Source organism: Saccostrea cucullata, unplaced genomic scaffold (genome assembly GCF_032062105.1).
Source record: "Saccostrea cucullata isolate Sc308-1 unplaced genomic scaffold, CSIRO_AGI_Scuc_v1 ctg6183, whole genome shotgun sequence".
NCBI classification, from domain to species: Eukaryota; Metazoa; Mollusca; class Bivalvia; order Ostreida; family Ostreidae; genus Saccostrea; species Saccostrea cuccullata.
In genome coordinates, this window is record NW_026920591.1 from 19,830 (window position 1) to 91,918 (window position 72,089).

The 72,089-nt window shown below is 33.6% G+C and overlaps 5 protein-coding genes across 10 annotated transcripts in view; 4 read left to right on the top strand and 1 right to left on the bottom strand.

Annotated features, from left to right (window-relative positions):
- Positions 1 to 7,335: 7,335 nt before the first annotated feature.
- On the top strand, positions 7,336 to 32,792 carry LOC134252705 (fasciclin-1-like). Of its 2 annotated transcripts, none has more exons than XM_062735214.1 (13): positions 7,336 to 7,487; positions 17,248 to 17,419; positions 19,093 to 19,202; positions 21,038 to 21,225; positions 21,626 to 21,791; positions 23,543 to 23,663; positions 24,167 to 24,305; positions 25,038 to 25,197; positions 25,553 to 25,691; positions 29,837 to 29,984; positions 30,716 to 31,448; positions 31,875 to 31,992; positions 32,407 to 32,792. In XM_062735214.1, exons 1-13 carry the CDS (start codon positions 7,365 to 7,367, stop codon positions 32,613 to 32,615), a joined length of 2,526 nt encoding a protein of 841 aa, XP_062591198.1. In that variant the 5' UTR covers positions 7,336 to 7,364; the 3' UTR covers positions 32,616 to 32,792. The 2 variants fall into 2 exon arrangements, with proteins under 2 accessions (XP_062591198.1, XP_062591206.1); XM_062735222.1 differs by lacking the exon at positions 19,093 to 19,202 and adding an exon at positions 19,272 to 19,381.
- A 4,297-nt stretch (positions 32,793 to 37,089) lies between these two features.
- Positions 37,090 to 43,819, bottom strand: LOC134252722 (meiosis-specific nuclear structural protein 1-like). Its single transcript, XM_062735233.1, has 10 exons — positions 43,710 to 43,819; positions 43,085 to 43,303; positions 42,626 to 42,753; positions 41,908 to 42,010; positions 40,595 to 40,824; positions 39,995 to 40,211; positions 39,474 to 39,581; positions 38,827 to 38,949; positions 38,038 to 38,298; positions 37,090 to 37,907 (listed from the first exon to the last, which is right to left on the bottom strand). The coding sequence occupies exons 1-10, from the start codon at positions 43,710 to 43,712 to the stop codon at positions 37,794 to 37,796; spliced, it is 1,506 nt and encodes a 501-aa protein (XP_062591217.1). The 5' UTR covers positions 43,713 to 43,819; the 3' UTR covers positions 37,090 to 37,793.
- Positions 43,820 to 44,058: 239 nt separating this feature from the next.
- LOC134252733 (chromatin target of PRMT1 protein-like) lies at positions 44,059 to 52,557 on the top strand. Of its 5 annotated transcripts, none has more exons than XM_062735240.1 (9): positions 44,059 to 44,337; positions 44,589 to 44,673; positions 45,434 to 45,590; positions 46,914 to 47,094; positions 47,510 to 47,582; positions 48,956 to 48,994; positions 49,124 to 49,156; positions 49,386 to 49,424; positions 51,571 to 52,557. In XM_062735240.1, the coding sequence occupies exons 2-9, from the start codon at positions 44,615 to 44,617 to the stop codon at positions 51,773 to 51,775; spliced, it is 786 nt and encodes a 261-aa protein (XP_062591224.1). In that variant the 5' UTR covers positions 44,059 to 44,337; positions 44,589 to 44,614; the 3' UTR covers positions 51,776 to 52,557. The 5 variants fall into 5 exon arrangements, with proteins under 5 accessions (XP_062591224.1, XP_062591229.1, XP_062591237.1 ...); XM_062735245.1 differs by having other exon boundaries at positions 44,059 to 44,317; XM_062735253.1 differs by lacking the exon at positions 49,124 to 49,156 and having other exon boundaries at positions 44,060 to 44,337.
- A 12,165-nt stretch (positions 52,558 to 64,722) lies between these two features.
- Positions 64,723 to 66,014, top strand: LOC134252668 (E3 ubiquitin-protein ligase TRIM45-like). Its single transcript, XM_062735158.1, has one exon. The coding sequence runs from the start codon at positions 64,878 to 64,880 to the stop codon at positions 65,754 to 65,756; it is 879 nt and encodes a 292-aa protein (XP_062591142.1). The 5' UTR covers positions 64,723 to 64,877; the 3' UTR covers positions 65,757 to 66,014.
- A 4,724-nt stretch (positions 66,015 to 70,738) lies between these two features.
- Positions 70,739 to 72,089, top strand: part of LOC134252675 (uncharacterized) — a 1,477-nt gene continuing 126 nt past the window's right edge. Inside the window, exons 1-2 of the mRNA XM_062735169.1 lie at positions 70,739 to 70,805; positions 70,987 to 72,089. The exon at positions 70,987 to 72,089 is cut by the window's right edge and continues 126 nt beyond it. Coding sequence (XP_062591153.1) covers positions 70,777 to 70,805; positions 70,987 to 72,034 — 1,077 coding nt within the window. The 5' untranslated portion in view covers positions 70,739 to 70,776 and the 3' untranslated portion in view covers positions 72,035 to 72,089. The remainder of the gene's footprint in view (positions 70,806 to 70,986) is intronic.

A 72,089-nucleotide genomic window follows, 5' to 3' on the forward strand; every position in this document is an offset into this window, starting at 1 on the left:
AAAAAATCACACGGCGGAAAAATAATAAAAAAGAAGAAACAGAAGGAAATCAATAGGTCTTTCCACAGAAAGGTGGAAAGACCTAAAAAGAATAATAAACAGAAGAATATCAATAGGTCTTTCCACAGAAAGGTGGAAAGACCTAATTAATAGACTAGTAAACTAATTGTTCAGAGAACAATGAGACGTCTTTCCACCTTTTTAAGTGTTTGAATATCATTTGGGCTGAAAAAAGTAGAAAAAAAGCAAGAAAATAAATAAAACAGCAAAATTCTCATTTCTCTACTAGGATTTTAGATCGGGCTCGCAGTTGGTATACCCTATATATATACCCTAGACAGACTTCCTGGATTATACGAGTCGACTCGGGGATAACCACGATTTCATTGATCACGCAAAGAGAGCACATAAAAAACATTGTAACACGCTCCTAGGTGTATATATGAGCTTGAATGAGATTGTTTCCAAGTTAAGATGTAAGGGGTAGGGTCTGAGTAAAATTATGATATACCTATTAATATGAATAACATGCATTTGATCTGCGCATCAAGCGTAAGTGAAAACGTTGTGAAATGTCCCATGTGTACCTGCATCATATGTGCGTTATACATGTATTAAAGAGATGTTTGAAAACATCCGATTTGAGTTGTTTTATGTTTGAAATGGATGGCGATAAATTATTTAAGAGCATGTGAGAAACATGAGCGAGAGATGCAAGGCAGTTTTGTAATTATGGAAAAGGAAAACAGAGAATCGGGTTCGGATTTTAACATTTCTGACCGAAATAGGCATGAAATTCGTTGTAAGTAGCATGAAAAAAATGCCAAACTTGTAATTCTAGATGGGAAACACAGGGAGGAAACGTGTATTTCTTTCTACTATGCTGAAAGTCGCTATTTCTTGGAATTGTGTTATTCTAGAAAAAAAAAAAAATCAAATTTCAAATGAAATCAAGGTTCATTCCATTAATATTAAATCTAAATAAAATTGAAATAAATTCCACATACTAAAGAAAGCTAGAATACTTGGTATTAAAATGTCGTAATAGAGCAGGAGAATCGAATGATATTAACAAAAATTGCAGAAATAGCCAATACGGTTTTAAATTAATTTTTATGCTCAGCAATAACGAAATTTCAGACAGAAAAAAAATGCAGATTTTGCCGAGTTTCACTAGAATTTCATTATATTTTAAAGACTCACCTTAAAACTCTCAGCACACTTTCTTTCAGGTCTCTTCTTGCTTTTACTCCGAATCTTATATCGATATATCGTATCATTTGACTTGTAGACATTTTCTCTATGCTGCTGTTGATTTTTTTTTTTTTTAAAAAGGAGGGGGGGGGGTTATAAGCATTTGTTAGAGAAAGAGTTGCAAATACCTCAACGAACTTAAGCTTGATATTGACCTTTGGGTCAATAGGGGGTCAAAGGTCAAAGTTATTTATCAAGGTCAAAGGTCAAGGTCATCAAAAGAGAGAGAGAGAGAGAGAGAGAGAGAGAGGGAGATAAACTTGAGATTAACTCTTGAAGCTGAATCTAGATAAAGGTAATGAATAAATCTTTATTACTTTTTGAGTAAGGGGTGAAAGGTCAAGGTCAAATATCAAGGTCAAAGGTCAAGGTCATTAAAAAAAAAAGGCATACATACAATTTTAACATTTTTCCAATGACCTTGTCCTTTGACCTTGACCTAATCTTCAAGGTCAAAGGTCAAAAGATCTCATGCAGTTGGGCCCATGTCTTTACAACTTGTCGTTAAGAAGTTTTTAGTTCTTCGTAAACATCATAATCTGGCAGGGGCAATAACTACTTAAAATGGTTTACGAATTCTTTCGCACTAATGGAATGAGAAGTGTACTTAATTAGTCGCAGACATTGTTGAAGGTTTTGTACCTTTCCGGTTTACGGTTTCGGAGGAGTAGCGATAACAAGGGTTTACACTGAAAGGGGCACTAACTTTTAGAGGGTTCGATTTTAGGGGACAAGCATGGAATCTCTGAAATGGTTTTAAGAGTACATACTAAAGATGCAAAGAAGTTTAGAATTTGGTTAAGAACAAAAGAGCTATAAAAAAGGCTTAATTTTACATATTTTGAATGACCTTGACCTTTGACCTTGACCTAGATTTTAAGGTCAAAGGTCAATGAATCTTTTGCAGTTGGTCCCATGTCTCTACGCTTTGTCGTTTTAGAAAAGTTCTTGATATTCTTAAACATTGCAAACATTCAGGGGCAATAATTCATTATAGGAGTTTACGAATCCTTTCGCAATGTTTGATTGGAGAGTCTACTAAATCAGTCGTAAACATTAATAAAGTTTTGGAATCTCTGCGGTTTACGGTTTCAGAGAAGTAGCGATAACAAACATTTCTTGCAAAAGGGGCAATAACTTCGAAAGGGGTCAAGGTTCATTTACGCAGGGTCAACTGCAATAATATTTTACGGAGTACATTCTTATGGACTATAAATCTTTTCGATAAATCTTGAAACAAAAAAACATGCGGCGGAAAAATAATAAAAAAAAACTAGGAGACTTATTGTTCACAGAACAATAAGAGGTCTTTCCACCTTCTTTGAACTTTGTTTTATTTCTGACTCCTAAAAATTACATTCCTTGAAAAAGAAACCAAAACTCTCTTAAAGCATAGAAAAAATGAAAATAAAAAAATGAATGACCTTGACCTTTGACCTTGAAAAAATATTCAAGGTCAAAGGTCAAGGGTCACAATGCAATTGACCCCATGCTTCTACCACTTATAGTTTTCAAGTTATAAGGTTTAATAGTAAGAACAAAGACGTTAAAGGGCAATAACTCATATAAGGGGTCATCAGATCCTTTTGCAATTATTCAGTGAAGTTAGGCCTAAAGACCCTTAAGATATTAGTGAAGGTTTGATGTCTCTACGGTGTACGGTTTCGGAGGAGTAGCGATAACAAGGTTTTTCGCACAAGGGGCAATAACTTTTAAAGAAGTTAATCTAAGGGGACAAGAATTAAATCTTTGAAACAGTTTGAAGAGTACATATTAATGATGCATAGACATTAAGTATATGTTTAAAGACAAAAGAGATATAAAAAGAGCTAAATTTCTAAGTTTTGGAATGACCTTGACCTTTGACCTTTCAATAAATTTTAAGACCAAAGGTCAATGAATCTTATGCAGTTGGTCCCAGGTCTCTACATGTCCTCGTTTTGAAAATTTTTAATTATTTGCAAAATTCTAAAACTTCCAGGGGCAATAACTTATTGAAGGGGTCAATGAATACTTTCGCAATGAATCAATGAAGTGTCTACTAAATTAGTTGAAGACATTAGTGAAGGTTTCATTTCTCTACGGTTTACGGTTTCGAAGGAGTAGCGATAACAAGCTTTTTTGCGAAAGGGGTAATAACTCCGAAAGGGGTCATAGTTCATATACGCAGGGTCAACTGCGAAAATCTTTTACGGAGTACATTCTTATGAACTTAAAATCTTTTCGATAAATCTTGAAACTCAAAATCACACGGCGGAAAAATAATAAAAAACTAGGAGACTTATTGTTCACAGAACAATAAGAGGTCTTTCCACCTTCTTTGAATTTCAATTTTGTTTAATATCTGACTCCTTAAAATTTAATTCCATGAATAAGAAAACAAAATTGTCTTTAAAGGATAAATTAAGAAAAATAAAAAAAAAATGAAATGACCTTGACCTTTGACCTTGAAAAAATATTCAAGGTCAAATGTCGAGGGTCACAGTGCAATTGACCCCATGCTCCTACGACTTATAGTTTTTAAGTTATGAGGTTTAAAAGTAAGTACAAAGAAGTTAAAGGGCAATAACTCATATAAGGGGTCATCAGATGCTTTTGCAGTTTTACATTGAAGTTAGGCCTAAAGACCCTGAGGACATTAGTGAAGGTTTGGTGTCTCTACGGTGTACAGTTTTGGAGGAGTAGCGATAACAAGGTTTTTTCGCACAAGGGGCAATAACTTTTAAAGGGGTTTATGTTAGGGGACAAGAAGGAAATCTTTGAAACAGTTTTAAAAGTACATACTAATGATGCATAGACATTAAGTATATGTTAAAAGACAAAAGAGATATAAAAAGAGCTTAATTTCTCATTTCTGGAATGACCTTGACCTTTGACCTCTACATGAATTTTAAGGTCAAAGGTCAATGAATCTTATGCAGTTGGTCCCATGTCTCTACGACTTGTCGTTTTAAAAAAAATTAATTATTTGTTAGATTCAAAAAGTTTCAGGGGCAATAACTCATTGAAGGGGTCACCGAATGCTTTCGCAATGAATAGATTGAGAAGTCCCCTTAATCAGTCGAAGACATTGGTGAAGGTTTCATACCTCTATGGTTTACGGTTTCGAAGGAGTAGCGATAACAAGCATTTCTTTCGAAAGGGGCAATAACTTCGAAAGCGGTCAAGGTTCATTTATGCAGGGTGAACTGCAATAATATTTTACGGAGTACATTTTTATGGACTATAAATCTTTTCGATAAATCTTGAAACAAAAAATCACACGGCGGAAAAATAATAAAAAAGAAGAAACAGAAGGAAATCAATAGGTCTTCCCACAGAAAGGTGGAAAGACCTAATAAAAAGGAAAAAAAGAAACAGAAGGAAATCAATAGGTCTTTCCACAGAAAGGTGGAAAGACCTAATAATCAATTTATAGAAAATTCTTTTACCACTTTAGTGTTTGTGTGTTTAATTAACGTGATCAATGTACTTTGTACTAACGCCAATACGCACTCATCAGTCTGTTTTGTTTTTGTATATGAAATTGTTTATCTTATTTTATGCCGATGATACTGTAATTCTTGCCAAAACTGCTGAAGATCTTCAGAGAGCACTAAATGAATTTTACAAATATTGTGAAGAATGGAAATTATGTGTGAATATCAAGAAAACAAAGATACTTATTTTTTCAAAGGGTAGACAGCCAAAGAATATTTTTACATATAATGGCAGTGTCATAGAAGTAGTCAAAGATTTTAATTATTTAGGGATTGTATTTTCTCGTACAGGCTCATTATGTAAAGCACGAAAACACCTATGTGAACAAGCACAAAAGGCAATGTATGGTGTGATACGTAAAATTAGGCAGTTTAATCTCCCCTTCGAATGTCAATTGGATTTGTTTGATAAAGTAGTTTTACCAGTATTGTTATATGGCTGTGAAATATGGGGGTATGAAAATAGAGAATAATACATACACTTTTCCATATCACATCCTGTATCAGCCCGAGACACCAATATCAGCCAGAGGGCCGAAGGCCCGAGGGCTGATATTGGTCGAGGGCTGATACAGGATGTGATGTGGAAAAGGGTATGTTTTATTATATTTATTACATACTTAGTAATAAAATACAGAACACATTCAGTTGAGAAGAAAATAAGTAAATAATCATGCATGGACTTCTTACATACATGTACATAGTCTAACGTCTCATACGATTTGGGTTTGTTTCTACTTCTATTTCAATGCACTTGATCCGTAATTTGAAAATATTCTATAGTATTACTGTACATGTATTTGTAAATTAAGATTAACCTTATTTTCAAAAAGTTAAAATTAAGAGAATATGAACCCACCAAAAATTGTGTATGATCACAAGTACTGTTATTGTGGTTTAATTTACTAAGGGTGTGATATTGACGTCACAATAGCCGTATCAGCCCTGCAGGGCTGATATGGATTTGCAGGGCTGATACGGATATCAGCCCCGCAAATCCATATCAGCCCTGCAGGGTTGATACGGCTATTGTGACGTCAGCCATATCGCACATGCAAAAAACCTGTATTTATTACTAAGTGTGTAATAAATATTGATATTATTGAACGAGTACATTTACGTTATTTAAAACATATATTGAATTTGAAAAGTAGCACTCCGAGTTATATGATTTATGGAGAAACTGGTAGATTTCCATTACACATAAATATTTACTCAAGAATGATAAAATATTGGGCAAACCTTGTGAATGGAAAAGAAAACAAATTGTGTAGAATAGTATATATGTATTTACGTAAACAACATGATAAAAAGGAAATGAAAAATTCATGGATATCATTTGTTCAAAAGATTTTTGATAGATGTGGTTTATCAAATATATGGTATGAGCACGAACATCATTTTTATAATGTACAATGGATAACTGCTACAGTCAAACAAAGATTAAAAGATCAATATATTCAAAAGTGGAATAGTGAAGTTCAAGAATCTTCAAAAAGTTTAAATTATAGAATTTTTAAAACCAATTTTGAGTGCGAAAAATATTTAACTCTGTTATCTTTTAAATTCAGAAAAACTTTTGTTAAGTTTAGAACCACAAATCACCACCTCCCAATTGAAACAGGTAGATGGAATGGTACTCAAAGAAATGAAAGAGTTTGTAGCTTATGCAGTAATAACCAGATAGGAGATGAGTATCATTATATTTTAGAATGTAGTGCTTTAAACCAATTAAGAAAAGTTTATTTGAACCAAAAATTTTGTTTTAATCCAAATACCATTAAGTTTTGTGAAATCATGTGCCAAAATGATGTTGATTCTTTGAAACAATTATGTACATTTATTTCTAAAATTAATAGTATTGTCTGTTCTCCTTAATTATCACCTTCTGCCTGACCCACTGTATTATATGTATATATGTTTTATATGTTTTGTACCTCATGTACCATTTACATGGTTTTGAGAGAATAAATTGAATTGAATTGAATTGAATTGTTTTTTTGGTATGCATCTCTCCTTTGGTCGTAGGGTGGTCGATCATATTCAAAATAACCTCTGTTGTCTTGATAGTGGCCACTAGATCTTCCTCCGAAGCTTTTTTTTTTTTGGTAGTTCTTGTTCTTATATCTAGCACCTTGTTCCTGGCTCCTGCGTGATATGCTACAGATGTTATCAATCATTTTCTTCATATTTGAAGCTAAAACAGCTGTATATAAACTAAACCAAGTAAAAGGGATCTTGGAACCCCCCCCCCCCCCTACAGAACGGACACCTTTGGGGAATTAGTTTAGGTTTTTTTTTTTTTTTTTTTTTTGCTTGTCAAGAAATTTCTGGGTTTAATTTTATTTGACAACCTTTGGCATTCATAAAAGTAAAAGAAATATGCCTGTTTAAGTGTTTTGAAAGTTTATTTTGACGCAAATGTCGCAATTCCCTTTTGAACATGTTGAAAGGAAAGCATAATATTCCAACTCAGTTTCAAAGGAATGTTGCAAGCCATTTTAAAATACAAGTCATAACCATGTTAACACCTGTGGTTACTGCTCTCATAATTTGTGGTTTTTACACCTGCCCGGAAGCGCTCACGAGTAGCGTCCCTTAGTTCAGGTAAACAATTTCAAATGTGAAGTCATGGAGGCGAAATTGACGAATTTGGGACTGTTGATTTCACTTTATCTAGTTAATTATGTGCAAGGACAAGTTATATCAGGAAATATTCTACAAATTCTCCAGCGAACAACAGGATTTTCTAAGGTAAAGTTGCGCGTTTTTATTCCCGGGAAAAGGTTCAGTATTATTAGGTCAAGGTGTGTAATATTTCAAACTAGGAAATGGCGTATGGTTAAAGTTTGTAAATAAAACATTGCGTAAATGAAGAATTACTTTTTTATATACACGGGCATTGTTAAATATTGAAAAAGATCGAATAACTTGGACATGTTGGAGGAAGAATGTGGATAAATTCTAGAAACATGATTGAGCCATTTATGGTGCAGTAATCTTATGTGGGTAGTGCCATATGACTCAGTAATTAAACACAACTTTGAAGTTTTATGACAGATTGTAAACAAATTTTATTTTCTTAAATAAATTAAATGCTATGTGTGCTAAAAATAACCCATGCTGTGTGAAAGTATTGACAACACAGAATTAAGATACTAGTACTTGAAAACATGAAATGATAACAAAAAACATATCTGTATACACAGTAAAATTTGTGACTTCTGCTTATACATATGTTACACTTAATTCTTTACTTGTAAGTGGTGACCAACCCATCACACATTTTTAAGGAGTCATTTCCTGAGGACAATTTAAGAACCTCACAGGGGCCGGGGTAACATACTGTTTTGATTTTACGTAATCACTAGTATAGATACATGTATATACAAAAAAGGATTACATAAAATCAAATACAGTATGTTACAGACCCCTGTGAAGAACCTAAATATGAAATAATTAACAGAATAATTATCTGATTATAGCCCCCTGTTTATAGGGTTGAAATGGAAATCTGCGTTGGCGATTTCCCCTCCTAATTTAAAACATAACCCCCAAGTTACTCTGGTTAATTCCCTCTTGTGTGCACATGTTGATAACTTTTACATCCCTTCTAGATCTGAAATTACTCTCATTTTTTTTACTCATATTGCTCAAGATGTTTATTGTCACCATTATAATTTTGTCGATGGGAAGCTGAAAATTTAGACTTAATACATATGCAGCTCTCAGGCACCTACTTTGACAATGCCAGACTTCAGTTTAAAAACGGTCTCATCTGAAGGACCAGTTTTCAGTTGTTACGCATGCAGTAGGATTTGAATCCATGTGGCAAGGATTCACTCCTTACTTAGTATATATACGATTGCTATACTGGGACTCGAGATCGAGCAAACCTCTTAACATAGTCCATCATGATCTTTGGTACAATTAATGTTATGTGATAGACATGAAACAAAAACAAGATATAATGCTCAAAATAATAGATGAAAAGCTCAACCTGCAGATAAACACTTAAAATTACTAATAATTAATCGCAAAGTTAAGGGTTATATGACATGAGGGGCCTCCACAAAGCTGCATGACCATCGATCTATCGACCCTTGTAAAAAGCATTTTTAACATCTATAAATATCTACAAACATAACAGAATTCATGCGTTAACTCATGCACTCACAAATGAATTAACACATGTGATTGTGTTACATACTGTATCCTCTCCAAGTCGGTAGAGGGGATTTAGTTAACATGGTTAAAACACTAATCTTCTAGAAGTCGATCTCGCTGCATGCGTGATCATCATGCACTTCTTAGGGAGAGAGAGGGTAGCAAGTCAGGACAATACTAAAAATAATGTAAAGATGAAAGTTTAAGTTTATTACAAATTGCTTAATCATGATGAAAAAGGTGATCAATTAACTAATTCACAGCTAAGTGATTAACTGTCTAGTATCAAACCATGTGGCAAATTATTGCATCAGTAATCATCCAAGATTCTTAGCAGTATACAGTCATGTTAAAAGTAAACAAAAAAGAAAAGTTTAATGCAGTTATATATATATTAATAGATGAGTCATTTTAATCGCTGCTGCAGTCACAGCTTTTAAGCACAATAAAAATACTTCTGCACAGGTAAATATTACCCAAAGTGTATTATAATAGAAACTGATATGACATATGAATATAAATAGCAGAAATTTGTCATATATCGAGTCACTATCTGTATTTATTTTAGTTTTTATATAGCTTATCAGGTTATCTGCGAATTTGAACTATTTCTAAAATTGATTTGTATAATCACTTGCTCACATCAAACATGATCAACTGTCAACTTCGAAAGTGATTAAAGTTAGGAACAATATACCTTTATTCATTGTTTTTATCATGTTTATGTAATAACTATATATTAAGCATTAATTATATGTTCCAAAAATGTTATAAAGCTTAACATCTATAAATTAAACAAACTATTGATTTAGAAATTTCCTGTAATATTGATTTGTCATTATTTTTGAAAAAAGGCTACTCAATGCCAATTGATTTCAACCCCCCCCCCCCACCTCCTAAAAAAACCTGATCGACCCCTTCCAGAACCAGATTATGCAAGGACATCATCATTTTATCATGACACTGTATTGTTTTATCTTTAAATTAATAGTAACAAGATAGCATGTTAACAATGGTTAAGTGTATAATATATAATATTAACATGATTAAGTATATGTATGACTTTTGTGAATGGGGGGGAGGGGGAGGGATCAGAATTTGAGACAACCCAAATATGAAAATAAAAGAAGTGCGATATGATTTTACATACATGTAACTCTTTATATGTCCTTAAAAATTGCAGACAGATTACATAAACATGCCAAGATTCACTGAATTAAGCTTATATCATATGTTATATATAGGTATCACTTGTATTGTATCTTTAAAAGGATTTATTTTTGCCTTCTCCTTACTAAGGGTTAAAAAAATTAGGTCGGAAGGTAGCTAAGGTGAGATATTTTTTTTAAAGAAAATTCTGACAAACTTGTTTACTAGATGAGTAAATTTTGGGAAAAAAAGAATTTAAAACAAATTTGGCTCTTGCATGCAGGTAAAAAAAAATAAGTTTGGCCATTTTTTATAGCCAAGAGAGGGCAAACAAACATTTTTTTTTAAAAGATGGCCCCATATCGTAATTATATGTATAAAAGTCTAGCTGGTTCAGGATGTTAACATATATCCATTAGCTATCCTGTTTAAAAATACACAATTGTTTTTCTCTCTCTCGTAAATATGGTAAAAAGACGTCATCCATCACATATTAAATTGATTTCCAGGAAACCTTGTCATTTCTTTGAACTTTTTGACAAGCATTATTGCTGAGTGACCGAGATTAACATGTGTTTTAATGAAAAGGATACCCCGGGGGGCAGTGCACATTCATACCGGTGACATGATAAATATGTCCGGATTTTAACACTCAATTTGTAATGGTGTGAGGCCTCTATGTAGAGTGTATCATGTATAAATTGTGACTCTCTGACATTTAATGCAGGCTTACAGCTTCGAGTGACAAATTTTTATAATGGACTGGTCACTGGTCAAGTTTACCAATTTAGATTATCCTCAATGTGAAATGCAAGACCTGAATAGCTATTTGAAATAAATGGGAAAGGGAGGGGGGAGCTTATGTCACAGTATTAGAAGATTGTAGATTTTCATGAAAATAATGAATTGAGATTTATAAAGAACAAAACTAAAAGTTTGACACTTTGTTGATAATAAAATATATTATGCATGCTATGCGTCAAAGATTTACCCATTTACAAATACATTGTATATATATATTTTATAAAGACATAAAAAATGTAAATTTAAATAATGATTTTAAAACGTTTAGGTACGTTGACTATAATATTTAAACAAAATTGACATTTTTTTTTTGTAAAAACCTGGTAAACATGTAAATTAATATAAGTACAGCCTAGTATACATATGACTGAAATAAGTATGCATGATCATGACAATCCATGTAAATGTAAATTTAAGATTGAATAAATAAGGTATCATATTTAAAATTAATTCAATTTTGACATTAAAAAAAAAACTTAAATATAATTTCTTAGTATACATCATGTACATAATGAGTTTAAGGTCTGAATCTGTTTAAGGGGGCCGACTATAGTTTTATTGTGTGAAAACTGCAATTATAGCAAAACTCTTCAATTTTATACCATATATAGCTTACATTAACTTCAGTGTACATGCAAAGTTTGGGGGACATCTACCGTCCAGGTATTTTTGAGGGACTGTCTCAAAATACAAGCACATTTACTATAGGATTATATATGAAAATGCCAATTTGTAGCACTTTAAAGCAAACTATTCAAATACTACAATAGAAATTTTGTTCAAACTATAATATTTGACGAGTAATACTATATTATACAATATATGTAAAAAACACAAAATTCTACCGTCTTGTTACCAGAGGGGCATCTCAAAATGCAAAAAATTAGCAAATTTTACTATTTTTATAGAGTATTACTAAATATGACGTACGCAATGGATTCACATGAAAACGTAATAAAAATATTGGAGATATTCTCAAATTTCTATGTTTTAAATTTCAAGAGCGTATGTTTATTACTTTTTCTTTAATAATATTTTTATTACCCCTTTCTTTAAGAGCTACAGATTATCATAACGTAAAAAACACACTACAACAACGTCAACCTACCTATCAATTGCAAAATCGGTTAAAGAATCAGTTATTTTAGGAATGACTCTAATTCTTGGCCAAATTATTCGATTATAACCTGGTTTGGGTCAGTTTACGCTTTATAATCCGCGAAGCGGATTATAAAAAAGCGTAAACTGATCCAAACCAGGTTATAATCGAATAATTTGGCTAAGAATTAGAGTCATTCCTTATAATTTAATTTTTAAATAATTAAACAATTGTGGATGTAAAATTGTGCTGCTTTTTATGAGTTCAAATTTGCCGCTCAATAATACATCCCTAGTAACGGAAGTGATTTGAAACAAGGGGACGTAACAAGTGATACACAGATCTAGCAGCCATGATGTTTGTTTACACGAGGTAAAAGCGAGCTACTGTTTGAAGTTAAAAGGACATTTATGAAATGTAGAATTTTCCATGTAAGTCCATGGACTGGAAATGTTGGATTGCATAGATACAGATGAATCAGCTGGTTGTCAAGGGGGTGTGTCCCCATACCAAACCAGGTTATTACGTTTTATTCTTGTGTTCCTTTTTGGAAATCAACCAATGAGAGACTAGAACAAAATCAAAATTAAATTATATCAAATTGTAATTGCATTTTTTATATAATTTCTTATTTTTGTTTAATTTTAATAATTAAGTGAAAAAGGTTGCAATAAAACAGTAAATACGCTTCATTTTACTATGATGCGCGAAATATTGTGCAATGGAAACTATAGTCGGCCAGCTTAATTTGTATATCTTCATAATGTATGAAAAATATTCAAAATTTTAATAACATTCTGATTTCTAAACCAGTTTCTATTTAAACGTTTAAAAAATCCAAACACTTAGACATTTGAAATTGGAAAATTATTTTTCTTCCCAAAGGATTATATAAGAAAAACTACCCCTGGTATCTTGTAGAAATGCCTGGTAAGGTACCTCAGTCAATTTTTTGTGAGTTAACATGTTTAAGTAGCAATACTTCAATGACAAACTCCTAGAAAAAAAAATTATCTATTACAGTATTAAGGAACGTCTCGTCTGTCCTTAAGCATGATCATGACAAACTTTATTAGCAAATGAAATCCAAATAATCAGAATAATAGGGCTATATAAACCAACTGTGGGAAATGATCCGAGTTTTGAATTAGACAGCCATATAAACAGATAAAGGAGAATAAAACTCTCCTAAATGTTTCTCAGTGTAACACTTGATTATCTTCAATTTTATTTCTTTATGACTTATGTATTGACAGCTTGAGAAACACAGCTCATGAGTAGACATATTATTATTTTTACATGTATTATTCATAAGACATGGAAATTTGGATTTGTTTTCTGTTTTGTAAAACTGTTACAGCAGTAAAAATTCAACCTTTTACTCTCAAGTTATTTTAATTTCTTTAAGGTAGTACAATGTACCAACAAAATCTTCTCAAGTCAAAATTTTAATCATTCATACTGTATTAATTCTTAAGGTTCAACAACCATTTGATAAGAGAGATTACTCCCTCTAGTTTAATTGACTTTTATTGCAGACCTATAAAAAAAATTCTCTACTAGTAAATGTTCCATTTCTCTGAACTTTCTCCAGGAATTTGTAAAGTATAATATGTATAAACAAATGTAGAAAGCTGAATTAATTTATTATTTACTCTGCAAGTTTCTGCAAGAGATATAATTATCTCCCTAGGTCACCGTGTATATCCCAACATGCGGGGTGTATACTATGTTGTGCGCGGGGTGTATGCTTCCGAAGCGAGAGAAAGGGGGTCAATGTAGGTTCTTTGTCCATTTTCTCAACTTACGGATATTTTTCGCCAGAAAGCATAAGCCTACGGAAGAGAGCATTATCAAAGAAGCCTACGGAAGAGAGCATTATCAAAGGAGTACATGGATACCTATGAATCCACTGGACACCTTCTAGTTTTCTCAAACACCTCAACACAATTCCGAGGATCGGAGCAAGATTGACGCTACACTGTGTTTATGATCAAATATAAGGAGAAAGATTTGCTTTATCATCACTTTTATATTATTGTTAAATACATGTTAACTATATAAACTTTTGTACAAATTGTCTGCAGATAAAACAGTTCGTATATAAAGATATTGACGAAAAATCAATGTTGTGTCCGGGGTGTATGCAACATGTTGTGCGCGGGGTGTATACCCCATATTTTTCTTAAGATTGTTATTGCGAAGTAACCATAAAAATATTATTTACACAGGTTTATAAGCGACAGGTAGTGTTGATAAAAGACCTTAATACTAATGCCCAACCAAAACGTCAAGTCCATAAACTTACTGAGGTATAAAACAAATGAACTAAATTTTAAAAAAATCAAAAGGATAAAAAAAAATAAAAACAATCGTATTCATACATAATAGGCGCTAGATGTGCAAGGAGCGATTGTTATCTGAATTAATGCTACATTGTAGATGGCGCAATGGTCTAAATCTACGTAATCATAAAATATAAAATCTTTCCAAAGGGGGCCCTTCAGATCGTTTTAATCTAAATATTTCGCCTGTTAGAAATAATAGAAACACTACATGAATGGTGTATTATGAATAAATCTCTTTTTTTGTTTCTGCATCTTTTATGTTATTAATACATGTATTCTTAAGCATTTATAACAATGATTTAGAATCTTTTTTGAAGGGGGGGGGGGGGATACCTAAAAAAAAACCTGGAGATAGGTTGACTACCTTATAAAAAAAAAAGGGTGGGGGGGGGGCTTATCGAAACTCAAAACTCCAATTTCAGATAAGGTTAAAGGTCCCATTTTTTTCAGTAACAATTCTCCTTTTTTTACTTTAACATACTACATAATCATTTTTTGACTATGCTGCAATAAAAAAAGGGGGGGGGGTAACTTTACTTTCGATGAACATTTTCTATAGTGAAAAGTTGTGTCTGGAACAAAAAGGGGAATACTACGTGTTTGTATGATATGTTAAATTAATTTTCCTTTCAATTTTTGCAATATGTGGACTCATTTTTCCATATCTGAAAAGATTTCATATTTTACAAGTACAATAAAAATTTATAGACAGCTATAAAAATGCACATTTGTAATAAGGGACGACAATTTTCTTAGGGCATGCACAATTAAAAAAAGCTGTTTTTGGTACAATCACAATTTTACGTTGATGTGTAATTAATATCAATTAATGCTAACCCTCCTGAAATTTATTAGTAAAGTTACCCCCCCCCCCCCCCCCTGCCCAAAATGACCTAAGACACAAACACGCCCTCCCCGGGCCCATTCCTAGAAAATATGTACTCAGTACAGTACAATACAATGCCTCAATATAAAGCAAAAAAATTACTGCCAAATGTGAGCTCCAGGGGGCAAAGTACACAGCATATAAATACTACATGAAGGAAAACATTTTTTGCAGAGTTGATGACGTTACAAAAAGCTAAATATTTCAATAAAAGGGATGTGGAGATAACGCACAGTATTCAATCTTAAAGTCCATAAAACAATACAAAACAAGAGCAGAGCAAACACGGACCTCCGAAACATCAGAGGTGGGATCAGGTGCCATGAAGGAGTGAGCATCCCCTGCTGACCGGTCACACCTGCCGTGTGCTCATTGTCATGATCGTGAAATAACGGAAAAATCCGTCGTCAATTCAGTGTATAAATAATGAACTAACAATTGGTATGAAAAATGTCAGTCAGCATTTGACTCAATGATAAATTTTATTTGCTGACAAGGTCATTGTATCCACCATAGAACTTACGAAATGATGACTTTAAACGAGACTGTTGATATTCTAGTTTCATCAACTTGCTTGTCAATAATTTACCTCGTTTTAAAAATTGTTCATAGTAGAGCATGCTCTTGGGTATCGAATCAACTGAAATATATACACTCCGTATGCAGTATCAATTCAAAAATGTTGAAAAAGGTTAAACAGGAATATCAGGAAATGTTAAATGTTCAAAACGATGCATGTGTGAAGTATTTATAAAGGAATGATCTGAATAAGGTGTCTTTAAATCGAAGGGATGAATTGTTGGTTATCACATTAAACAGTTTAACAAAGCACCCTGCACATTTACTTCCATAGGCATGCAAAGCCAAAAGTACGATGAAAGTGTATCTTTTTTTTTCAGTAAATCGAATTCATTAACCTGAAGTTGTGCTTTTACAATACTGGTGAATAATTTGAAAAATAGATATATAACTTTCACAAAAGTCAATTGTTAAGAATTTTTTTAATGATATTTCAGACAATGATACTATAAAATAAAGAGAGGGGTATACACCCCGCGCACAACATGTTGCATACACCCCGGACACAACATTGATTTTTCGTCAATATCTTTATATACGAACTGTCTTATTTGGAGACAATTTGTACAAAAGTTTATATAGTAAACATGTATTTAACAATAATATAAAAGTGATGATAAAGCAAAGCTTTCTTCTGATATTTGATCATAAACACAGTGTAGCGTCAATCTTGCTCCGATCCTCGGAATTGTGTTGAGGTGTTTGAGAAAACTAGAAGGTGTCCAGTGGATTCATAGGTATCCATGTACTCCTTTGATAATGCTTTCTTCCGTAGGCTTATGCTTTCTGGCGAAAAATATCCGTAAGTTGAGAAAATGGACAAAGAACCTACATTGACCCCCTTTCTCTCGCTTCGGAAGCATACACCCCGCGCACAACATAGTATACACCCCGCATGTTGGGATATACACGGTGTAGGTGCACTCTTCCGTTGAGGAGTAGTCAATTGAGTTTCATTTCCGCATAAACAGACAGTTGGGACATATATTAATTTATATTTAGATACATTGCATCGTAGATTTACTGGTTTATTGTAACTACATGATTGTCAGGATACACTCTTCAACTCCAGAATAACCGAATTAATATAAAAGCATCATTTTTTAAAAACAAGAAAATCAGAACAAAAAAGAAAATATCAGTGAATATAAGACTTTTGAGAGGATGGAAGAGATATGGACCCCCAAAAATATGATACACATGAAGTATAAAAATATGATACACATGCATACTTCTCTGATCATTGCACATCGGAAGTATATTATTATTTTTTAGACAGAAGTCTAATTTTCTTGATTTTACCATAGAGTTCAGAATGAAACCTGTAATTTCTGAAGACGAATTTTGAGATTGATTAGCGAAACCAATGCCTTTGCTAATAAATGCCAAAATTGAATCATTGCAAAAAAAAATTCTTAATGCATGTACACTAGTTTTAAAGCAAAATTGTATAAATTTAAAAATGAATATTTCAACTTTCAGTTTGCGCAGCTGGTTACCAGAGCACAACTTACGAGGTTCTACGAGTCTCCAACTACGATGACGGTGTTTGCGTTTAATGACACGGCTTATAATCAGCTACCATACAGAGAACGCAACATAATAGACAGTTATACGGAAACGGAGCTCAAAGATTACCTCAAGTTCTGTACAAGTAAGTATTTCTTTTTTTAAAAAGAATTAACATGTATTACGTAAACATATTAATCTTACAGTGAATTATAATATTGGTTAATTTGCATGCACAATATATTTTAAAAACTCTTTACTCAATGAATGAATTGGAGGAATCTTCTTTTTAAATTCAATAACCATGATGAAATCATTTTTGATCTTCATAACTTTTCCTGTGTGATCAACAATTAGTAGTACCCAGGTATATTGAAGACTACCATTTATGAATAGATTTAAGGTTCATTTGACCCTCTTGTAAGAAAGATAACTCTTACTTAGGAAATTATATTGTCACAGTGGTCACAGTGGTCAACATGGTCAATAAAATTATTTCTGTCCAATTTCATCCCTCAATGTGTTCAGAATCTTCTGTGTTTTAATTATGAAATTATGAAATTAATTTCTTTTTTTCTTTTTTTTAAACATTTTGGCTTGTTTGCTAATTTAATGTAAGCATTTAGATTAAATTTTATTTATTAATGATGACTAATAAACTCTCAGATCGTATGTTATAATCTTTTAACCAATGCATGCATGATTTTTAAATATACAATGTATATATTGCCTTTGCTTAAATGTTTATATTGCATTGTAAGTTTATAGATTTAAAACCAGTGAATCAAGAAAAAGTCCAACTTCTCTTTCATTTTGCTATTGACTACTTGTATATACTTTTTAATACACATACCTACATCAAGTTTTATGTTCAGACACATTCATTTAGCACAAGTGCATGAAGTATACCCATAATTAAATGAAGGAAGAATTACCGTATAATTGCATATTGTAGCGAGATGCAAATTTAGGGATTTGTCCTTAAAAACTGGTAATTTATTTTTAGCGAGATGTTAATTTAGAGATTTTAAAAGGCACACTAAAGAAGCTATTTCAAATAAAAAGCAATTAATTTATTGCAGTGATATTCAATTTTAGCGATTTCAGCACCCTCACTAATAATGCCAAAATGAAATCCTCGCTAAAAATTCTACTTAATATACAGTATTTTACCGGCCCTCAGTATCTGGAACTTATGTATATAGAAATAATATAATAATTTGTCTCTCAGTCCTTCCAGTTGATATAAGGAGGTTTGACTTTATTTGATATAAACATCACAAGGGTTAGAACTAAAGGGGAGGGGTGAACCTCATTTTTCGCAGAATCTGCTGACTGAAAACGCATGCACGCTTATGACAGATCAGCAAACAAGTTTATTAAAACTATGAAAATAATATTACTAAATAGGGAAACTGAAAACTGCCCCAGATCTCTGTAAGCTGTTAGGTACGTAAGTAGGGGGGGGGGGATTTTTAAAAATGAGTTGGGTCTTGTGAAAACTGGGATATCGATCATTTAAAGGCGGCATTCATGTCCAATTCGGAAATGAGAAGGCAATTTTTAAAAGCAGAAACAGTTTTTAGCTGCAAAAGATGCTTGTGCGAGGACATTTTTTACGATACTTTTAGAAATCAAAGATGATCCTAAATCACATATCCCCCTTCTCCTCATCACATGACACTAGAAGTATAACAAACTCACAAAATGATTTATCTGCATGCATGTTTTATGCACTTATAAATTATGCTAGTCAGAACCACTGAGCACGAGTTGGACAATGTTTGGTATTCTTGCCTCCATCTTTGTGGTTTTCAGTCCCAGGAAATCGCGTACCCACCACAGCTATCCAGGACAACCAACAATTACGGAGCAGCGACTCTAACGGGGACCGCCTCTTTTTCAATCGCGTCCAGAGAATGGACACAGTAAGTCACGTTTTATTTACTTGTATTCGGAACGCATAGTGGGCAGAGTATTGTATTTTAATTTTACAGTCTATGGCTCAAGACTAACAACGGGTTCCATGAGGGACAATATACAATTCCGCAGCATGGACTCCAATGGTGACAAATTATTTATAAATAGAAAACAGCGGTTGTACACCGTAAGTGTTTGGTGGGTGTTGTAGCATACTGGACTTGACTTTGACTTTTCTGCTTATTATCTAAAACACTGTCAGGTATAACCAACAGGCATAAACCTTGACATTCCCTGTTACCTTGACCTTACTTATACTGATAACCTGTATCTTGAACAAAGAAGCAAATAAGGTATAAAGTTCTTTTCATATTTCATGTAGCATTTTATTTCTTGTTAATATTCTATAAATCAGTTTGCTAATTCCAGAAAATATATCCTATTTATGGAAATGAATAAGAGAAAAGTTATGTCCCCTTAGGAAACCATCTTTGAAAATTAGTAGATCTCAATCTCAAAGTGGTTTTTGAAACTGCTAGGATTTTTTTTTTTTTTTTGAAGGAATATTTTGAAATTATGGCAGTTGACAAAATGTTTTGTAACAAAACAGAAAGAAGCATCAAAGTTTCTTTTCATCTGGGCCTTTGGCTCACCCCCAAAAATTGTGACAATATGACCATGGTGACTGACTCTGAATTATGTTTCCTTTTTTAGCAAAGTATCAAATATGAATGGAACCAAAAATTAAATTTGTGACCTTTAAGTTATCTTGACAGTGTTTGGAAATTGCATGTTGTGGAATCACATAACTTTTACACTCTGAAAGCAAACAGAACAAAAATTAACACCATGGCCTGTAGCCTGAACCTGCAACTAACTTATTTTTAAGGCACTAATCTTTCAAAATGCTCTAAACTTATATTACGTGTATCAGTACATTAGCTACAGAAAAACTGTATACAGGGAAATTTTTGTCAATGTTTTATTTTTGCCCATCTGACCTCTTTTGACCCTTGTCACAGGTTAAAAAATTTAGAATGAGGCACCCTAGGGAGAATTCAAAGAATGGTAAGACCATAAGTTATTTGTTCAGACCTTCTACAGAACTGTGACTTGGTGTGTTTTAAAAGGGAGCTGATTTTTTTTAGCATGACATTGTGTAAAAGAATGAAAAAATAAAACAAGAAAAATAAACCTGTATACTATCTATATTGAATATTTATAGTCAACATAAGGATGTATACATTTTGATGAATTATTTACTGATTCTTCCACGTCTTGTTTGGCATGTGTTGCAAGATATCATGGTAGAGCATCTTTGAAAGTGAGCTTCCCTACTGGTTTGACTGGCTTTTTTTTGGTTATGAATTTGATGAGTTTTGTACATTTGTATTGACTGTTTTGAAGTGGAAGATTTTGTGTTTGAAATGAGTTTTTATTCTAATTTATTAATGATGATTGACATTGAACTTTTGAAGTTAATACATTATTATATTAAGTGCACACTTGAAATGATATGTTGAAAAGAGATAAAGAATACTGTGAAAATAAGTTCTTGGGGTGGATATATTCAGTCTTGTATTTATTTTATTTTTTAGCATATTGTTTCTTGCACATTTTTCATGTTTCTGCATGTGGAATTTGAATTTGAATTTTTTTTTTGAATTATATCATATGGGAAAATTATGATAAAAGAGGTTAACTCTCATAAGGATTCTTGAGTTTTAATTTTAATGATCAAATTAAATCATGAATGTAAATTTGAAAACTTTATAAATTAATCATGATAATAGAGAATAAGAAATACTTTGACTGATTTGTACATGTAATTGTTTTCTTTCAGACTTCGGCCGGCACATTTGGACCAATCAAGTATTACGTCAATGGTGTGGAGATTTCAGAGGGAACAAATCGCGACATCTCAGCCACCAATGGGCTCGTTCATGGTCTAAATGGAGTCATGCGTAAACCAAGTCAGAAAACAGCGTTTGGGTGGATCCAAGATCCAGAAGATGCTTCACAGAGATTTACGTATGTAACTTGCGTAATTATTAACTCTTGCTTCAGAGCAGGGTTTACTGTAAATTACCTTTAAGTTCACATGTTTTACATGAGTTAACTTTATTTTTGCTTAAAGTACATGAAAAAGTTAACACAGGAAAAGAACCAAACCACAAGATATCATGTGTACACCTTAACAAATTTTTCACATTCTCTCAAACCTATTAAAATATAGGTACTAATATTATATACAGAAAAGTTTGCCCCCTTGAATGATATTTTTGAAAGTAACTTCAAGCAGAGTGATACGTTTTTGACATAACTCAATTGTAACATAGACAACTTATGTTATACGAAATGGATGAAATCTTTTACCTAATCAAATGACCTGTTACAACTAAAATTAAATTATTATAAATTAAAATTACAGGCGATTCATGGATTTGATGAGCTATATGTATGTACAAGACAGCATTAACGATATTTCATCACCAGACAAGATAACCACCTTGTTTGTACCCAATGACAACGCAATGCAAAAGATTCCTATCACACAGCTAGACAGACTCAAGAACGATCCCACAGAATTACAAAGGGTAAATATACTTGCATAAAATCCCATAGAATTAGAATGGGTAAGTATAAACCAAGCAAATCCCACAGAATATCAACTCATCAAATCCCACAGAATTACAAACGGTAAAAATATTAAACCTATCAAATCCCACAGAATATAAACCTATCAAATCCCACAGAATATAAACCTATCAAATCCCACAGAATATAAACCTATCAAATCCCACAGAATATAAACCTATCAAATCCCACAGAATATAAACCTATCAAATCCCACAGGATATAAACCTATCAAATCCCACAGACTGTAAACCTATCAAATCCCACAGACTATAAACCTATCAAATCCCACAGGATATAAACCTATCAAATCCCACAGACTATAAACCTATGAAATCCCACAGAATATAAACCTATCAAATCCCACAGAATATAAACCTATCAAATCCCACAGGATATAAACCTATCAAATCCCACAGGATATAAACCAATAAAATCCCACAGAATATAAACCTGTTAAATCCCACAGGATATAAACCTATCAAATCCCACAGACTGTAAACCTATCAAATCCCACAGACTATAAACCTATCAAATCCCACAGGATATAAACCTATCAAATCCCACAGACTATAAACCTATGAAATCCCACAGAATATAAACCTATCAAATCCCACAGGATATAAACCTATCAAATCCCACAGAATATAAACCTGTTAAATCCCACAGGATATAAACCTATCAAATCCCAAAGGATATAAACCAATAAAATCCCGCAGAATATAAACCTATCAAATCCGACAGAATTTCAACAGGTAAATTATATCATATCCCAAAGAATTACAGTGAGTAAATATAAACCTATCAAATCTACCAAGAAGTCCCACAGAAGTGACAAAAGGTTAATATAAACCAATCAGATTCCATAGATTTACAATCCCATCAGATCCTTCAGAATTAACAAGGAAATATCAAATCCCACAGAAATACAACTGTAACAGGTACTACATAATTATTATAGATCCTGCAGAATTACAATGAGTAAAATCACACATTAGATTCTATAGAAATTTTGATTCCCCTTCACTACCATTATTCGAAAAACTTGGATGGCTGACTATTTACGAGTTGATTGATTTTCATAAATATATATTACTGTACAAAACACTTCATGGTATGGCACCTACTTATTTAAGAGACTCTTTTGAATTTATTTCTTCTAGTAGTTATGCTCTACGATCTGAAACAAACTATGACCTTCATCTACCGAAATATCGAACAAATCAATTTAAAAATTCTTTTCATTATTCCGGTGTTCATTTATGGAACAAACTACCTTTGTACATACGTTTTTCACAGAATTTACACACATTTCGTAAAAATGTAGAAAAATTCATAATAACATGCCGCAACTAAAATCTCCTGAAATCTATATGTACTTGTATTTTTACGTCATGTTGTATTATTTATTATTGTACAATGATTTCATTATTGTATGATTGTGAACATGCTTAGAGGGCCCCGAGGAAGACTAGTGCATTGCACTAATCGGGTCACCCTCTTAAAATAAAGTATTATTATTATTATCATTATTATTATTCTAAAGTCCAATGCCATTCATCTCCCCCACTTTGTTTACTGCAGATTTATTGATGCTTCCCATATTCTTCTAATTTTTAACTTTTCCTGCATGAAAAAAGGGATTCCAAGAAGATCACAAATGATTTAGTTTAAAGCTCATTTTTTTTTTTTTTTTTTTTTTTAAATTTAGATCCTACAAGCTCATTATGTTCCTAATCGGGCCATTTTCACCAACTGTATCTCCCACAATGAAGGCGTTACCAATGCCAGAGGTCAACCACTGACCTTCAGGAAGCCATCAGGTTACAATGGTAGGTCAAAGTTTACAAGGGTTCAAGGTCATTGTCATCATAATTGCAAACCACAGTCTGAATGTGCAATCCTGTTTCATTCTAGCTGTGGATGAAAAAGAAGTGAATATTTTGTAGCTCATTAAAATATTTACCAAATGTAAGTAGAGCATTAGTTGGAAAATAAACTTTTCACCAATCCTTTCAATTCTCAGTATTATAGCAGTTTACAGAACATTTCAGTTTTACTGTTGATGTCAACTGAAATTTAAACAATAATTTTCATAATCTGAATATGGTGTGAATACTGATTGAATAGTCTCAGGCATAAATAAATGATTTATTTTGTTAATTCTGTGCTCAATAAATGTGTCGAAAATGTCACTCTTTGTCAAGAATTTTTTTAGCAATTCCGCACACACAAATGTAAAAAATATTAACATTCCAATGTATTGATTTGTGAAGTTACATATTTAGAGCTTTAAACTAAAAATTGAATTCAATGATTTACATTCTGATTTCAGTGTATGTTAACAGTGATGGTGTCAGTGCAGCCATTGTTGAGGGAAATATCACGGTGTCTAACGGAGTAGTTCATGTGGTGGATCAGCTGTTAGGATTTGTGTACAACAACATCCGGGAACAGATTCAACGAGAGGGGACGTAGGTCAAGTTTATTCCTCTTGGGTTCTTGTGTTTAGCTAATATGGTTAATTACTATTAACCACTTTTTATTTGTGTGCCAGAACTTTTCGCGAAGTTAGAGAGAGCCTCGTCATTGCAAATATTTCTTGCCGTGAACCAGCTCTTTAAGTCTTGTAATGTGTCTGTTAACAACACAATGAACCTAAATTGGCTTCATTGCAAAAATTAATCGTTGCAAACTAGTTTACCCCCAGTAAATTGCTAAATAAAGTTGTTGCAAATAAAATTTGTTTTACAGGAATGTGTGACAAAAGATTTTTCCTCTCTGTAAACTCTACATTCATTCCATTCTCTGAAATGATTTTTTCTATCTCTTTCAAAGTCTATGTAAATTTACTTTTTAATTTTGTATATAAGTGTATATATTTAGCATGAAGTTTAGCTTTTAAATATTATTTAGCATGTTTAGAAATGGCTAAAACCAGATCCAAACAAAAATAACCTTTTGCTTTAAACAAAAACACTGTTATCTTGGGAATAACTTGATCGTTCCATAACTAAAAAAAATAATTTGGAATGATAATGAAATAAATTGAAATTTGCTTTATTAATTATCAGTTCATGATATTAAAATCATGTTCACTATCATCATCATGATATGAACATTCAGAATTTCCTGCAGTTGTCATTTTATATTTAAATCTATTGAAATTTGTTTTATTTTTTTTTTCGTTTGATATTCATTTTAAGGAAATTTGAACAGCTGATAAATCTGGGTACAGAGAACGTACGGAGCGCGTTGGTTCAGCCATCTGGGGTGTCGGTCTTCATGCCTCTGGACACGGCCTTCGCTAAGATCGCTAACATCCGCTGGGCCAACCTCAATAGTAATCAGACACTGGTGGACATGGTAACTAGAAATATACCACTCTACGCCAAAAAGTTTCTTTGCACTTCTGTAGTAGCAAATCCAGTTTTTTAACTCTGCTAGTCAGAGACTGGAAAAGAATGTGTTTTCTTTCAACAATATTGTTAAATTGTCAAATAACAGCATTAATTGCTCTGTTCCAAATTCATATTAGACACTGTGGCTTTTAAATGGCACACAGAGCTATGACAAGAAGAATATGCCATAATTGAACTAAATGTACTGTTCAGTTGTATGTTCCATAGATCTTGAGATTTCAGAGTATCTTAAGTACACGCAGCAAGGCCTATAGTGCTATGATCTTGAATACAGGTAAGATAATTTCTTTGTTTTTCAGGTGCTTCGACTCCATATTCTGATCCCTAACAACCCTATTATCATCTCCTCCTTGCCAGCGATGAGTGGATACGAAAGTCGCCAGTACAGACAGACCATGTACTGCAATGAGAGGGTCACCATTTATAATGAAAGAAATGGTAAGTTGTCTCATGTAGTATTAGTTTGACTGTATCAGAGAGTGTGGACAATAAGGACAATAAGAAAATTTGGACAATAAGAAAAAAGAAAAATAAGAAAAAATTATATTTAAAGCGCAGCACAGTTAAGATTACAAAAAGGAGGCGGAGCCTAATTTGTACGGGAAAACTTGACTATGACATCATACACAATATACGTCATACAACATTTCTTTAAAATACCACAAAATGAGTTTATCTGCTAATTTAACCAGTAAGAAATCAAACTACATAAAAACTTACTACACCGTGTTGCTTTGTCTTTAGTTAAATCCCACATAACAATTTATAAACAAGTCACTGATCGCAATACACTTGTCAGTATGACGTCATTTCTTACAACATGACGTAGTTTGTATGCAGTGAGAGACAGGTCAAGTAATATTTTCTCAACAAAATATGTACTGTATACAGGGTTATTTTCGCCCTTTTCCACGTGCGAACAATTGTGCCCCATTATAAATTCGCCCAGTTTTAGTTCTGTTTAAGAAATTATGCTGTGAAATTTGAATTCGCCCCGTTTTAAATTCGCCCAATCAAGATTAGGGCGAAAGGGGCGAAAATAAAACGGGGGCGAAAATATCCCTGTATACAGTATTCTATACTTAAATAAAATATTATTTACATATATTCAATGGGCCAATAACTTGAATTTAATGTCTCCTTTACTATTTTATCAATATATTTTCTGTACATTACGTATTTAATTGACACTGCCGTATATTTGTATGCAAGTACATCGGAGGGTAATGTGGGGGGTCTTAATAAATCGATCTAGTGCAAGGGCATACACTCTATGGATCAAAGTAAACTTTTACATTTTAACTATATAACTATTAAGATATCTGAAAAGTGCTGCGATCCTGATGAAATTGTAAAAACAATTTAATTATATCAATATTTCATGCCGCTGACAAGCAAAAAATATAGCATTCTGTTATACAAGTATAATTTTAACAATGAAATTGCAGAATTTAGACAGGATCGCAGCACTTTTTAGAAACTACAATGCATGTTGAAAATATTTATATACTAAACTTGGAAATTTAACTTGGTTATGCCCTTGCACTAGTGATATTTATATGTAACATCAATACTTCAAGTCAATGTGCTAAAATTGCGTGACTGCCACATCACATGATTAGTCTAAATATTAGGGATGGAAATTTGTAACCGGTTAATCGATTAATCGGTCGGAACGATGCTAATCGGTTAGAAGACCCGTAATCGGTTAGTCGGAAAAAATAAAATATATGTAAATTTGAGCGCAGTTTCCTTAAAATCCCTTCTGTTTTTTTTTTAGAAAGGAAAGCGCTGCATAGATTTTTATTTAGTGTTTTTACACATCTTTTAATTAAGAATCTTGGTGGCAATTATACTTCTCCGTATTGAGATTGCAGGGTAATTGGTCAATTCGTAAAGTGTTAATTACTGTTTTTATAACATCATGCCGTTACCCAGGCAGATAGTCCTGTGTTTATTTTAAGTTATATTAAAAACATCGCCGTTAAGCACTTTTAATTATTGTATGTCTATATTTTGCCGTTTAATATCTATTAAATTATATTATTATAAAGAACGTTGTAAATTGTAAACAAAATGAGAGTTCAGACATAGAATAATTCTGATTATGGTGACAACGCAGAATTAACTTCTTTAACATCTGCATTGGAAAATTATCTCTGTCTGATTTCTCAAGCAAAATTCATGGCTTTCTTACTTTTTTTCTTGTCCTTTGAAATTAAAATGAAATATACTCAACGTACATAAATTTCCCCGATCAAAATAATAAACAGAGTGAAACTTCTAACGTCTTATAAGCCTTTTTAGGTCACCTGAGTCACTCAGGTGACCTATTGCTATCTGTTTTTGTCCGTCGTCGTCCGTCGTACGTCGTTCGTCGTACGTCGTTCGTCGTCAATCGGTCGTAAACTTTTGAACATTTTCAGCTTCTTCTCTGCAACCACTGAACCAATTTCAACCAAATTTGTCACAAAGCATCTATGGGTGAAGGGGAACAAAAATTGTGAATTTCATGATCCCTGCCCCCCTGGGGCCTGGTGGGTGGGGCCAAAACCATTAAAATTAATGCAATCTTCAAAACTCTTCTTCTTTACTCCTGGACATCAAGCAGTCAAACTGTTTGCATGATTGTAATCAGCATTGAGTCCTTTACCAAAATTGTGAAATTCATGGCCCTGGGGTCAGGGGTTCTTGTACTAGGGCGGGGCTAAATAAGTATATAGTGAAAATGCATTATTTCTTTGAAAATCTTCTTCTCTGCTCCTGGGTATTAAATAAACTAACTAAGTACATAGTTATGATGAGCAAGAGTGCCTCTACCAAAATTGTGAATTTTATGGCCCAAGGGTCAGGGGTTCTGGTGTCAGGGCGGGGCTCTATTGATTATATAGAGGAAATACATGAATTCTTTGAAAATCTTCTTCTTTACTCCTGGGTATTTTAAAAATAAACTAACTAAGTACATAGTTATGATGAGCAAGAGTGCCACTACCAAAATTGTGAATTTTATGGCCCCAGAGTTAGGGGTTCTGGTGTTAGGGAGGGGCTCTATTGATTATGTAGTGAAAATACATGAATTCTTTGAAAATCATCTTCTCTGCTCCTAGATTTTATATAATTTAACTAAGTACATAGTTATGATGAGCAAGAGTGCCTCTACCAAAATTGTGAATTTTATGGCCCCAGGGTCAGGGGTTCTGGTTTTAGGGCATGGCTCTATTGATTATATAGTGAAAATACATGAATTCTTTGAAAATCTTCTTCTATGCTCCTAGGTTTTATATAAACTAACTAAGTACATAGTTATGATGAGCAAGAGTGCCACTACCAAAATTGTGAATTTTATGGCCCCAGGGTTTCTGGTGTCAGGGTGGGGCTCTATTGATTATATAGAGGAAATACATGAATTCTTTGAAAATCTTCTTCTTTACTCCTGGGTATTGAATAAACTAACTAAGTACATGTACATAGTTATGATCAGCAAAAGTGCCTCTGCCAAAATTGTGAATTTTATGGCCCCAGGGTCAGGGATTCTGGCGTTAGGGCGGGGCTGTATTGATTATACATGTATAGTGAAAAATCATTAAATCTTTGAATATTTTCTTCTTTTCTCCTAGGTTTTAAGCAGATGAATTACCTATATAGTTATGAGCAATCCCTAATCTTCAAGAATTGTAAATTTCAAGGCCCCAGGGTCAGTTGTACCATAGTGGGTGGGGGGGGGGAGGCTGTACTTATGTACTGAAAATGAATAAATTGTTTGAAATGTGCTCCTTGGTATTAATCAAATATTTTTGAAAAGCAAGTATTCCTTTCCAAAAATAGTGCAATGTGTGGATCTAGGCCTAAGAGTCAAGGGTTCATGTGTGGTAGCGGCACTACTGATTATTGCTGAATATTACTGATTAGTTGAAATGCATTTTTTGTTCCCCTACCCTGCCTATGGGTATAAAGTAACCAAACTAAGGAACTGCTAATTGTATAGTTATGATGACCAGATTGTAAATGCTATAGCATCTGGCTTTAAACATGGATCAAATTCAGTCACTGGGAAGTTGTTGAATAATGCTCAGGTGACCTATAAGGCCCAGGGGCCTCTTGTTTGTGAATATGAAAAGAAAATGTCAAAATGTAATTTCTTGATACGACTAACCCGTTAATCGGTCGGAACCTTTTGCGATTAACCGATTAGCAATTCTGCAATCAATTGCCATCCCTACTAAATATAGAATATAATCGTCCTCGATATGTAGTTATTATTATTAATCATAATTACAATTATCCGATATAAATAATGAACTAAAAATAATTGCCATCCCGATTACGAATACATTTTTAAATACAAAATTTAGTCGATATTTCCATTGCGCACCGTAACTGTACTGCGAGAGGTATCCATGTTTTAAAGTTTCCACTTTGGTTTGAAAACTATATTCTCTTGAATGATTTCAATAATGATATAGTTGTATTTTTTTAAATAAATATTTATTTTATTTTCAAGAAAGAGAAAACTGTGAATCCTTAAAGAAGAAAAGTTGTACAGAACCTTGTCATGCAAATACATGTATCTTCTTTGTTTTTAGAAACCTGGGTACAGGGAGGTAACGTGAAAGCTCGTGTGATCCGGCCGGATATAAAGACCGTTAACGGGATGATCCACATCATCGACTCCGTTCTAGGAATCCCCTACTTAGATCTCCCCATGCTGATCTGTCATGACGTCTGGCTACTGTATGTGTATATAGGTCATAGTGATCAACAATCATAACATTCCTGAAAGTGAAATGTCAAAATATAATAAGTTCTTGAAGATCTACCATGCATTTTTATGTACTGACTACTGTAAAATCACATATTTTCGCGGGGTCAAATTTTCAAGGTTTGAGGTAAAATCTTCTTTTGTGGGGACTTGATTTCGTGGATGGAGCATGTTTCATAGTAATGTATATTAAATTTTACATTACGTGGTGGTCATGAATTTTTGGATCTCTCCTTGCCTCGAAACAATGAAAATTAAACCCCCCATGAAAATGAGTGCTTTCACAGTATGCCCTCAGTGACCTTGGGTCACTTTGATGTAGTACACTTCTTAGTTCACCTTGGACTTTCAGTAAGACATGGCATTCTTGACATTGCATAATTTATTTAGCTTCTGAAATTTACACAGCTTTCATTCATTGTTGAAATACATGGGATAGAAATTTGCAACTAGCCAATTACAAGATCTTGTATGGCAAAGAGGTGGGGCTTAAGCTGTCTCATCATTGTCAACAACAATTTAAAGTTTCTTATGTTATTAATTTCTTAATTAATGAGAATCTATTTGCCATTTGACATAGACTTACTACGAAGTGTCAAGAGAGTCATGCCCCCTAAAAGTCCAAGGTTAACTGAGAATTTTACTAAATTGATTTGTGTTTCAGAACATTTTGTTGTAATATCTGTTTTGTTTCTCATTATAGGCGTACCTATGACTACATGCGGAGAGTGGGACTGAAGAACTACCTGACAGATAGGAGATTCACTGCGGAGAAGTGTAACTTTGAGATCTATGGCTATCCTCCAAATTACGGATCAGCCGCTCTCACCAACCAGGGGACCACCTGCCCCACGTACTGTAGTCAGGCCCAGTATCAGAACCAGTACCCCTGCAACTCTGCCCAGTGTCAGACAAACACTGGGGGGTCCACCACCTGCCCCACCTATTGTGCCCAGGCCAACTACCAGAACCAGTATCCCTGTAACACTGCCCTGTGTGCCAATAGCAACATAGGGAGCTCCACCTGTCCTACGTATTGTTCGCAGGCCCAGTTCGCCAATCAATTCCCCTGTAACTCGGCCCCTTGTCAGACTGGGGGGTCTAACTGCCCCGCCTACTGTTCTCAGCCCCAGTACGCTAATTCCCAGCAGTGCATGAGTTGTAATGGCGGTTCTACGACACAGTGTCAGTACGTCAGCTACTGCAGCGACCCGAGTAACGCCAATAAAAGTCCATGTAACACTTACCCCTGTAACATGCTGAATGGTATGAACACTGGGTCACAGGGCACGTCTAACTATGACATGGGGTACTGTGGGACCACTACTGTGGCTTGTGAGTTCACCGTGTTTGTCCCTAATTCCAGTGCTATCGACTACTTCTCAGTGTCACTTAACGGGAACAGAGTCATGAGAGATACGCCAAGATTCCAATATGTAAGTGAAATAGATTTATAGTAAAAAAAAATACTGACTCCTAGCAAAATAAATGTAGTTTTGTCCGACTTGTAGGAAGATGATTTAAATGCATTTTATCAAAAATTTTTAAATAAAAATTAACACAACTTCAATTTACTCTACATGTGCATGAATCAATTAAACCAGTTACTATTTATGATTTGCACAATTAATTTTGTAAATGACAAATTTTCCGTTACATAGAGATTAATATTGCAACTTGATTACTAAAAACATTTATGTGATTTAAAATATCTGTTAATTGTGATAATAAAACATATTACATGTTAAATATGATTTTCCGTATTACATGATAATGTGTATCATGAAAATGAAAATGCTTTAAATGAATGGTTCTCGAGTGAAGAATTTTGAGACTGTATGAGGTAATTCTTTTTTTTCCAGTTGTTTAAGCGGCTGATTGTTCCGGGGAGGATCTATATAGAGAAAATGGGGAACGGAAACCACCAGATGAAAATGCTAAACGGGGAGACAATTAGTCTCACCAAAACCAATGACAGAGGTAATTATACAGTCGAACCATAAAATAACGGGAAAATTGTGTAAACCAAAACTTACTGAATTCTGAATTTAAGATGGGGAGGGGGAGGGGTGTAAGTACTAACAGACTGGGTATAGAAGAAGTTTGTTGAAGAAGTCAAAGTGACATCAATTTTCATATCCTTATAACCAAAATTCAACACAGCTTTGTACAGGTATAGAAAGTCTTTTATTTTATTAGTTGTGTCCTTATAAATAAATAGTCCTCATCATAGAGTTCTTTATAATGGAAGTGTACTGTATTTTTCCCAATCCCTTTAGCTCTGTGTTAATATTTTCTTATAGGGATCTCGGACAAAAATTAATATGTGATTTGACAAACTGATCAAACAAAATTAGTTTTGATCTACTTAACAACATTCTGATCTATTTTTAGATGTGCGGATCTATTTTGGAGGAGCCTCAGCTAATGTTATTCACATGGACGAGGGGGCGACAAATGGGGTGATGCATATCATTGACCAGTTATTATTTGTTCAGGATGACCTCACGAGAAATGTGAACTCGGCGGGTCATGTGACATTTTCCTTGTGGCTTGTGTTAGGGACGTTAATGATCAAGTATGCCTTATTCAACACGAGATGATTCCTGAGGATTGTTGTTGCCATGGGAACCATTGTCCACTAAAATACTTTTTATATATATAGTATCCATTTTTTTTTTTACTGTGTATATAGATGAATATTTTTTATACAACATATTATATATGTTTCTATTTCTTTGTAAGTGATCACTTTATGATCCAATGTTAATGATTTTTTTTACGTGTTTGTAAAAGATTTCTACACAATACATTCCCTTTTGGTACTGTTTTGACTTTGTGAGGGCATAAGAAAATTTAAAGCTATAGAAACAAGGGGCATATTTATTTCCTCTCGAGGACCAGTTTCATGAGAAAATTGTTACACATTCCAAGATTTTAGTGCCAACATCTGTTTTTATTACTCTTTTTAAAAAAGGGGATGGGGGTTAAGATTATTTTTATCTGAAACTCTATGATTGAAGTATTTATATCTCCTCATGTCTCTATTGGGGAAATTATGCATATTTTTCTTTTACCACAGAATATTTTTTTTTCGATTAGCACAAGACAAGAAAGTTCATAGATTGAAGATCTTGACTAAAATTTGATATTTTTCATAAATGAAGCACTTGCTAATGATATTCAAATTAGATTTTAAATGAAAGATTGTCTTTAAAAATACCCTTAAAATTGATATATTTATTAGCGCTCATTTTGTAGAATAATATAACTTAGATAATGTAATGTAAGAGGTATTTAATGCTTGCCATAATCGTTATATTTAAGTATTCTGACTTTAATTATATGTTCAGCATAAATCTCATCCTATAAATGAAGAAAAGAGAATTATAAATAGAGCAGCTTATCAGGAGACATTACACAGAACTATTTAACAGTCATATGATATATATAGTATTGTCTCTATAGGTCGTAGTCATATTTGGAGAAACTACATGTAATTGGTACTAGTCAAGAATAGATATGAACAGAGAAAGATTTTATATTAAGGAAAACTTCACACAAAATTAGAGCTTACTAAAACCAAGTAAAATGCACCTCTTTCTGATGTAAATTCACTAAAATTTAATTATTATCATAACATTACCCACGCCTTCATATTCCTGTGTTCTCAAACTGCTGTAGCAAGAAAAATGTCCAATCAATAACCTGTGATATATGAAACATTTCTTAAAAGATTCTGTCCTTGTCTACCATGAAACATAATTTTTTTTCTCTTCATCAACTCAGTTCTTGTACTTGCTTTTTTTGGGTGTGTTATACATTTTCCTGACCTCACCATGTTTCTATTAGATATAAAATAAATATAAGACCGAACCTTATGTTACTATGTTGCCATATGTATGTATGTGTGTGTGTTATGTGATGTATTATTATAATTCATCTATTTTGATAGTTGGGCTAGAGATGTACCTGTCCTTATACACTTATTGTTATAATTAAGCTTTTTATATATATTCTTGCTCATTTATAAGTACCAGTACATTATATTATCATCTTATTCCAAAGCTTTGTATATAGCATAATTTTTATATGATTGTTCAATTCACAATTATTAATTATGACAATTATTAATTATGCATTCCTGATCACACATTTTAATTGTGTGCACATGTATAGTTACATGAATTTTTGAATGGCTTTGAGTAACTGTGATTTTTTTAGAATAAGTCTGTTTGTTTGTTCAGTGATTCATGCGAAAATGTAAATAATTGCATACATGAACTTACACCCAGACATACACACAAAGTACTGTATCCATTTACAGTGGACAGTTTTGTTTTTACCTCCTTTGCCCTTGTGATAAGTGGATGAATTCAAAACAAAGAGAATTCAAAGAAGACGGCATATTAACCTCTTGAATGAAACTGTTTTGAGGCAAATTATAAAATGGCAACATTTTTGCAAGTTTGAAAGGGTGTAAAAATAATCCCGTTAATATGGAAAATGCTACAAAAATTCAAAATTGCATGCAAAGTGCTGAAAAATTTTTTCCTTTGAAAAGGGAGAACATTTAAATTATTTAGTGTATAGAGTTTGAGATTTTTGTTGATGATAAGAAGTAAATTGGGATGGGCTTTTAGTCAAACAATTTGTATTATAACATACAAGTGCCATATTTTCTCTATGCCCTTCCCTTTTAATCTTATGCAAGTCCATTTAAAAAAGAATGTTTGCCTCTTCCCAACTGACTGGCTAACAATGGCCCGGCTTAAAAATTTTACAACCACCAGGGAGCAATCATTTTTTTTATGCATATTGAAATTCAGCATTAATGATGAAATTCTGAGAAAAGAATATTATCCACATCTCTTAACCAACCCAAAGTTTACAGTCTGAGTTGGGAGAGGGAAAACAGACATTTGTTTAAATTTGGACTCATTTTATGACTTACTCTCTCAAAATAAAATGTCAACTAATAAACTTTTAAAAGTTTCACATGCATTTTTTTTTTTCAAAATTGAATCAAATTGAAGGATTTCAAAAGTGCATACTTTTCAAGTCACAAATATCTTGCTACATTGTGCTATTAAATTTACTTTTGAATGAATGGGACATGTCTAGTAGATGAATACATTTTAGTCTATATAAGTATGCATTAGTTGTAGACTTCATACATTGGTTATGTTGTGAATACGTAAGAAATTGATTTATTTTCAATTTGAATATTATTTTTTGTTTGATTTTACATTGTATGCAAATGTTTCAGTAAATTACAATTTGTTCACTTGTGGAAGATAATATGTCTTTATGCAAATATATTGTTTATGTGAGAAAATCAAACATTTGTATAAATGCATTCCATAGGAAAAAAAAAAATCTTTTTTAAGAATGCCAATGTGAGAGACGGCTTTATGCTAGAAATATTATGGTCATACACAAAACATTTCAGCTGCACCAAATCTTTCAAATAAAATTGGCTATGATTATTGTTTAGAGCATGTAGAGTATAGAATAAATAATATATTCAAAGTTTGGCAATCAGTGCTTTTAAAATCTAAAGCTTTTTTTTCATTACTTCATACAGAATGGAATTTTATAACATGCAGTTTTAATGTTAAGGCAGAATGACCAATAGTATACATGTATAGATGGAATTTACTGTAAATATGACATCCACCTTAAATTGGAGATTAAACAAGAATTCAGGCAAACACTAGTTTAACAAACATGTCAAAATTTGAGAAAAATCTCTAAATTTTCGTACATTTTAGATTTACCTCCCTTGGATGGTCATTCTCCCTTAATTTGACAATCAATCTTACCTTACCCAAGGCAGGAGAGAGTTCCGTACAATTTTATATTATTACTGTTATTACATGTATATTATCTACTTTGCAACTTTTCATATTTGGAGCAATATTACACAAGATGTGTATTGACATATCCATAGTGTTATTTCTATTTTAAAAAAATTATATATATACAACTGACCAATCAAAAATTAACTAAAATGAAGAAATAATTGAATTAATTCCTGATCGAAGTGTTTGATTTTAAGATCACCTTTTTGCCTTAAAATGTACTCCTGTAGGTCCTGTGGGTTTTGATTTTGAATCTGATCAACTGTGGAATGTACATTTGTTGCTTCACTTATGCTACAGATATGGATGTTTTAGGAAAAAAGAAATTGATGGGAAACTGACAAACTTGATCGAAATTTTGATTTTGATTCATATTGTAGCTTTGGTATCACTCTTACAAATAAGCGTGATAAGAAAGTGACTTTTCTGCAATTGAGGAAGATTCTACATAAAATATATAAACATAAATCTAAAAAAAAATGTTCAGGGAGATAGATATTTGTGAGTAAAAGAATTTTTCAGAACAGGTTAATATTTCTCTCATGCAAATTAAAGTTGATTAACAGTACATGTATTTCCTAAACGAGTTTAAAAACCATCAGCGTTAGGTTCAGTGAAATGCAATATTTTTAGACTATGTACCAGTATGAACTTAGTTTGATTAAATTCATTAATAATTCTACTTTAGGCGCCTGTTTAAGTTTGCTGTTGTTTCATTTAATCCTTAAGAAAATAAAATGCCCCTTTTCCCTGATAATCATGCAATGCTTCAAGTATATATATTTTTTTGACAAGGTATGAATAATACACAACTCCATTTAATTAAGGAATGTTTTTAAGTTTTGTGCGAGTTATTGGTGCTAGCGCTTCATGAAAAATATGCCTACGTGCAAGTCTGTGTGATTCACACACCAATAATTCACACTAAACTGAAAAACATTTCTTATCTTTACATTTTACATGTTCGGAAGCAACTAAAATATACTCAATATTTGAATTTCTCGCTGCCCTATATCGCTGTATTCTTACTAACGTCGCTGCAGCCTCATTGTGACGTCACGTTAACGCACGTTTCTCCGTGTATATTTCTACGCGTGAGTATACACAAAAATAACTTTCAAATCAATTTCACAGTTGTCTTACAGCGAATGTAAATATTAGTTGTTGAAATAAAGAAAACTACAATTTTTCAGTTCTCATCTTTTAATTTTCACAGAAGTTATTTAACTGTTCAATTGGCATGATTTTATACAAAAGAAATTTTATAGTTATTTTAATCCTATGAAATACAGAACACCTTTATAATGAAATATTATCTGGCTAAAAATAAAAGGAATAGGGAACGAAACAAAGAGTTGCAGAAATATATAATGTTTCTTCGACTGACTGTGTTTTTTTCTTCTCACGCATGTATATTATTAATCAATCTTAGCACTTCATTGAGTAATAATAAGCGAATAACTTAATAGTAACACCTTACTCTTTTGTATACTGTACATGTATTCACAATAAAATTCAGAAAAATACTGCATAGCAGAATATACAGATACACATATCATGAAATGCATTATACATGATGTAAATGTGTTTTCTGACCAATATTATACAACCATTGAATAATTATTCAACTATTCCTGGGCAAAACAAGACAGCAAAAAATTTCACATTACAAGTCCCTCATACACAACACATTTCACATTTTCTCACACATTCACTCTTGATAATTTTCTGTATAAAAACAGATAGTAATAAATGGAATACCCCCACTGCTGTAAAATAGTAACATCACCTGACAATCTAATATAAAATTTAAATTTTACATTCTACCATAAACAAGTCAGACAGCAGTGTAACGATGGACGGCATTGGTTAAAAATAATTCATTATCACAGTTGCCTAATTTGATTGGTCAATTCCCTACCGACGCTGGTCCCACGCTTCATCATCAAAGGGATCGATCTGACGCTTGCTGTATGCCTCCTTAAATTCGGAACCTAGCATGCTTAGATCTCCGGAATCTCGGATCACACCCTGCAGGAAAGAGAATGAGAATCTAAGGTACATGTACAGGTATTTAAATCCAGTTTTCACTAAATACACATAATTCTACAATGGAAATTTCATTGACTTTTATTCCCTATTAACGACCAGCATTTCATACCTTTGGTAGGTATCCTAGGAGTCTCATGGCGTGCTCCTGTAGCAGTTTCTGCCTCTCTTCCTCAATGATCTGTTTCCTGAAGGCCTCCATCCTCTCCTCCTCACGGCGTTCCTCGAGTTCCCTCTCGCGGTCGGCGGCAAACTGCGCCTTCCTGTCATCGATCAGTTTTTCCACCGCCCGTTTGTGTTCCAACTGCTTCATGCGCCGCTTGTTAGCATTCATCTGTTCTATGCGGTCATCCTCCGCAAATTTGGCCATCATCTAGTAATGATAGAAAAATTGTCAATATATACTTATTATCTACTACTTTCTTCGTTTTTTTTTATTGGCATAAATTCTTTTACAAAAATCTTCTTTTTTTTTTAAATAAGCAAACTTTTCTTTTAGGCCATGCAAAATTAATTACTTGGTTCTCAGGCCTTTTTTCAAGAAATACGATGAGGGAGGGAGGCATTTTTTTTTCTTTTTTATTGCCCCCAAAACATGATGAGGCAGCTTTTTACATTGTACAAAACCTCAAAAAATGATGAGGGAGGTGATTTGGTGTTTATATTTTATTGATTTAGCAATAAAAAGGGTCAATGAGGCACCCTTGGAAGAGATGAAGGAGGGCCTGAGAACCAAGAAATTAATTTTTTTTTGCCTTACTATCTTCTTCTTTTCTTGTGCAATTTCCAATTTCAGAATATAAAAGTCTCTTAAAGTTTAACCCAAAGGTTTGTATTTCACTCTATCAAGGTATGTTAGTGCTCTTAGAACAGAGCTAAATAGAGTTATTCCCCTTTTTACCTGTTGCCTGAATTCCTCTTCTTCGTCCTCCTCCGCCTTCCTGCGGAGATTCTTGAAGTGCATCTGTTGGGCGTGTGTGCTCTGTAACTCCAGTCTCTGGCGGATCCTCTTCTCCATATCCTCCTGTTACACAAATTAACAGCAATCAATTAAACTCCAATTACATACATATCATAAACTTTATATCATGTTAAGAGACTTGATAAGAATTTAAAAGCTTTATCATCTATGTACATAAAAGTTAACTAAAATTCAGAATGATACATCAGATGAGATATTTTGTACATATTCCAACAGGTTTATAAAGATAATTTTGATTCCTTTGAGAAAATATTTATCAAATAATTTGAATTTAGAGGCCTTATAAACATTGAATTGAAAGCCAACAAAGAAGCATCCAGCCTTTTTTTCCTCTAACTTCTAGATACACCTACCCTTATTCTAACTGTTAGATCTACCTATAGCTATATCCTTATTCTAACTGTTAAATCCATCTATCCTTATACTAACTATTAGATCCACCTACCCTTTCTTATTCTAACTGTTAGATCCACGTACCCTTTTTTTGCTCTAACTGTTAGATCCACCTATACTTATTCTAACTTTTAGATCCACCTACCCTTATACTAACTGTTAGATCCACCTACCCTTTCTTTCTGCCTCTCTTTCTCCTCCTGCTCCTCGAGGTACAGCTCCAGTCGGATCCTCTCCATCTCCTCTCGGGCCGCCTCCTTCGCTGAGATGTCCTCTGCCAGCTATAAATAGTAACAGGTTTACTGTTAATATTTCATACAAACAAAACAAAACAAGGTAAATGTAAAATTGTCTCCCTTTAACTAGCATTATATATTCAGGATCTACCAAAGGCTTTCAAAATTGTTTGCAAAGAAATGAACACTGATTCTGCTCTTGGTTTAGCACGATCATTCTTTCAAGTATTCAATTTTACAGAGCATTCATAATAAGTCTCGCTTCCACTCCTTCAAAGAATTTGGGAATTTACTGGCTCATCTACTGAAAGAACATTTTTCTGCTAACAAAATACATTGTCATGTGCATCAACTATAATCCCTTCAAGGATTTATAAGCCTATATGATAAATTAAAGGGCCTTTAATAATTACCTCCCTTCTCATGCCCACCTAGCCACCAAACAGACTTCCACTTACCGCGTGCTGTACTCTGGCCATGGCCTCCTCCTTCTGTTTCTTGCTCTCCATGCGGGCGTTCTCTCTCTCCTCCTGGAGTTTGGAGAACTGTAGAATTTTGCGGTTTTCTTCCTCCATTCTCTCTTTCTCCAGGACCTTCCATTCCTCCCGTGCTTGTTTGAATTCCTGGATGTATTTCTGGGTGGCCTTCTTCTTGGACATTGTAAGCTCTCTCTCCCTGGTTAATAGACAGACATAATGTTAATCCAGTTATTTCAAAATAGATATATCATTGGTGGATGTCTGTTAAATATTTGAAGAAAATGATACAGATTTATTTCTTTCACAAATAGCATAATTAGGTATTCATTTCTTCATACACCTGTAACAATACATTTGTTTAAACATGTACAATGCAATATTCTAAATCTTTGAAAATATATGTGTTAATAAATAGGACATTGAACACAAAGTGTTATTAAGAAGAAAAAAAACATCTCAGACTTGTCAGCATGATTAGAAATCAATGACAGATGAAGTGAATTTTATATAAATAAAGAATCTTTTTTGTAATTTTTAAAAAAAAATTTAAAAAGAAAGCCTCTTTCCACCCCTCCCTACCTTTGATCCTCCTCGTAGATCTTGCGTACGATCTCGTCTATCATGAGTTTCTCCTTGAGGAACTCTTCGTAGGCCTGTTGTTTTTTCTGTTCCTGTTCCTCTAACTGTCGCTCCAGTTCCTGTTGGTAGCGGATCTGTTCCCGGTATTTCTCGATCTCTCTCTGTCTCTCCGCCTCTTCGGCTCGATCGTGCTGCATCTTCATTTCATGCGCTATCTCTGAATCTCGTTTCTAGGGGGGAACATATTTTTTAAATAATGTGGAGCAGGTGTAAAAACCTCAATTAAGAAGAACAGTGAAAACTTGTCTAATCTAGTAATGTGAACATCATCAACGCAATGACTTCAAGTTTTCCTTCATCAACTTTCCTTATTATTAGCAATAAACCCCATTGCCCGAATAGGTAGTTTTTTTTTAATAATCTGCTCCAAAGAAATTGGCAGGATTAAACAACATTCTGTGTGAGACAGTTAACATATAGAGAGGGACTTTAACGAGGCCGAGTCTAATTCTAGTGCGCATCACATTGCGCAGTTTTTTTAATTTCATGCAGTCATTAATTATTTTAATTTTAATACAAAATTAACATTATTTGTAACTACTACTGATCTGAAAATGTGACTTTACGACAATCATTGGAAAAAAGAACGTTGAAATGGCTCTTACAACGTCACCATAGATATGTATTTTACCGTAATATGGCAATTTTAGAGGTATTCAGCTTCGACCTAGACCAATCGAGATGGTGAACTTTTTTGAAATTTCACAATTTGGTGACTATTTACATTTACTTTCACTTACTTGAATGAAAAGGAAATCCCTAGGGCAGAAATACAAAAAATATTGAAAAAATGTAATGATTTGGCGATTTTCCTACAAATTCCCATAGGGTCCAATAGTAAAGGTTGACAACATTTAAGATGGCCCACTAAGAAAACAGGGTGGTAAACATTCGATATTTTAATCCTAAAACAATAAATATAATAAAAATTAATTATCAAAAAATTATCAAAATCCCTAGGGCAGAAATAATTAGACTCGGCCTCGTTAAGTTTACTTTCTGTTGGACAAGATTTTGGAATATTCAAAATCCCGATTAAACAAGCTTTACTGTATTTATATGTCACAATTCAGAGATAACTGACAAAGTACAGGAATAAATGTAGATTTCAAAGAAACACATGTAGATAAATTTTACTAAATAATGTACAGTATCTAATTGAATTTTCTGAAATAAATTTTGAAGGATCATTTTATTTACTAAATATGAAATGAAAAATATTGAAAATGCAGGTGAGGAAGAAAAATCCATACCATTTTGTCAAACTTGAGAGCTTCTTTTTCGGCTATCTGTGCTGTTCTTTCTTTGTTCATGTAGGCTGATCGTAACTTTGCTTCTAGTTCTCTCAACTCTAGACTGTACAAAAAAGGAAAGCAACTTTAATGTAAATAGTCTCATTTCTTCGAAAGAAAATATTACATGAATTATTTTTACTGAGTTACACACACACAAAAAGAGTTACATATGCTGCACTAACTGGAAAGCAATTTTTAGAATCACTATCCTGACAATTTCTAAAGGCTTTTACGAAATAATATTTACATTTGCAAATTCCCTTATAGCACTATATGAACCAGGTGTTTTTACATCTCCGTAAAACATGTTCGTCATGTGACCGTAAATTATTTAGTCATAAGCCATCTACCTAATTTGATAGTGACATCATAAGCGATGGACATTATCAACACATTTAATTTATACTGTTGAGTTTAAAAAAAAATGTAATGGATTTTAAACTTTACTTAAATACTAAAGTTACTATTTGTAATAAATCAGTCACAAATGTAAATATAAGTAATATGGTATCATGTTTTGCCTTTTATTGGGATGTAAAACGGGTTTGCACATGATCAAATCTTTATCACATGACCAACCTGTTTTACATCCCAATAAAAGGCAAAACATGATACCTCAATTCTTAATTACACCTTAAATATTTAAGTAATAAATATCATGACTTTATTACACTACCTTGTTTCTCTGATCTGTTGTCTCATTTTCTCGTCCCTGATGGAATCTAGTTTCCGTTTCTCCAGCTCTGCAGCCAGTCTTTCTTCATGAAGTAACTGTTCTTCTCTGATCAAGCGATCTCTCTGGGCCTAAAATATTAAGCAAAGAATATTTTACAAATTCTGGATGTTATTAATTTTCAGTCACAAATCAAATTTACCAATGATGTAAATAATGATTTGTAAAATTTACTGAATAGATGCATTTTTTCATCCATATGAACACATTCAAGAACATTGCTTAAAAAACCCTCACACTTCAGAGTAGGGGGATAATAAAGAGTTCAATCTTATATACCACAAATACAGGAATAAATACATGTTTAATTCTATAATTGTTTTTAAAAATAAAATGACAAGAAAGCCTTTCTCAATTTTGTTGCATTTTAAGTAAATTCATCAAGTAACTGAACATTTTAACCTTTAGGATTGCCTCCTCCATTTCCCTTTCCTTCTGCTCCATCATAGTCCGCCTGATAAAACGTTTCTCTGAGATACGCTCCTCATTGCTCATGTTAGCCTCGAGTCTTTTCTCCTCGTGTAAGCGACGAATCGTGTCTTCCCGATAATCTTCTTGTCTTCTCATGTTCTCTAACTGCCTTTCTCTCGCCCCTCCTGTCAGGGCTCGGCGCACAGTTGTCTACAAAATGGAACATGCAAGTTATTCACCATGTTCAAATAAGTTTAAACTATTACACTGACATTAGATAACTAGAATTATCATGTAGGCTAGTTGCAATTTATGAGAAAAAAATCCTGCTGAGGCATTGCTTGAGGGTAATTGGATAAAATCCTCATTAGATAAAGCATTTAGTGTCTGAAAGTTTGATTTTAATATGGCAAAAATTCTGTACAGGTCTGTGTTGAAAGTGATACGAAAAAATATATTAGGCTATTTACATGAAACATGAAAAAAATCTCACAGTGCACACTATTTTCGAAAGTTTTTCCTTCGAAAAGCATCACAACTGCAAAATTTACATTCTAGAATAACTTTAAATAAAATTTTATCACGTAAATATTTGATTATTGCTTAAAATACTTACCATTTTAGCTATAAATTTAAATTTTCACTTCCAAGTGTAATAAGTCGATATGCTCTCAGTGTATTTGTGTTTGCACTTGGACTCGTCTGTTGCTAGGTTGGAACAGACTTGTCTTGCTGTAACAAATTTTTTTCCTGAATCTTTAGACGGATGTGTGACAGATTGAAACTTTTTTCTTTATTATTATTGCATGGAAAATGAACAATATTAAAAGATTATTTGGAAGCCACAAAACTCCGTGAATTAAATGTTTTAAAAATAACCTTTCAAACCTTAATGGATGGTTCCATTTTTTCAAAAAAATTTAACATTATCGGAACCGGATAAAAACGGAAAAAGAGTCCATGTATACTAAAGAGATCTTGCTATATTCGTCGATATACATTCTTTATTTATTATTTTATGTTGTGGATATTTTGTTTATATTTTTGCCCTGTTCATGATTGAAAAAATATTGAATACCTTTAACTTTGGATCGACGAGAAAAAATCCCGACGGCTAAACGGAAGTAAAAACATTTCAACCGGTGTCGAAAAGGTAAACTGCAAACAGAAAGGAAACTAACTGCAAACAATCCAAAAAAATCAAACTACCGACCTACCATCGGTGTAAATTGTCCTATTTACTGGTAAGAAAAAGGTATGTACTTTATTTTGAAATCAACAAAGACAGGTTCTCTCCAATATTTATAAACTTTTGCGGAGAGAGAATTTATCCACCCTTACCGTTAAAAATGTCAACTTAACCCGAATTGCCTTTTATCAACAAACCTAGTATATATTCATTGTTTATTGTTCGTTTGTTTTCACAATCATGGCAAACATTTAACAATATTACATATCCAGAATAGTTATTGTTTAGTTTTAGAATATTTTTCAGGTGGGTTCAACAGGAAAAAGAATAAAATGGCAGTCCCAGCAAAGATAGTTTTGAAGAGCGGGACAAAGATGTCTCTGAATGACAGGTGAGGGGAGTTGTAGACCCTGAAGAAGGGGGAGAGTGTCTACAGCATGTAAGGAGGGTGTTCCCTGGTCGAGAGACCCTCTGAATGGTGTAGGAGAGGATGTGCTATATGTCACTTATGAGTGATCATGCGCAAAAGTTTGTTACAGTAGAAAACAGACTTTTTCTCCAAAACATTAACACACCCTTTTCATAGGGTGTCGAAATGCATGAAATGAAATTATTAGAGTTAACTTTTTTTTTAAATAAAGAGTGTACTATGAAAATTGGAAATTTTACAAATTTTAAATCAGAATATTTGACTTGTGACAAGAAAGATGGTTTGTATTTTATGTGCATTCTTTGAATTTTTTTTCTGGTGTTTAAATAACTGCATGATGCAATTTTGAAGATTTATTGTAATAGTTTCACAATAACATGTAAAAGAATGGTTGGCTCTAGTAAGGCATAGTTCACAATAGTGACATTGAAAGCTATCATTAGCACTGCCCTAGTAAGGTAAATATCCAAATTTATTTGGAATACCTTGCAGTCATGGGCAAAACTAAGGACTGAAGAAAGGCTTGTGTTTACACAATCATATGAAAATAATGAAGAAAAGGTTAAAAAAAAAAAAAGCAATAATGGATATGCTTTGCAGTAATGAGCCAACCTACATGTATATAAAAAAGCATGGAGAAAAAGTCTTTAAGAATTAAGTCTTGCAGTGATGGGTGTTATCCCTAGTAAGACTAATGCACCCTCTCCTTGTAATCCCGAAGATTTACCAACATTGTCAAGACGCCGACATCACCCACCTCACCCCAGGCCATCCGAGCCAGAATGGCGGAGGCCCAGCAGGCATCCTCAGCCAATCGGAGGCTAGCTCAGCAAATGGCAAACAGACCTACAGTACAGGCAGCACTGAAAATCAAAAAGGTGAGTGACCAGCTAGGACTTCAGTTGGACGTCAGTTTTCGGAAATAAGGCAGCTGTGAGAATTTGAAAAATAATGACATGAGAAGTTGGGGAAATAAACATGAAAAAATTTAAAGATGAAATTTCCCCCCAAAAAGAGAAATCACATATGGTTTTTTGATGATTTCTTTGGAAACTTTACAATTAGTAATGCCAAAATAACACCAACACCAGTTAGAAAAAAGTTTGTATTATGGGGTCAGTGTCATTGATTCATTGCACTAATGAAAAGAAGAGGCCTGGTCTAGGACGACACTGTTTACAGTTAAAAGTGGAATTAACAAGATGTGTTTGTGAAACACTATGCGCCCGGCATCAACAAAGTTCAAAAAGCTATTTTTAGTATATAGGTCACAGTCAAGGTCACAAGGTCATTGACCTTGGTGTTGTTTGTAAGAACTTAATTAGTGGGGTATGCATACTAAATATGAAGTCCCTATCTCCTATGGTTCAAAAGTTATGGCAAAAAGTGGAAAAAACAATTTTTAGCATATAGATCACAGTCAAGGTCACAAGGTCATTGACCTTGATGTCATTTGAAGGAACTTCATTAGTGGAGTATGCATACCAAATATGAAGTCCCTATCTCTTATGGTTCAAAAGTTATGACAAACAGTTGAAAAAGCTATTTTTAGCATAGGGGTCACAGTCAAGGTCACAAGGTCATTGACCTTGATGTCATTTGAAAGAACTTTATTAAAAGAGTATGCATACTAAATATGAAGTCCCTATCTCCTATGGTTCAAAAGTTATGGCAAAAAGTGGAAAAAGTCATTTTTAGCATATAGGTCACAGTCAAGGTCACAAGGTCATTGACTTTGATGTCATTTGAAAGAACTTTATTAGTGGAATACACATACCAAATATAAAGTCTCTATCTCTTATGGTTCAAAAGTTATGACAAACAGTTGAAAAAGTTATTTTTAGCATATAGGTCACAGTCAAGGTCACAAGGTCATTGACCTTGATGTCATTTGAAAGAACTTTATTAGAGGAATATGCATACCAAATATGAAGTCTCTATCTCTTACGGTTCAAAAGTTTTGGCGAATGTTAAAGTTGACAACAGACAGACAGACAAACAGATAAACAGACAAACAGATAAACAGACAAACAGACAGGACAAAAACAATATGCGCCCCGAAAAAAATTCGGGCGCATAAAAAATCTATTCAATTCTTTTGTTATAAGTTTCAAGATTCCAATTTCTTGTTGTACAAATGTATGCATGTATTGATTCAGAAGATTTTTATACAGGAATTGAAATATTTTAACCCGTTGTAGACCAGCTTGAAGCAGCGTTTGGGTAGGACTAATGTGAAGGCCAGGTTGAATCTGAGTGCTGTCAGAGGGCGGGGCCGTGGAGGAGGGGGTGTTGGATTCAACAGAGGACAAAGGGGTGGAGGACGGGGACAGAGGGGAGGATCCAGAGGCGGACCAGGGGGAGACGCAATGGCTCCTAGAGGTTATCACTAATGAGAATATAAACTTATGTAGCTGTAGAGGGTACAATCAAAATAACTTGATATTTAAAGTAAAACTGTAAAGACATTACACAAATCCTGACATTGATTGAAAAATGTTTGATAGCACCACTGCCTTTTTCGAATAGTGAGAATTTTTGAGCAGTTTTTTCATTTAACGTTGAACAATTCACATCGTTCAATTTAATAGTTTTGAAGTGATAGGTTCTGCCTAAACTTTTCTTATAAGCTGACAAGTGAAATACCTGAAGATTAATTTGATTTTGTAAAGAAAGTCTCAATCACTTCCACAACATGTTCAATCAACCCTAAAAAAGGTCTAAAATAGAGGTGGAGCTGTGATAGTATTCTTTTTCACAGTTGTGTAGAATGTTACACCTGTCATGTTTATTACAGGGCGGGGTCGTGGTGGATTTGTACAGCCCAGCAAACAAGGGGGAGGATTCGGAAGTCCTCGGGGTGGATTCAGGTGGGGATCCAGAAATTTATTTATTTCTTTAAATACTGTAAAAGCACAAATATTCGTGGGGGATTAAATTTCGTTTATTTCGTTGTTAACAATTATCAACGAAATTAAATCCCACACGAAATTTTTTATGATTATATATTGAATGGAATTACTCTCAAAACAACGAAATTAAATGCCCACGAAACTATTTTTGATGACAAATCAACGAAATTTTATCCCCACGAAAATTTGTGCTTCTACAGTATATATCACATTTATCCGTGTATTCTTCTTAGCATCTTTTGCAGAAAGAAAGAAACTCTCATTCATTCAAGTACAAAGCTAAGTGTCTTTGTACACATATGCATGTACACAAATAGAAACATTAAGAAATGCACAAAGTCAAATCTACACTAACATGAACAAAAAATAAATTTCTTCTGAATATAAAAAAAAAATCTAAATATTTAACTTATTAAACAGTAATTATAAGTAGTTGAACAACTACTATCTAAGAAATAAAGTCCACGTTTTTGTGAATGTTGCAGAATAATCTCCGAGGTCGAGAAATGTTGTTTGAAAGATAAAAACTGAGGCATCATTCACGAAAATAAGGACTTTATTTCTATTCTGCTACATGTAGTTAGCAGCCCTAAAATACGACTGATAGTTTCTCTATAGAGAATCGAACTAGGTCACCATGCTGCTTTAACGCTGTTCCATTTAACACCAGAGTGTAAATTTGTTTGTTTACCTGTGAATAGAATGCAGACAATTTGAACTTTCGCTGCATTAAAATTAGCCTTTTATTGTTTGTAGCTTGAAAAGATTAATCTTTTTGAATGTACAATGGGCCTAACAAAATCAGTTTCCTATTTTACCACTTTATTACCAAGATCAAAAGTTTGAAAATGGCGGAGGGCTGTTCGGGAAACAGCCCCACTTGGCCTTAAAAACCTACATTCATCAGCTGCTATTTTCTGCAATATACAGTGTTTAAATTGTAAAAGATGACACATCAATGTGGTTTAAATACGTATTTCATTCTTAAGTCAAATGTACATTTCAACTGCACAGGTTTTATATGTGTTTCTGATCTGATAATTTTTGATGACGTTCGTGAGTTATTGGAGAATAATGTCCGCGGCTTTCCTTTGAGGTAGCCAATTATCGTGGTAGAATGGTCTGCTGTTTGGGAGGTCCGTGTTTGTTCTGCTCTTATTTTGTATATTGTTTAATGGACGTTGAGATTGAATACTTTCGTTATCTCCATATCCTTCTTCTTACACAAATAATGATTAAGAAAAAACATTAGAAAGTGGCTGGTTTATTTTTTTCTTTTTGAAAAGCCAGTAAATGGGTTATCGATCAATGAAAATGTTTTATTTTTACAGAGGGCGTGGCAGAGGAAGAGGGGGATTTGGAGACCGAGGGTAAGTTTGATACGAAATGCCAGCAGCTGACATAGTGTAATTTTGTTTGTATGTAATGATAAAGGTACATAATAGTATTGTTGTAAACATTTGTAAATTCCTCCATGCACCGTTTTCTTTTATTATCAGGGGTCGAGGACGAGGGGGTTTCTATGACAACTCGTGAGTGTTTTCATGCATTGCTGCTTGTGTTTTTACATTGCACGCAGACATGATTCTCACTTATCTGGAATTTGTTATCTTTTTAGAAAAATAGAATGAAAAAAGCATTGATAGAAAATACAATTACTTTTTTATACAATGTGCTTTTAGCAAAATGAAATGCAGGATAGCTTGGTTGTTCACAATTATTTATCAAAAGCGTAAATGTAGTCATTGAGTAACATTGTAGAACCAGGGGACGTGGTAGAGGGGGTAACCAGGACTACATGTGAGTCCACTTATTGTTGCTAGCAGCCCTTGTGTCAATTTTTGTTGCTCACATTTACCCAAGTCCCTTTTTTCTTGAGTTTGGCAAAAATACAAATATTTTGATTTACCTTTTTAATTTCTTTTTAGTAGGACCAGTGTGTTTTAAAATTTGCACAATGATGTAAGACTTTTTACATCCCTTAATGGTATCAAGCTTTAGGTTTACCTAACATGGACTTCTGCACCATAAGAATTCACTGATCTCTGACTGATAATGACTTTTGGACAATATGATATCTTCTTAAGAAGATGAAATCACAAGTGTATGATAAAGATTAGACAAGGGAATTTAAATGAGTTTTAAAAAGTTTGCTGTCATATTGAAATTGAACTGAATTTTGACAGTTGCCGAAATTCCAGTCAGTTACTGATTTTTGTAGATTTATGATAGCTTCAAGTCCTTCAAAAGGTTTTAGCTAAGCTTACCGTATTTTGCCGAGTATAATACGCATTGATGTAAAATACGCACCCCCCTTTTTGAGTCTGAAACTGGGGAAAAAAAATGCAGTTCGGATGTATTATACGCAACAGAAAAATTTACCAAGCAATGTTCTGAACTTTGAAAATCGCAGTAATTTGTTACGAAAATCGGCACGAGGATTAAGTGTCCAAAATTTACTGAACACACTTTTTTAAAATACACACTTTATAACTTTCTCTTAATCCTGACATTCCATATCGCGGCAATCTAGAGAAAATTACTTATTCATTTATTTCAACAAAGCACTAGATAATGTTGCGTAAAAGAATTAACAGATTTTTTTTATGAATAGTTACGGTGATTTTGAAATTATGCATCGCCATATTCTTAGATGAAATAATTTTATTTCAACAAAGCAAGAGATATTGTCGAAAGTTTTATCAGTTGTCATATTTAATTTTGGTTCTAGATAATCATGCTGAAAATTATCTTACAATATTTTAACAGGAAACGAAATTGAAACATCAAAGTATTTATTTCTTTAAGAAGACTACGATTTTCCTCTTCTGAATCTTCGCGAATATCTTATTTTCTAAATGATACCACACATGCTCACACATACGAAAGGTTATAAACTGACCCCCAATTTTTAAAAAGAAAATAATCAATGCAATTAACATAGAAGTAAATAATCAGTGCTCTAACTGTAAAAACATTGCTTTGGAATCGGTAGACAATTAATTGCCCCGAGGGGTGTTGATAGGTAATTATCATTTGACCAGCGCATGTGTGTCACAAGATTGGCTTCCTTTCATTGGGAAGTATGGGGGGGTGTTAATATTGTTGCAGATTATCATTGAGTTATTTTAAACCTAAAATTAATATTTATTTTATTATATTTCATTAAAAAATGATTTATTACTTTGTCTGGCAGATAAGATGCATGTGCACTATCATTACGGAAGCACGTGACATAGGCATGAGTAAACGTGTAAAAATAACATCAATTATGGCGGCCCTCTCGGAGACAATCAACATGCGGCTCAAATTACTTTTAACTTACTTTTTCATGTTATTTTGGTATCAAAAGATTATAAAAGTGACATTTTTAAGAAGCATACCTTCCAACAATAACTTTCCGAAGTTTAAAATATGGCAATAAACAAAAGAAATTGCATATGTCTCTAGGTAATACTACGGTATGTACGTATGATAGCCGTGTTTCACCTGAAAGAAAAACTTGTCAAAATCCCATTGTGATGTAAAATACGCATCCCTTTCTCACAGTAATTTATTTTAGGAAAAAAGTGCGTATAATATTCCCCCAAATACGGTATAAAGAATTGAGATGAAGAATAACAATGCATAGATATTATGCTTCCTGCTAAATTTCAATCCTCAGCTTTAAAATTTTCAAACCTTAATTTTAAGTAATTATGGTAAATGGAATAGTTTTAAATGTTTTTGCAGCCTTTCGTATGTAGCCAGGTGTCTTGCTTGTTTTTGTAGAACAAACCTGACCTTTATTAGTCTTTTACAAATAGCTGTACAATTACTTACAAAGTTCTGATGAATGGATCGAAATATGTTGAGATTCATGACTTTAAAAATTAAATTTGAATTAAACTTTTTTTGTCATTGGAAAACATACATTGAATAATTGGTATTGTATTTTCTGTTATAGGCGAGGTGGTAGAGGAAACCGTGGCAACAGGGGAGGTAATCGCTTTCAGCGAGGTCGTGGGGGTCGAGGTAGAGGTCGCGGAGGGTCAAGGGGAGGAGGCATGACAGCAGAGGAACTAGACAATCAGTTAGACGCCTACATGTCCAAAACAAAGAGTAACCTAGACGCAGAGCTCGACGCCTACATGGCCGAATCCCAGAGCTGAGCATAAATACCAAGGGAGTTTGGAAGAATCTGATGCAATTATGGACGAGTAGTGTTAATTTAGAAATGAAAACACAGAGGAGTTCTGAATAATCTGATGTAACCTTACAGACAAATAGTGTAGAGATATCAAATGTCAGTTTAATATGAACATTTGTGCAATATGTCAAATCTGAATCCATGTTTCCTCATCAGATTTTAACAGTGGACAGAATTACTTGTTTTATGTTTTATATTGTGGGTACTATAAGTTTTCTCATTCTTGTTGAGAATAAATATTAAGATATAGTGGTTTTGATGTGAGGGGCTATAGAGGAGATGTAGAGTTTAGTACATGTAACTGCTTAGTTTTATATTGGGGCTAATATGATTCATATAAAATGTATACCAAATAACTTGTATATACATGTACTTTTTAAAATAGTTTTTTGTAGTTTCTGATCAAAGAACATGTATGTACATTTATTAAATAGTATTTGTGTTCATTTGTTTTATGTAGCTGGTGTAGACGTAAAATTGATAGTGTGTTTGTCTAAGTAAATCAGTATTGTCATTAGTTGAATATTTAACATTGAGCTTTATTTTGTTTAAAGGCACAAAAATTTTATTCTTTTTATGGAAATAAAGTAATGTGCAAGTCCCATCAAGGCCAATTAATATTTTAATTTTTGTAGGAAACTGTATGCCTATGTATACAGTTTCTTTGTGGTTGTATGCTGTAGAATGTTTTTATAGCACAGTTATCTTTTTTGTTGAAGTATATAAAATATACTACTTACCTAGGCCTACTTTTTGTCTTGAATTAAAAATTGTGAATCCTGTAAAACAGATTGCTCTTATGATTTTGAAGAACATTGCTGATTCATAGAATGCCAATTGCTGAAAGATGTCCAAAATCAGTGTTTCCTATTTGATCTTGATTTGCATGATAATTCAAAAGAAAGGATATACAGTAAAACACGTTTAGTACGAACACGGATAAAGCGAATTCACAGATATAACGAAGTGTTTCTGGGTCCCCGGCAAAATTCTTAACAAATCTTTGTAAAATTTTACGCTTATAACGAACTCTGATATAACGAATTTACGGATATAGCGAAATGATTTTGAGTCCCCTCAAGGTTGAATATAATAAATTTTACATCTTTTATAACGAACTTTCAAAGATTTCAAAATTTGAATAATTGAACTGACTTTATTTTCTCTCAGCATTTGTATATAAAATTCAATTCATAATAAAACCTTAGTTATCGAAGGTACCAGGGGGGTATGTTTTGTAATATTTGCTTCCCTAACATATTTGATAGTAACACTTGAAGGAAAACATGCATATTGCAAATTTGCTATATATGGTTATACTAACTTGTTATACGGATATAACGAATTACGGATATAGGAAATTAAATTAACAGGTCCCCAGGACTTCGCTATAACCGTGTTTTACTGTATTCACTATGACAAAAGAATTGACCTATTAGAGAGAACAATTTCCCGGAAAAAGTGACATTTAAAAATTAACATTTAACCCCCTTCCCCGCAGTCACGCATTTTAACGCATATACCATTTCCTATTTCTAACGCAAAATCACGCATATACCGTTTCCCCGCAATCACGCATTTTCACGCACTTTAAAAAGTTCATTTAATCGTTAATTCAATGCCAATATCCTTCTATTTTATACTTGCAAAAATCTCATCAAATAAGAAAAGTCATTTTTGTATTGAAATACAGCGTCATAATATTATTTACGCTAAACATTAGAGAAACGTGTACCACGCTAAAAGGCGCTTGCGGGGAAATGGTAAATTTCTATGTCTATGACGTGATCATTTAGTGCATGGAGCATAACAGTTCAGTAAGTTGTAAAGAGTTAATTGTTCTTTTCTACTGTGTAATTAAATGTCTAATTTTTATGCGCCAGGATCGATAGATCCGGGCGTATTTTGGTTTTGTCCTGTCTGTCTTTCTGTCTGTTGTCAACTTTAACCTTTGCCCTAACTTTTGAACAATAAGAGATAGGGACTTCATATTTGATATCCATACTCCACTAATAAAGTCCTTTCAAACGATGACAAGGTCGATGATCTTGTGACCTTGACTGTGACCTTTATGCTAAAAATAGCTTTTTCCACTGTTTGTCATAACTTTTTAACCATAGGAGATAGGGACTTCATATTTGGTATGCATGCTCCACTAATATAGTCCTTTCAAACGACGACAAGGTCAGTGATCTTGTGACCTTGATTGTGACCTATATGCTAAAAATAGCTTTTTACACTTTTTGCCATAACTTTTGAACCATACGAGACAGGGACTTCATATTTGGGATGCATACTCCACCGATTAAGTTATTTCAAATGACACCATGGTCAATGATCTTGTGTCCTTGACTGTGACCAATATGCTAAAAATAGATTTTTTAAACTTTGTTGCCGCATATTATTTCACAAACACATCTTGTTTCAAACTTGTATTTTACACCTAAAATTTATGAAGTCATCTGAGTAGACTCAGGTGACCTTTTGCTATCCGCTTTCATTTGTCATTGTTGGTCTTGGTTAACATTTGAACATTTTAAGTTTTTCTCTGATACCACTGATCCAATTTCAACCAATTTTGGCATATAGCATTTATATAGGTATGTTTGAAGGGGAACAAAAACAGACCTGCCTACCCTTCCGCTTTTGGCGTAATTCTTCCGCTTTGTACAACAAAATTACGCTATTACGCCACTTATATTAATTTTACGCTTTTGATATTTTGGTTTTAAATCCAATATATTTACATCCACTGAACATTTTCTTCTTTATTTCTTAAGAAAACCCATTGAGTTCATCCCTGCATAAACTACATCAGGCATATCACCTGTACAGATTTCGTGATCAGTGGCCGTTCCATCAATGAAACCTACAAAGACGTTCGCATCATTAACACAATAAGTAATATTTTTAATCCTTCTTAAAATGATAATTTAAACAGATATAAATATAAACAATAAAATGTCTTTCTTTCTTTGTTGTTACTGGAATGAACGGTCGCCGCTATTGCAGAAAAACTTACATAACCCGCTTACGCGGGTTATGTATTTTTTCTGCAACAGCTGCTTCCGTTCATTCCAGTAACAACATACAAAGAAAGCATTTTATTGTTTAAATGTACGTCTAAGTTTAGAGTCAAAGTACCAACTGCTGAAATGAAATGAGAAGTTCTGGTAAAAGCAACTAATAGAGGACCAGTTCGAAAACGTACGTAATATACCTAGTCTAGTAGTTACATGTAAACTGGTATGGCGAGGATTCGTGCGTTTACTATTAAATGATTTTGCAATAAGTAGAGCCCTTTCTATGCTTAATTTAGTTTATTTTAACATTGCTTAGAACAAGAGTCAAAGTACCAACTGCTGAAATGAAATGATTGATTGATTGATTGTATATTGTTTAACGTCCTTAAAAAAGAATTTATCACTCATATGGAGACGCCACCGATGCCGGTGAAGGGCTTCAAATTTAGACCTATATTCGGCACTTTGAGCAGTGAGGGTTCTTTATCGTGCCAACGCATACCGTGACACGGGACCTACGTTTTTAAGGTAATATCCGAAAGACCCGTGACACGGGACCTACGTTTTTAAGGTCATATCCGAAAGACCCGTGACTTTCACTTCTAGTGCCGAGCGCTTGGCGAAGGAACAAACACTACCTATGTCTATGTTTTAGGTATGACGCGGCGCCGCGATCGAGAATCGAACCCGGGCCTCCCGATTACGAAGCGAACGCTCTACCACTAGGCTACCGTGACCGGTGAAATAAAATGAGAAGTTTAGGTAAAAGCAACTACATGTGATAGAGGACCAGTTCGAAAACGTACGTATATACCTAGTAGTTACACAGGTCGAGGAAACTATTTTCTGTGACGTCGGAATAAATTTACATGTTAAGTGAGGAACCAACGTGACTGACAAATCGACCAATCAGCTCAATGAGTTGCTTTATGGTCTACTACAAAAATACTACACGTGTGTTTCTAAAAGGCCAATTTTTTGAATCGCTCTCGGAAAAACGTGATGCATTTTTCCAAGCATTTTACACACTTAATACAATATGAACATCATTATCTACTGATTCCATGCTCACATTTATATACAAATGATTTACAGTGATAAAAATTAGGTTTTTCTCCACTCCATTGTACAAGTCCGTTTGTTGACAGCTTTCCCCTTGCTGTATAGCTGTACTATCAGTGAAAAGGCAATTTCAAGTGACTATTCCTTGGTCCAAAAACAATCAACTCTGAGGTGTGCTCACGTATTATGAATGTTTATAACGTACACAGCCTCGAAATACCGGTATATGCTACTCATGTTTTCAATGTGCATGATGGTTTATATAACAGGTAAACAATAAAAAAAATGCAACTTAAACCTTTTTTTTTATAAAATGCAAGTTTTAATTTCTTGTAACAAATAACTGAGCAACAACTCCATAAATTTAACCAGTAACATGGCACATTAACGAATATCGAGTTAAAAAACTTGAGTCTTATTTACTAGTGAAGACTTAATTGTGAGCGGTATTTCAAAGTTCTATTTAACAAGGAAAACTTACTTTGTTTGGTAATGTGAGCATGGGGAATCTTAATAAGTACCCAATCTTCGTATTTTTCATGACAAATTTAAAAAAAAATGTTAGCTGACTTTCCTGCAGTCGTTTGAAATCGCGTCCTTAAATTCCCCGAGCCACGTGTTTGTAGTAAAAATAAACATGTAGTAGACCATCATGCTTTTCGGCTCATTCACTGGATTGGACAATTGTTTGCTGTGAACACCTCTGTGCGCAATCGCAACAATATCCATATAAGGTAGTTTCCTCGACCTGTTACATGCAAACCGGTATGGCGAGGATTCGTGCGTTTACTAATAAATGATTTTGCAATAAGTACAGCCCTTTCTATGCTCAATTTAGTTTTTTAACATTGCTTAGAACAAGATAAAGAAATGTGAGTGTTAAAAAGATACAAAACAGTGTTATATATGCCACAGGCACCTGAAGTATGGATAATACCCCCCCCCCCTTTTTTAATGAAAAAAAATGTCAGAGTGTATAATATCTCAAAAATATAAAAGTTCCCCGTCAAACACATCTATATGTCGTTATATGCAAGCAGATTGAACTTTTTCTATCGTTTAAAGAATGGCCTTATTCGGTATAATAAAAATACACCTTGTGTATTTTTATTATACCAAATATGGCCATTCTTTAAACGTGAGAAAAAGTTCAATTTGCTTGCATATAACGACATATAGATGTGTTTGACGGGGGATTTTTATATTTTTGAGATATTATACACTCTTACATTTTTTTGCATTAAAAAATGGGGGGGGGGGGGGGTATTATCCATACTTCAGGTGCCTGTGATATATGCGTGTGTAAACATACTAATGAAGCCTTCAATTAAGTGATTTGATACAAATTGCTTCAATAAGAGTATGCTGTTGATTTGTGATAGGATACTGGTATTTTACAACACTTTTTATTCCAATGACTGATTCGAAAAAAAAAGTTAATGCCAGCTTTGTTTAGTTACGTACAATTTCGGTTGTTTTTAAAGAAACAAAGTATTATAGTAAAACAACAACATAGGAATCATAATTGATTACGCTTTTACCTCTGAAATTACACCAAAAATTTACCGAAATTACACCCATGCAATGAAAAGGGTAGACAGGTCTGCAAAAATTGTGAATTTCATGGTCCCTGCCCCCTGGGGATGGGGCCAAAACCAATAAAATTAGTGCAATATTTAAAAATCTTTTTCTTTACTCCTGGACATCAAGCAGTCAAACTGTTGGTATGATTGTTATTAGCATTGAGTCCTCTACAAAAATTGTGAAATTCATGGCCCCAGGTTCAGGGGTTCTAGTGCTAGAAGGGGGCTATATTGATTTTATATTGAAAATGCATTATTTCTTTGAAAATCTTTCCTGCTCCTGGGTATCAAATAAACTAACTATTAACTAAGTACATAGTTATAATGAGAAAGAGTGCCTCTTCTAAAATTGTGAATTTTTGTGGCACTAGGATCAGGGGTTCTGGTGTTAGGGTGGGGCTCCGTTGATTATATATTGAAAATGCAGGCGCGGATCCAGAAATTTTTTCCAGGGGGGGTCCACCTCAGTCAAAAAAAAAATTCCAATCCCAGAAATTTCTTGACAAGCAAAAAAAAAAAAAAAAAAAAAATCTGAATTTTGTGGTCCTAGGGTCAGGGGTTCTGGTGTTAGGGTGGGGCTTTATAATGATTTTATAGTGAAAAACCATTAATTCTTTGAAAATCTTCTCTGCTCCTGGGTAATAAGCAGATGAACTATATAGTTATGATCTGCAAGGGCTCTTCTTCTAGAATTGTTAATTTCCAGGCCCCTGGGTCAGGAATACCAGGGAGGGGGGGGGGGCTCTACTTATACTGAAAATGAATTGTTTGAAATCTGCTCCTTGGTATTAATCAAACATTTCTGATAAGTAAGTGTGCCTTTTCAAAAATTGTGCAGTGTGTGGACATAGGGTCAGGGATTCATGTATGGTAGGGGCACTTCTGATTATTGCTGAATATTACTGATTATAGTTGATATGCATTTTATGTTCCCCTTTTAAAAGTCAGTCAAAGGGCCAAAGGTCTTTCTATCAAATGGAAGATCTTGTCACATGGCATATGTAAAGTATGAAAGCACTAGCCTTAACCCTTTAATAGTTTTGGTCAATGTTTGCTTTTTAAGAGGAGTAAAAACTCCAAGGTCCCGGTCAAAGTTCTTGGTATTCAATGAAGAATCTTTTTTTTCACAAGGATTACATATGTGAAGTATGAAAGCGCTATCCCTTACCTTTTCAAAGTTATGGCCAAGGTTAAAGTTTTTTTTTCTCTAAAGTACAAACACCTCCAAGGTCAAGGGCAAAAGGTCAAGGTCGTTGGTATCCAGTGAAATGTTTTAAACAAAAAAATACATATGTGAAGTATAAATGTCCTGTCTTCTACTGTTCAAAAGATATAGTCAAAGAAAGAGTTTGGGATTTTTGTGTAAAAATGGGTCAAACTCCCAGGTCATGGTCAAATTTGGTGATACCCAAAGAAAGGCCTTGTCACAAGAATACACATATGACATATGAAAGTCATAGCTCCACTAAATCAAAAGTCATGGGCAAGGTTAAAGTTTTTGCAGACAAACAGAGAGACAGACAGACATCTAGCCGGAAGAACGGACACGACAAAAATTATATACACCCGAAACTTTGTTTACGGGTACATAAAAATATGTAAGCTTCCTTATGCTTACTACACAGTCATCTTTAGGGCGGTTTTGTTAAAAGATCGAAATAACTATCTTATTTTTCGATTTCATGATGTAATCAATCGATTGGCTTATCACGCTTTGTTACGCTTCAGGTTTATGAGAGTCGAAGCATTCATTTAAAAATCCGCTGTGTGAATTCCATTTTGGATTTAAAAACCAACGTGCAAAATTCATTTTTTTTTTGTTAGGGAATGTATTTATTTTTTCCTCATTATTCGGTGTAAGGTCGTGGGTCGTCGATTAGAATTGTTTCATCATCACTCTGGCGTGCTATATATATTTAAAGAATAACTGTCTTATTTTTCGATTTCATGATGTGATCAATCGATTGGCTTGCGTGATAATTTACACAAACGCTGAAGACATTTATGCATAAAATTATCACGCAAGCCATTCGATTGATTATCGTCATAAAATTGAAAAATCTGCCAGTTATTCCTTATATTTACATGCTTTGATTCTGCCAATCCACGTGCTCCAAGTCCTGCTTTTCTCGCCCTGCACGTGTTTTTTTTTTTTTTTGAACCGCGCCAATACATTGATGGGGAAATTTTTACAATTTGTAATTTTATCTCGGACAAAGATATTGGAAAGGTACATAGGTACATCTTGATAGAGCAAAGTTATGGCACGCCTAATACATGTATATTTTTCATCTGTAAAACTATATTTAACTGTTGTTAACTATAGTTTACGAATGTTAATCTAGGTTTATTTGTCTGTAATAAAACGTTTACATTAGATTTTGTTGACAAACATATAAATTCACGTCTGTAAACTATAATTTACAATCTAAAACTATAGTTAAGAGTTTTTCACAAATCGTGAAACTATATTTATCAGATCGTTAACTAAAAAAAATTTTGCCTGGTCTCTTAGCCATGATGTATTAAAAATAAAATCACAGAGGTCTTCAAAGGAAAAAAGAACGCAACATAGCATGGATGATGCATCTAGGGATGGACACTACCAGAGATGCTTCGGATGCTGGATCTGACCTACATTTTCCAGATGAGTGACCAAGTTAAAGTTTTTGGAGCAGGTCCATTCCAAAGTAACTATAAGCCCTATTGGGACCAAACTTGCATGAATGATGCATCTATGGATGAACACTACCAGACTTGCTTCGGATGCTGGATCTGACCTACACTTTCCAAATGAGTGACCAGGTTAAAGCTTTTGGAGTAGGTCCATTCCCAAGTAACTATATATGCCCTAACCGGTGACCAAACTAGCATGGATGATGCAACAATATAGAGATGAACGCTACCAGACTTGCTTCGGATGCTGGATCTGACCTACATTTTTCAGATGAGTGACCAGATTAAAGTGTATGAAGCAGGTCCATTCCCAAGTAACTGTAAGCCAGGGCTACGCGGACCAAATTTGCATAGAGTATGCATTAAGGGCGATTTTTCACCAGAGACCGCTTACACCTCTGTTGTCGTCTAAAAAGTAGTTCGGATTGTCAAATAATTAAATGTCAACGAAAATTGTATAAACATGAATTGTTTTGTATGTTTTGCAAGTGATGTAACGTATTTTAACCCCCTTCCCCGCAGTCACGCATTTTAACGCATATACCATTTCCTATTTCTAACGCAAAATCACGCATATACCGTTTCCCCGCAATCACGCATTTTCACGCACTTTAAAAAGTTCATTTAATCGTTAATTCAATGCCAATATCCTTCTATTTTATACTTGCAAAAATCTCATCAAATAAGAAAAGTCATTTTTGTATTGAAATACAGCGTCATAATATTATTTACGCTAAACATTAGAGAAACGTGTACCACGCTAAAAGGCGCTTGCGGGGAAATGGTAAATTTCTATGTCTATGACGTGATCATTTAGTGCATGGAGCATAACAGTTCAGTAAGTTGTAAAGAGTTAAGCTCTCTGGTAGTAAATATTTTTTCGAACTTTGTCTCCTAGGTTTCAAAATGAAAAAAAAATCAAAACAAAATAGTGCCTTATATACCGGTATTGAAGTTATTTTAATAGATATTTTAATTTTAAATAAAAAAAAAAGAAGTACTACAAATTAATATTTCTAATTTCATTTTTAAAAATTACTAAGTTGATGTACATCTATGATTTATTTTCGTTTTACGAGATTCATGTAATTTAGACGATAACAAAGGTGTTGGCGTGGATGGCATAAACGCCCTCTGGACACGAAGAGATTGGCATCTAGGGAAGGACACTACCACACTTGCTTCGGATGCTGGATCTGGCCTACATTTTCCAGATGAGTGACCAGGTTAAAGTTTTCGGAGCAGTTCCATTCCCAAGTAAATTATCAGTGCTACCTTGATCAAACTTGCATAGATGATGCATCTATAAGGATGGACACTACAATTAAGATTTGCTTCGGATGCAGATCTATACATTTTCTAGATGAATGACTAAGTTATTCCCCATAAACTATATTAAGCTCTACCTGGACAAAACGTGCATGAATGATGCATCTAATGGACAATCGAAATTTGCATCGAATGCTGGATCTGACCTACATTTTCCGAAAGAGTGACCAGATTAAAGTTTTTGGAGCAGGTCCATTCCCAAATAACTATCAGCCTCTTCCCCATCAATCTAATTAAAATTAGATGTCATGCAGATCCGCTGGCATACTCACTATATACGGATTTAATTAACATATATAATTTTAATTAGATTGCCTCAACCCGGACCAAACTTGCATGGATGATGCAAGTAGAGATGGACACTACAAGACTTCTTTGGATCCTGGATCCCTGACCTAGTTATTGGAATAGGTCAATCCCAAATGAATTTTAAGGCCTATATTGAAACAGAACTTGTTGTAATATTGTTGTCAGGATAAATACTAACTGTTAAGAAAATTTGATCTATGAGATTTGAATTACTTACATGTACATTGATACAGTCGTTTGGCCAGTTCCGGATTTTGGCCAGTTCCGAATAATTAGTAATGTAAGGACTGATAATTGATTAATTCAACGGTGTAAAAATAAATTGTTTCTATGGTAAGGAGGCTTATTTATTAGAGTTTGAATTAGGCGAAGTTTTGATTTTTTTACCCTCGGTTTGGTTTCGTTATCGTACTCGAAACAGTCGACATACTTTTACAACGCAACAAACGTGAATCACCGCGACGCGCAAGTCTGAAGAAAAACCTCTGTAGATTTATAAATTTTTCACATAAAACCACGTTCCAGGTATTAAAAATAAGTTTGATATGTACTCTAACATATACTAAAAACTTGTCAATAATAAATATTTAAAACACTGGAAGATATCGAAATATTTTCGTCTTCTTATTTTACCAGTTCCGAATACCCATTTTTAAACACTTTTATAAATTCGCTCTTCGTTGTTTTCTTCATTGTAAGCCTGATTTATTATATCCCCGCTTGTAAAACATGAACAAGGGGGTATAAAGTAAAGGAATGTTTGTCCATCCGTCCGTCTTTATGTCCGTCCGTGCGTCCAGCTGTACGTCCGTCCGTCTGATATGCTCTAGGATATCCATTTCTTATCCGCAACCCCTCTTCTACCACTGAATTAAGTTTAATGAAGCTTCACAGAATTAAATGAGTCTTTCACAGAATCTTTGTTTAATAGTGCCAAAGTAAAACTATTTTATTTTTGGATCAGGCACATAATTTGGGCTCCCTGAGAAAAACGTAGATACCGCTACTCTTTGTAATTGAAAGGATTATCCATCTCTAATCCGCAATTCCTCCTATACCACTGAATAAGATTTAATGATACTTTCACAGATTCTTGATTACATTGTGACATAATGAACTTTAATTTTACTTTTTGATCTGACACTAATTTCGGGTCAAAACATGGAAAACATGGAATATGTCTTAAATAATCATAAAGAAGGTGTGGGGTATCATTAAAACGAGCTCAGTGCCCACAGTACCTCTAGTGTCTCTTCAACCTTTGGAAATACAAATGATATATTGCAGGTAAGAAATTAATTTCACTTTTCCTTGGCATTCCAATGGATAACATCTGGGACGTATATTTTTTAATTTAGGGTTGAATTGAATAAAAATCTCTGGGCTATCCGGAACTCGTCGGCTTATTCGTAACTGGTAAAAATGACACCTATGGTAACTTTCGAAATAAATTTTTTTAAAGGCAGGATAAATTTTTATGAAAAAATATTTGATTCCACACGTCATCGAACTACCTTGACAAAACACTTAAATTTTGAAATAATGTCTAGTATATTTATAGCTCAGCCGAATCGGCTTCTTATTCGGAACTGGCCAAACAACTGTAACATTTGTCGAGATGAGCTTCGTAATCTTTTATTAAGGACGTTCGATCCTGATATTTTGAGCGTATTTCGCGCAGGTCCTTTATTCATAAAATTAAGCATCGTTTTTAGGTTCTAACAATAAAACTGAATTCTACAATGCAAATTAAACTATATTCAATGAAAAAAAACGCGATTAAATTCCATTCAAGTAGAATTAAGGTAGGGACTATATTTTGTTGCGGAAGGTTTTTTAGACGAAAATAATCAGTTTTCTCCATTTGAACTATAACAGTGCTGTTAATTTTGGATGCCTATTTTTCCATGATGGTTGCACACAAAGCTGTTTTTTTACAGTGAAATATCTTATGCTGGTTCTGAAATATCTATTAAATTATTTCTTATGAATTCTATCAACAAAGTGTGACAAATATAGTAAATATATTCTGAAAATCCGGGAAAATATTGAGCCAATTTTAACGTAAAATTCACACTTTTTTAGTAATATCTGAAAATGTACATCATATACCCCCACTTTTGATGTTCTTTTCTAAATATTCAAGATAACTTTGACCTATTTGCTTAAAATCAGAAAAAGTTTAAGACTTTAAAATCATTTTCTTGCCTATTATATTTTCAATGCCGGAAAAATAATATTTTATTAGTGCAGAAAGGTCAAATAATTGATTATGCGAAGCAATTTGAATCTTTTTCTTAGTCACAATTTTTAAGTGTCTTTTTTTAAACAGACTTTGAGTTCATTTTGTTTCATGCTCTAATTGGATAAAAATATTGGTGGGAAAACGTCGAAGATGTAATTCTTAATTAAGACACAAATTTCAGTGCAGAAAGGTCATATTAAATGTACTGTAGCGCTAAAAGAAGCATATTAACCCCCAATTTTTGATTTAAATTTTAATTAAGCTATGTATGTAGAAACTAAAAATATACTTGGCAAAAAAACTTTAAGACTTTAAATATCAGGATCGAACGTCGTTAACCTATGTTTAAAACATGCTGCTGTTTATATATTTCATATCTATACAGCATAGGGCTTTGATCTTCAATTAAAGCTCTAGCTTCAGCCATTCAAAAGGTAATTGATATGTTGGTACCAAGAGAAAGGGTTTGTAACAAGAAATACTCATGTGAATAATTTAATATTAAATTCGTACTAGCTGTTCAAAAACGCAAGTTTTACTTTTTTTATTCAATAACTTTTTGAAACGTGATTATTTCAGCGATTTCTGATTCTTATTTCAGAGAGTGTTTTCAGACACACCTAGAAAAAACATGTTAATACATAAATTACACCATTCTGCAACCTAGATGGAAAATTTAGATCGGGATCGAAAAACAATTTGACTAAAACCGAAAGTAAAACTGATCCACTACCGAGAAGGGCCAGAAGGAAATGACAAATGGAATCTTGTTCTTAGACCTTCTAAAGTTTTTATTCTAAAAAGAAATATATTGTTACTATTGAGAGGATAAAGAAGATGGCTACTGCTTTGACTGACAGCTCATCGTTTGAGGACGTCACAGTTTGTTCTATATGCTTTGAGAAATACAAAACACCGCGATATCTACCATGTTCTCATTCCTTTTGTCATGGCTGTTTATCGTCACATATTGTAAGTGTGTGTAAGTTTACAGAACCGCGCTTAGGTTTTAATTGTCCATTGTGCCGAAAATACACTCCAGTTGTCGGTCCGTTTGATAAGCCGGAGGAATGGGCAGAAACTTTTCCTGTAAATGAAATATTGGAGAAAATGCTAGGAAGTCCAGAACAAAAAATGTGCGATTCTTGTATGAGAGATAATGAAGAGGAAGAAGCGTCTGACTTTTGTTTATCTTGTTTGGAGTTTTTATGCAAAATGTGTACCAAGTTTCATAAGAAACATTTGTTATCAAGAGACCATAGCATCTGTCCTCTCAAAGAGTTAAAATCGCAACACATTCAGTCAGCCTTTGGAAAAGATGACATTTGTAAGAAGCACCCAGACCAAAAGCTGAAACTCTACTGTAACAAACATGAAGAGCCTTGTTGTGTTGTCTGTGGTGGCATGGAGCATAGACAATGCGACTCTGTTGAACCTATTGAAAGAGCTGCAGAATCTTTCAAAGCGAGTGGCACACTTGATAGCATTTTACAGGATGTGAGAAATTTTAAACAGAAATTGACACATGCAAAGGGCAAACAAGAGAGAAATATAACAGAACTAGAAGACACGTTAGACAGAGTTACAGAGGAGGCAGAAAAAGAAGTAAATGATCTTGTTTGTCTTATAGAGAGATTAAAAACAGAACATTTAGATGAGATTTCTGCTGTTGTAAAAAAAGCAAAGAAACACTTACTAGAAATGTGGGCACCTTGAGCGATGGTATTCAGTGTGCTGACTTTTGTTCTGATATCCTTGAAAAAGCCCAGGGAAAAGAAGATGAGTCAATCCTACCGATAAAATATTATGCAGCAAAAGAGGCATTTCAGAACCTGAAAAGAATAAGATTTAGGACAAAATTGGTACAGGTAATGGCTATGAAAGAACCTATTATGAAAGAAATAGCAAACATGAAGAAGTTGGCAAGTTTCAAGGTCACTGAATTGGTTGAAGATATTCCAGAGTTTTCCTTTGATGTTAGCAATGTTCAGCTATGTTCTATTACTAATGTAACCGGAAGTAGAACTCTTCAGTGTATAAATTACTAAAGTTACTAGCCAACTCGGCTTAAAGGAGTAAACTATCTCCAGTTATCAATGATCAACCCAGGTAAGGGGATTTCTGAACTATGGTCAACGCTAAATGAAAACACAGTTGTAAGTTTTATCAATTTAATAAAGTGAGAATTAACCGTTGTAAATGATAACAAATAATAAATAATGATCAAAATTTAACAAACAGAAAAGTCTTTGAAAATGGCACAGGATAAATAAAAATTTATCAAAAATTGATTTAATCTGTTAAGTGAATCTCTATAATCTCAATGATAATAATCTAAAAGAATAAATAATTGAAGAATGTAATGAAAAATGGGAGGAATGTGGCAAACTTATGAAAAATAATCTATGTCCCTACTGGGCTGCCATACTTGTCAAAAAGGTGAAATATCCTATAAAAATCAATGAGATGGAAAAATGAAAAGGGAATGAGCTACATCACCCAATATGACACTATCAACACTCTAGAGTTAATCTGAAAATATCAATACATGTACTAATTCTAGGCTCTAAAAATAACTAACCCAGAAAATAAACAACACCCCAAAATAAATAATAAATAGTGGCTCTAGAAAATAAACCTGTTATCTACAAATCCCTAGACCAGGCTGGACTTGGAAAGGGAAACTTAATTTACTTGAAATACCCTACATCCTAACTGTTTCCTAACATGTGAAAAACGTGAAACTAAATCTAAGCCAAAACCTAGAGAACTGTTAAACCATAAGGTTTTCTTAGCCCACTAAGTATCTAATCAAATAGTGCTCATAAACCATAAGGTTTTCTTAGCACAGAAAAGAGGAACTAACCATGAGGCTGTGTTCCCCAACCCAAGTGAAGAAAACTGCTCGAACACGGGTTTAAATACCCTAGCTAGGCCCAAAATAAAAGCCAATGACTATCAAAGATCCTAAACGCAGCACTGTTAAGGCTAGAAAAAGGGGGGCGGGGCGTAATTCATACGGGAAAAGTTTACTGTGACGTCACACAAAAAATGACTTTTATGCATTCCTCATATTACCCGAAAATGAAATAATTTGCAACTTAAAACTGTATTAGCATAATAAACAACAATAAAACTTATCAATGCATCAACAAAAGTCGCTAGTTAAATCCCATACAGCTGGTTTTAAACAAATCACTGATCTCGATGAACTTGTCAATCATGACGTCATTTTGGTAAAAATGACGTATTTCATGTGCTGTGAGAGGCAGATTTGGGAATTTTTTTAACAATGAAAAATGCGTTTTATTATAAAAAGAATATTATTTACAGGTTTTTAATAGGCTAATAATACCAATGCATATCCTTTGTTTAGTGCATTATTCATTAACTATCGAGAGAATGTATTTAAATAATTCTCGTGTTTTTATGTTCAGGTTAGGTATATTTTACATCGAGGTGCCTCGTTAAATCGCTCTTTCGCAAGAGTATACACTAAATAAATCTTGACCATTTTTTGAATATAAATAGAGGATATGTTCCTTAACTTGAAAAGTGCTGCTGCTTTCGTTAATTCGAGAGCATGACTTTATAAGTACACAAAATATTTGGTAAAAGTCAAACATATTTCGACATTAACTTATTTACTTGAAATGTTAACTATTAAAACGCGGATTTTATTCAAAGCAGCAGCAGTTTCCAGAAAAAACAAAGTATGCAGGAACAATTAATAGCTTGAATTTTTAATTTCAACTAGGGTATGCCCTTGCGATATTGAAATTTGTTATTGACCTACATTCCGTGTACCTACAATGCATTCATCACGTGACTGTCCATCGATGGAACAAACTCCATGCAGTACAGAGTAGGTATTACTATGCTATTGCCAGAAGTATTTAAGTTCTGTGATAATAAAACAGCTGAATAAAAATAAATTCAGTTTTAAAAACAATTCCCGTTTTTGCAGTTCTGTTTTCCGATGATTTCTCATAGTAAGCCTTAACAGAACTGCGAAGCTAAATTAACCAATCAGAACACAGGTATCAAAAGTACTACGGAAAGACTGCCAACATGGATGACATTTCCTGTTTAAAAAGCAAAACATGTGGAATGTCAACTCATGTCCTAACTTACAAAAGACAAATAATAAAGGGCTTTTACTTAAGTAACAACTGAAAACAAACGGTAAATAGAATTATCAGACTGAAATACTAGCAGATACTTGTAAAATATGAATTACGAAACGATGGCTATGAAATAAAAATCTAAACCACTACACTAAATTTAATGTCAGTGAAGGAAGGATTCACCGTTGAGCATGGCTATCAAACAAAACATTCATATTTTCTGATGGACAGAAAGGGAGATTTTGTTATGGAAAACTCTCTAAAAAGGAATGGAAATTGATTGAAATGCAAGAACCATTGCAGAATCCATATGACATATTGCCTGATGGAGATGGCTTGTTTGTTGCTTGCGCTGATTCACAATCAATTGATGTGTTTTCTGTATTTGATTTCAAGATTTCAAGAACCATATACCTTGGATTTGACACATTTGGGATATCAAGGTTGAAAGAGTATTTTTACTTGGCCTGTGGCAGCAAGATTGTTAAAATGTGGGTAACAAAATAAAGTCTTTTAAGACAACAGGCTCAAGTGCTTTCAATATTCTTACTACAAAGTCTGGATTTATTGTGTACACTGACTGGAAGATTGACAAAGTAAGTGCCATAACTGACCAATGGGAATCCGTCTGGGAATATACAAGTCCTGATCTGAAATGTCCATATGGACTTGAGAGCGATTCACAAGGAAACATATATGTTACTGGAATGCATAGTCATAATATCCATATGTTATCAAATTCTGGTGAACTAATTAGGATATTTTGCAATCTCAACAATCCAGTTTTTGTAAAAAATGCCAAGAAAAATAATGTTTGTTGCATATGTAGCAATTATGAAACCCTCACATTTTATGAAATGAAATGAGTAATTGCTTGACATTTTCTTTTTATTAAGCCGTGTCAACATGCACACATCTTTTGCTTAATTAATTAATTAATGTAAGGTTCTGAATGTAAAGAGAGACATAATCATCAAAAAGGTGAAAAAGCTTAATCATGTCAATGTTTCTGATGTTTGACAAAAAGTTACACAATCATGTCTTTTGATTTTTGTCAATGAAAATATAATTAATTTCAAAATAATTATTTTTATTAACATATTCTGAATAGAAAAAAAACTGTGGCCAAAGTTTTCATTTTTTTATGTGGGTCAGACTCCAAAGTCAAAACATTAAAATATTAAAACCCAAGGAAAGGGTTTATCATACTGAATAAACATATCCTGCAATATGAAATCCCTAGCACCAAATGAAAAATGTTCTGAGTTATGAAAAAGTACCTCTTCAGAAATGAAAAAAAAATCCAGTTGGGGGGGGGTGGGGGTGGGGGGTAGATTCGGTTTTAAAAACTGAGATGAAGGGGAAAAATCCAACATGCAGTGTTTGGGTATGTATATAAATTATTGAGAACTTGTATTATTATTAGCAAAAACGTTGTACTCAGATCAAACACCTCCAAAAGAATTTTCTTGACCTTAATATCAACAAGTGTAGACATCGTTAACAGTACAAATAAAATGAATACACCATAGCAAAAAAAAAGCAAAACAAATTAAAAACTTAATATATTTCATGATAGTTTTTTTAAATTTAAAAGAAAAACCAGAAATATTCCTTTTTCATACAAAATAGCTGCAGATCTGTAGCGTTGTGGTTTTATATACCCGGTACTCGTCTTTGACCATACCGCTACAGATCCCGTAATGCAAAAAAAAAGGTTCAATTTACGACCCAATATTATTTGCGCGCTTTTGGGGAGAATTTCTCCACTTTCTAGCATTGGTTAATCAACTACCTTTCACTCCCTCATTCTAGTCATATTCTGTAGCCAATATTTATATTTTATCCACCTCCTAACCATTTATAGCTTTCTCTAAAAACAATAAACTCGCTTGAAGTGAATTTTTAGCAATCTAACATATAGTTTAAGTCAAGTGACTTTATCACTTGCAGAGACGACTATAAAGGGTAGGTAGATGAATAAAATATATAGATTAGATAAATAATGAGTATAGAATTAGGGAGAGAAAGGTAGTTGATTGACCAATGCTAGAAAGTGGAGAAATTTTCCCCAAAAGCGCGCAAAAATATTGCGCGGTAAATAGCACCTTTTTGCATTTAGGCATATGTAGCGTTATGGTCAAAGACAAGTATAAGAAACTGTCATGATCTAAATTCCCGGTTAATTCAAAATTTAGAACATGAAAAAACCATAACGCTACAGATCTGCAGTTACATACAAAAGGGATATTCAATAACATGTTTTCTTTTTTAAAATCCATTACGGATATATGGTCATGCAAGGCACTTATTTCTAAATCAATAAAATATATTCTCTTATGACATTTTCAATTACTCGCACCATGCTTTCAATGAATATATCTTTTGAAATGAAATTTTCTATCGCTGAGATCTTGTATTGATAATAATTTAGTATGGTTGCACTGTTCAATAGCCATTCTGTTTTCTGAAAACATTTAAAAATGGAGAATCCAAAGATATAAATAGCCTCTGTATATAATGCACATTCATATTTCAAAAGACTACAGAAATCAAATATCTTCGTTTCATACCATTTCGTGCTATTTTAGATTGAAAGTTAAAATAAAATGACGACGAAAACATTGAAAAAACTGGGGTACGTAAATTTTTCTTTTATACATTTGTTGAGAAAAAGGATGATTTGTAAAATAAATTGATAGCGCTGGAATTATCTCATTAATCATGGATGTTTAATTTGGTAAATGGCATACTAAGTAATTGTTACAAATATAATCAATAATTTTTAAGCAGGTTTGTGTTATGTGATAATATTACAGGCTCGGCAATAATGGTGACACTTCTGGAAGGAATAAAGCTGACGACAGAAATCTCCAAGGTCAAGACATCGTGCGCTGCTATAAATGTGATGAAGGGGTGCGTTTTGTATGCAAACCCTGTGAAGCAAAAGTTTGCAAAAGATGCGTTGGTGATCACTTGGAAACGAAAACCTCTCCAGGATTTCATAGATTTGCCTTTTACGGTAAAGATGATAGAATGATCTCGTCTAATCCCAACGTAGAAGGAATCGTGGACAAAGATGAGAATGTAAAAGAGGTATGGAGCATTGCACTCCTACCAGACTTGCCGGAATCCCAGCGGATTATTGTTTGCAATGATCAGTCCGTCATGGTTTACCAAAAGCAGGGAGGTGGCGGCTGGTCTAAAAATGAGTTGAAGAGAAATATTGGAGATTCAATTATCAGATGTATTGCTACATCTAGTTCTCGCATTCTTTACACGGCAACGAATTGCAAAAATGTATATGAAACAGATGAATATTTTTCAACTGAGGGTACTAGACCATTCTTCGCCCCTGAAACTGATGGATGGAACCCGAGAGGGATTGCATTTTCCCTTGTTACCCCAGATCATATTTGGATTGGACTGTATAATGCTAAACTAAAGAAAGGAAACGTTATCAAAGTGGAATCTAATGGAACATGTGTAGGATATCTAGGCAATGAAACAGAGGAAAAGCCCTACATAAATCCACGGTTTCTTGCTGAAAACAAAAACGGAGACATCTGTATTTCTGATTCAGTTGGAAAGAAAGTATTTGTATTGGAACGCAAAGGAGCCCTACGTTTCCCCTATCCACCTTCCGAGAATTCAACTTATGTTCCTCGAACTGTTGCAACGGATAGACAGTGTAACATCCTCATTGCATATCCAAGAAATGGCATCCACATAATAGATAAAAATGGGGAACTTCTACGCATCGTTGAAGAAAGGACATGTCCTACTGCTTGTTGTGTCTCGTTGAAAGACTTATTGTTTGTATGTTCGAAAGATGGAGATATGAAAGAGATAACATATCTATCTTAGCCATTGTTTCCAAACAAACAGTACTTAGAGATTCTTTATAGGTTCTGAGATCTAC

Coding starts and splice junctions, on each gene's coding strand:
- LOC134252668 (XM_062735158.1), top strand. CDS start 64,878: ATGGCTACTGCTTTGACTGACAGCTCATCGTTTGAGGACGTCACAGTT.
- LOC134252733 (XM_062735240.1), top strand. CDS start 44,615: ATGGCAGTCCCAGCAAAGATAGTTTTGAAGAGCGGGACAAAGATGTCT. Junction 45,591..46,913: donor CAGCACTGAAAATCAAAAAG/GTGAGTGACCAG, acceptor AACCCGTTGTAG/ACCAGCTTGAAGCAGCGTTT. Junction 49,425..51,570: donor GGGGGTAACCAGGACTACAT/GTGAGTCCACTT, acceptor TTTCTGTTATAG/GCGAGGTGGTAGAGGAAACC.
- LOC134252705 (XM_062735214.1), top strand. CDS start 7,365: ATGGAGGCGAAATTGACGAATTTGGGACTGTTGATTTCACTTTATCTA. Junction 21,226..21,625: donor GATGCTTCACAGAGATTTAC/GTATGTAACTTG, acceptor TTAAAATTACAG/GCGATTCATGGATTTGATGA. Junction 25,692..29,836: donor CATTTATAATGAAAGAAATG/GTAAGTTGTCTC, acceptor CTTTGTTTTTAG/AAACCTGGGTACAGGGAGGT.
- LOC134252722 (XM_062735233.1), bottom strand. Junction 40,212..40,594: donor ATCTACGAGGAGGATCAAAG/GTAGGGAGGGGT, acceptor TCTATTAACCAG/GGAGAGAGAGCTTACAATGT. Junction 38,950..39,473: donor AAGAGAGGCAGAAAGAAAGG/GTAGGTGGATCT, acceptor TTTGTGTAACAG/GAGGATATGGAGAAGAGGAT.